Source organism: Lygodium microphyllum, chromosome 22 (genome assembly GCF_053477565.2).
Source record: "Lygodium microphyllum isolate KBCC chromosome 22, Lygodium_microphyllum_v1.1.10, whole genome shotgun sequence".
Classification (NCBI taxonomy): Eukaryota; Viridiplantae; Streptophyta; class Polypodiopsida; order Schizaeales; family Lygodiaceae; genus Lygodium; species Lygodium microphyllum.
This window is the reverse complement of record NC_141156.1, coordinates 6,562,562-6,634,650: the sequence shown is the minus strand read 5'-3', so window position 1 is coordinate 6,634,650 and position 72,089 is coordinate 6,562,562. Positions and strand designations below refer to the sequence as shown.

General features: G+C 38.0%; 1 protein-coding gene across 2 annotated transcripts; it reads right to left on the bottom strand.

Moving 5' to 3' along the window:
* Positions 1-20,825: 20,825 nt before the first annotated feature.
* LOC148016858 (uncharacterized) lies at positions 20,826-22,089 on the bottom strand. 2 transcript variants are annotated; one of them, XM_087663393.1, is made up of 2 exons: positions 21,708-22,089; positions 20,826-21,318 (listed from the first exon to the last, which is right to left on the bottom strand). In XM_087663393.1, the coding sequence occupies exons 1-2, from the start codon at positions 22,005-22,007 to the stop codon at positions 21,262-21,264; spliced, it is 357 nt and encodes a 118-aa protein (XP_087519519.1). In that variant the 5' UTR covers positions 22,008-22,089; the 3' UTR covers positions 20,826-21,261. The 2 variants fall into 2 exon arrangements, with proteins under 2 accessions (XP_087519519.1, XP_087519520.1); XM_087663394.1 differs by lacking the exon at positions 20,826-21,318 and adding an exon at positions 21,549-21,599.
* Positions 22,090-72,089: the final 50,000 nt, after the last annotated feature.

Sequence of the window (72,089 nt, the reverse complement as noted above, 5' to 3'; positions counted from 1 at the left end):
AATTTCTTACACAAATGGTATACTCTACACATTTCATGGGAACAAGAGGGTTATCAAATCATGACCAATGTGGAGCAACAATGTGCCATCAAGACTTACGAGTATGACCAAACATATGTGGCACCAACTTCATTTAGGGTATTAGCAATTACAATAAATCTGCCATTAGAAGACAATATCATGCTACATCCATACTTGGATAAGATCCTAACAGAGGAGGAACTCCACACTGCAAGCCAAATCAACTCGGATGACCTCTTGACCAACATATTGACTTATGTCACACAGGTCGGCATTTGTCCACAAGATATGGACTGTCATGCGACACTAGAGTATAATTACCCAAAGTTTTATGACTGGCTCTTGAAATAGTGAGGCACACCAAGGACACACTGAAGGCCCTTACACCTTTACTTCGACAATCCTAGGGAGGGTTTTCATCATTTCCAAGGGGGAGGGGGTGAAATTGAAGGTGAATGAGAAATTGGAATAAGAGTTGAACTTTAAAAGAAAAGAATGAATTGATTTTTTTTTTCTTTTAGTAAAAATTATCCATGAAGTTATTGGGTGAAATGTATAGATTTATTGATGTGGAAATTATCATTTTGTGATTTATACATTTCACCATCTGATAGTGTTTCTTTCTAATTTATTTACCTTATATGTAAGAAATGTCCTTCAAAGAGAACTCATTGTGGGCTCTTATATAATGACAGGAACCCAAATGATAGGGCAACATGATAAAACCAACAAGCTCCCATTCTCAGAGGAAGAACATATAAAATACAACCTAGCCATCGAGACACACACCTTCAACTAGCTGAAATACCACAACATCCATAACCTAGGTGAGATGATGAGATTAGAAGAGGCAATCAGGTGGATAATAGAACAATGCAATCTTGCTAAGAACTTAGAGAAGGTGGGCCAGGACATAGATCATAGAAAATAAACAGAATTTTTGAAGACCTTTGATGCCTAGAAGAAAAATGGCAAGGTGATAATTAGATAAGGAGGCCAGAAAGTCATGGAGAAGGCTTAGGATTGGTAAACAAGCTGAAAAATAGGCTAAAGAGAGATATCTATGGGATGCTAGCTATGAATGATGGAATTAGCTTGGCTGATATTCCTGAGCCCACCATCAGAGTGAAAGCAAAGATGGTCTTTACCCTCTTCTCGAGTCAAAGAGATAATGCCCTTATGAACAGAATAGGAGTACCCTTATGAGAAAAATAGAAGTACCCTTACTTGAAAACCTTGCAGTAAATGCCCTCGATGATGTAAATTGGAATGCTTATATTAGAAAAACAATCCAAGCATCGAGAAAGGTGTTAGCAACAACTCTAAGGGCAACAAGAGGAGAGTCTCCAACTCTATAATAATGGAGTCAAAGAAGAAAAAACCAGCGTCCACTAAGGCATCGACCATAGGGTTCGGAGGGGTGTTAATGGCCATAATACAGGAAGCCATAGGAGAGATGGTAAGAGAAGAATTAGTGGAGGAGACCCCTAAAAGATCACCGACCCAATAAGGTATTGCTCTTCCATCCAATGAGCCCTCCCACTTCATTCTCAACAAGAAATGTGGGAGAGAAAGAATTCAATAGAGTTCGGCAAAGGAGGAGGTGAATAAGCTACTAAGAAGAGAGAAGCCAACCACCCCACTCAATAGCAACATGAAACCCTTAATGAAACGATGGTGAGTAAACAACGTGGCTCAAAGCCATCAATCAAGGGGAAAGAAGAAGAATCACACTAAAAATTCCTATTAGGAGAAGTAGGTCTACTAGCAAGGAAAACAGAGAATTGTAGAATGTTAAAGACGAATCTACGAAACTTGAAGAGGAGCACAAGAAGAGACAAGAGAAAAAGGAAGAAAGACAGAGATAAGAGGAGGAGGAGCATATAGCTCTTACCATTAGTAGATCAACGGAGCAACCCTCCCGATCTTAGGAGCTAGCCATGATGAGCTCCACATAGGAGGATATACCAAGCACAACGCAGGTAAGTTACTCATGAATATATGTGTGCATCACATGGGTTCAAAATAAGGCATTTTTAAAATACCATTTTTTACATACAAAAGGGTGTAATATAAAGGGGTAATTTATAGATTGAATAGAAAAGGGTTATGTTTCATTCAAGAAAAATTCACAGATAAGGATATTTATAAATAGGCCTTGAACGTACGTGATGTAGAGGATATACATATAGTAATTTCCATGAGAAGCACAAGTGCTACCACATAAGAGGCCAGACAAAGATCAATGATGATGGAAGGCAAGGGAAAGGCTCCCCTACATGCAATCCCACCAGCCATGGCCCCAATGACCACTTCAATACAAGGAATCACAAAAGGAGCAATCAATGAAAGCAACATCATGGATTGGGTGCAATATCTTGTAAGAAAAGTGTAAGAGCTTGCACCTGCACCAAGTGGAGGAGCTCCACTTGCAAGAACCAAAAGGCTAGCAACACAACTAATGTGGAATCAACCGAAGGACCAAAGGTACCCCACCTTGAAGTATCAACTACTTTGGTGCACTCAACAATGCACAACGTCATAGAAGAGTATGATAAGCTAGTAAAAGAACTTCAAAGCTAACACGACAAGATGAATGAAGAAAGAAAGGCCATGGGTTTCGCTAAGTTAAATGAAAGAAGGAATGCCTTCCCAATGTACTACCTAGGAAAAATGAGCAGATAACCATAGTAACCAGGGTGGTGATGGCATTTAAAGAGGCCTTAAAGGCAAGGCATGGAAAATAAATTCTAAAAGACATCTAAGATAAAGAAAGGGAGAGCCACATTGCGCTCTCATATCTCACGACATGCAATGCCTTGACGAAAGAGTCAATAGCTTGAAGCAACAAAGAGAGAAACTATCCAAAGAGATACAAGAGGCAAAGGAACAATGTGAGCAAGAAGCAAGGAGAAATATTATGGATTTGCATAACCAACTTCTCACAACACTCCACGAGTAGGCTATCCTAAGGGAATAGGTGGGGTGTTGAAACTAAGAAAAGGAAAAAATTAATATACTACAATGAGAGCAAGACCAAGTAATCACTACCCTAGCCTAATGCCAGAACCAAGGACTAGAGCATATGAAAGGGAAGGCGAAAGAATGGGCAACTAACAATGTAGAGAGGATTAAAGACTTGGCTTATCACTTCGCCCAATAAGAGAGTGACCGCATTATGGCAGAAAGCAAACCTGCACTGTTGGAGACAAGGATGGTCAAGTAGCAAAAAGCCTTCTTAAACACAATACTAAATGTCACTTGGACAAGAGAGGAAGAGACAATGGAGGAAAGACAAGTTTTAAAGTCGTATCTGAAGACGAACCCCGAAGTGGTTCTTGTAATATTTCCATTATGAGAATATTTTTAAACCCACGTGATAGTCATGCAAGGAATTCCAACATCCAAAAAAATTACGCCAATGATGTGATTTTCGAATTTCACACTATGTATCTTAATCTCTGCTTGCATAAATGAGTTAAACGAATTTACGTAGGAACCTCCTCCTAGAAAGCCAAAAGGATAACCTTTAGATTAAAGGAAATTTTTTTTATTACTTCCTTTTTTCTTTTCTTTCCCCCCAGCGACTGTCATGGTGGAGGGGAGGGGTCGTAGGGTGGGATAAGCCCATGCACGAGCCACGTGGGGGAGGGGAGGCACCTCTCCCCCTCCCATATAAACCCTGTGGGAGGAAGGGTAGGGGTGAAGGGAGAGAGAGAGAGACGGACAGCCTTCGCTCTGCTGAAGCCCGGAGTTGTGTGAGAAGGGATGATGCTGCGGATTAAGGAGGAAGCCACAATCGCCACAAATCGTGAGGAAGAAGGAGCTGAGGCGATGACGTTGCACCAGTCGTAGCTGAAGGAGGGCCGTGTGTTAGTCATGAAGGGAGGAGGACGCTTTGCCTGGAGCCTTGAAGTTGCCGTGAGCTCCTGCGTCAGCTGGGCTACCTCAAGCTGAGCCGCCTTCAAAGGATGTTCCAAATTACTGCTACATTCTGCCTCCTGGCCGCCCTGAACTCTTGCAAGTCATCTCCCCTTTCTTCCACGTGGTTTCTGAGACCACAGAAGCTTCCAAGAAGCTTCTTGGAAGCTTCTAAGGGGAGAGATATAAGACCCTTTTCCTATGGTCTTCAAGTGGGTTTTTTTGTAATAGGGTTTAAGCTCCCATTCTCATGGGCTCCACCTAAGCCCTATCCTATTGCCTCTGAAATGGGTTATAGAAAAAACCCCTTTCCTTCCCCAGAGTTTAGACCTTTCCCAAGCTTGCCTTACGCCCTTTTCCCATCGCAATTTAAGGCTTTTCCCCCATTAAGACCCCTTCCCCTAGTGAACCCAACCCCCGTGATTTAAAGCATTATATACCCTTCCCCATTTGTTTCGGAATCATTTCCCCCCTACGTGTGTAAACCCTCATGAGCGTAAATTGCCTAAAGGTCCTTAGACCCTTACTTATAACCTTTACGGTTATTAATTTCCCTTAAAGCTCTCCTATACCTTGCGTCTTTTTCCACACCTTGATATTTCCGTTCGTGCGAGCTTACTAAGGCCATTAAGCTTGTCCCATGGCTTTAATGTGTCTTAGTGGTAAAAGTTTCCAAAAAAACCCTTTTCAAATTCCCGAATTCAAGGAGGGAGCCTTCCTAAAACTACTTTTGACGAACGGTGCAAGGAGCGACGGTGGAGTTCTAAGGAGAAGTTATAAAGCTGCTTCCACGTTCGACGGACCACACTTGCGATGCCTCCTAAGAAAGTCCAAGGCGTAGCCGCGGGAGGGACATCTCCCGGTATCCATGTGGATATCTCACCTCAAAGCCGGGTTTTCTTCTTGATGTTAATTTGGGTTTTAATCAATCATGCAAAGAAAAATTGTTAAGAAAATATATATATTTGTTCAAGTTAATTCTAACAAAGGAGTTAGCTTATGAATGACAATATATACAAATCAGCTTTCTTCAAATTGCATCAAGCATTATAAAATAATAGGTAATACTATCCATTTACTATAACAATATAGTCCTAAAATGAAGAAATTATATCTTGCTCCATTAGTCTTATTCCTTTCACAAAGAATCATGGAAAAATGGATAAATTCATGAAAGGTTTCTCTCAATGCACAAATTACTAGGGAGTTATCTTTGCAAGTTGCACATCTTAGCAAGGCAACTGTTGTTATTTGGCATGAGTTCATCTTTAAAGAAACCAGAAGTTAAATGTTAGAAATTAACAAGTATAAAAAAATTAGATATACGAACTCATTTAGAAAGAAAATGTAATGGGAAATTGCTGGATGAAACTCTATTAACACTTTTTCCCTGCAAATTGAGGACTTGGAACTAATAAAGCGTGTATTCATCAATTCCTTAGCTAGGCCTTTCTCCGAAGGAGTATCGTCGCTCTTTGTATCATCATGGAATTATGCTATATGCCAAATTAAACTGTATTGATTGAGAAAGTTAATCGAAGATAGTAAAACCGTGACAAGACGAGTAAGATTACCTTCCAAAAGCTGACCAAACCAATATTTCCAAAAGATAACCGGACCAATCTAGACATAGAAACATTCATACCCTAAAACACTGGACTACTTACCTTACCGCAAGGACCATAAATTCATAAAGATAAGAAATTAGGATTCATCCCTAGGGTTCTTAAATGAAGAAACCCTAGGCCTGACATACGTCAGCTTAAGGAATCTAAACAGATTATTCCGTCGCCGGACTTGCGCAACATGTATGAAATCATTTTGTGATCAATTCACAAAGAGAAAAAGGGAAAAAAACCCTTTTCAAAGACAGCAGGTCCTTACGCAAGTTATCTTGCAAAAAGACGTAGTTTTTGGATATCCTTCAAAATAAGGAAAGTTGTAAAATTAGAAACTAGCATATCTAAGGTACCTTAGGGTTAACCAAGCAAGGTATACCCTACCTCCGAATATAAGGGTTCTTGCCAAGTTACAAGACATCTTGAGAACGACTGCTGATACACTCAAAAAGAAAAGAATACTTCTTTAGCAGTTTGCCATACAACTGGGTTGGTTAATGGAAATGTTTGTGCTTGGTAAAGATTTTAGGCTCTGATTGATTTATGAATTACAAATTAAATAAGTATCTATACTTCAGGTTAAAAGCCTGAAGGAAGAGGCAGCTTCAGTTACCCCCGACTGCCTGCCTGACCTTAACCAAGGGGGTTGTTTGACCGCGCCGGGAACGTGGACCGAACCCACCGCGAGAGGTCTCTCCATTGAGTTCTACTTGGAGCAGGAGGACGCTTGGGTGCCAGGGGGGGCTCTGGCCGTAAATCCCTCGCCTTCCGGGTCCTGCACAAGGGGCTAACGCGACTCGGGATTGGATCCCGAGGCCCGCATACTAGTTGATGGGCGGAAGCTTGGAATAGTAATCCCTGGAGATTACTTGTTAGCCTCCAGGAAGATTATGGACAAGCCTACGGGTAGAACTTCTTGTAATTCAAAGATAAAATGATGAGATGTTAAAAGAACTTACTTGATATTGTTTTTATATGTCACGTGATAAGATTACGTGAAGGAACCAGTGCTCAAACAAGATTAATTAAAGAAGCTGAATTGTTATATGTCAAGTTAATGTGTTAGATAATTACATAACTAGAACAAACAGAGGAAAGTGCGGAGGATGGGCCATGGGCCCGTCCTACGGTTGGGTGGTCCCGGTTAGCTGGGAACTTTTCTCATAAATCTCGAGGAATAGCGGAATGATCATCATCGACAAAAAGAATAACGAGAACGATGACCTAGAATTACATCTTACTCGATCTACGTTGTTTTAGGGGAATGGAATGGGACTATGCCTTATGGCAGAGAGGTTGAGCTTTGCATCCCTCTTGTTTTCCATTCTCCTTGAACCAAGTACAGCGTGAATCCGCTTCGGACCTGGCGTTTCTGCGTAAAGTAGTTCGCTCGGGTCTGACGCTAGTTGCTGTTAGCTAGTGACCCATTAGGAAAACCCTAAATTTCGGTCGATCCTAAGTGGGAACGGCCAAGAAACTTCCGCTACGTGGCAGACGCGGGAAGAACTAGTTTGCAAAACCCGTAACATTCCATGGGAGTGTCGAGTGGAGCTTTCTAGACATCCTTTCTGATGGACTGCTAAGACGTGTCCCAAATGATACTAGGGGACACGTTACAGTTGGTATCAGAACCGACCAACAACGGAATTGTTTTTATGAGATCTCAATAAAATGAAGTAAAGAAATTGTTGCTGTCCAAACATTTCCTCATCTTCAATACTGTCTTGCAGAACTATGAAGCATGGAACAAGTTTTTGGTGTTCCGGGTCATGTTTATGATTGCAATGCATTCTCCGCATTATAGACAAAGAGTTGGGATGATGAACATCCTGGAGCAGATTTATAATCCATCACCTTTATATATAGAACGAAGATGGACAGGATCTTCAGGAATCTACTACATAGCTGCCCACCGGTTTGCTTATCTACAGACCAACCTAAAGAGGATCAAGTGGTTGGAAGACTTGAAAGTCGTGAAGCTGTTCATTTTTGTGGAAGCTCACGTAAATTCAACTTTACATATTCAAGGTCGGAGGGTTGAAATGAACTCATATGTATATGAGAAAGTAACCCGTGTAATCCCAGCCGACAGGATTAAGGTGTTGGGCCGCCATGAGAAGTATGGATTCCAACGAAAAGGATATCCTGAACTTCCAATGAATTATCGATTCCTAAAGATCCATGACCCAAAACCCTACTATTACACAGTTCCTGTAGACAAATGCAATACAATGTTGCTCTCCTCAAACTGAATGTAATGATTGAATTATCATCACACGAAAGGTTGTATAAGGACACGCCCATGGAAATATAAATAAGGACTTCTTTTATCAATATCTGGCTGTGCATCAGTGTGGTTAAAAAGTAGCTTCATGATTTATGAGATAGCTGAACTAAAGATAAGCTAACGTCAATTATCATATAATAACGTTAAGAAAAAACTTTTACCCAGGCACAACCCCAGGTTCAGGTTCCAAATTCGCCCCCTACATCAAGTACTACCGTGATCCAGGAGAAGAAGTTCCTCCTCAAGCAGATAAAGCCACCCGAGTTTGACGGGAGGGGCAGATTCGTCCAGTCTGATGCTGAAATTTGGATCGAATCTATGGAAGACTACTTTGAAGCAGCTGGTACTGCACCTACCAATCAGGCCATGCTCGCCAAGTTAAAACTCACCGGCGAAGCTAGACTATGGTGGAAAGAATGGTGCAGGGATCAAGGGACTTCAGAGGGGTCCGTTACCTGGGAGAAGTTAAAGAAAGCCGTGCAGGGGAGATATTTGCCACCTGCATATCGTACACAGAAAATGAATGAGTTCTATGAGCTAAAACAGCTAGGACTCACACTTGACACATACTACTCTAAATTTGTCTCACTCTTAAAGTATGCGCCACAGATGGATATGACGCAGCAGGTGTCCAAATTTTGCGCAGGCTTGAATCCACCCGTAAATACCCGTCTCGAATCTATGCGTCCGTCAGATCTTCAAGATGCACTCATTCGAGCGGCGCCTATAATTTAGGAAGTGCAAGCTAGACCAAGGGGTAAAAAAACTTGGTCCTATAGCGACCCGAACAGAGGAGCATTCAGACCCCAAGTGAAGAGAGTTCAAGGTCACAATTAGGGACAAAGGAAGAAAGCAAGGACAAATAACGTCAACAACTTTGTTCCTACTCAAAGTAATGGCCGAAACCTCCGTTGTTACCACTGCAACGAACTCGGTCACTTCAAAAGGCAATGTCCCAAGCTCAGCGAGGGACAACGTCAAACACATTTCCAAGGTGCAGGCCGTGGTAAAGGAGCCACCACCCGTGGAAGAGGAAGAACTGCCTGCATTACCAATAGGCAAAGATGCGAAGCAGAAAAAGAGAAAGATCCGACTATGGAAGCAGAATTCGAAAGGGCGACAGTCCATGCCGCTTTACACAAGAAGGGTCCGAATTGCCAGTTCTGGGTGATTCAAACACCGTCGGACTATCAAGGTAAAGGTTTCAAAACCTTGATTGATTGTGGCAGTACACATTCCTTTATCTCACCAGCATGTGCAAAAAGATTAGGAATAGCCACAATAGAAGCACCTACCCTACTTGTGGAATTGGCAAATGGTCATGAGGTAACTTGTACCAGGCAGACTGCTAAGGAAGAATTCTTTCTGGGAGGAAAGAAAACCTCAGTCAAATTCAGAGTCATGAATTTAGGTATCCATTAGTGTCTACTCGGGATGGATTGGCTTAAGCCTAATGACGCCCACATCCACTGTGGAAAGGGTCGAGTTTCCTTTCGAAACTCTGAAAGGGAGTTTGTTACAACTCAAGGTGAGGCAGGAGTGCCAAGAATCCAGTTAGCCAAAGTATCGCGGATCATAAAAGGAGTCAGAAAAGGATTACCCGTTTACCTGATCAAACTCAACAAGTTAGATCAAAAGCAAGAGTCTCATGAAGGACCTTCTTGGCTAAAGGAATACGCTGACGTATTCCCTGAGGAATTGACTAAACTTCCGTCTCCAAGAGAAGTTGATCACGAAATAAGGCTAGTGCCTCGAGCTGCGCCAATTGCAAAGAGACCTTATAGAATGTCCATACCGGAAGCTATTGAGTTGAAGGAACAACTCAAGCAATTGTTAGATCAAGGTTACATCCGGCCTAGCAACTCACCATGGGGAGCTCTAGTACTATTCCAGAAAAAGAAAGATGGGACACTTCGACTATGTATTAATTACCGTGGGTTGAATCAATCAACAGTCAAGAACAAGTATCCTATTCCTAGAATAGATGAGCTTCTTGATCGCCTTCAAGGTGCAAAGATCTTCTCCAAGATTGATCTCAGATCAGGTTACTATCAAATAAGGATCAAGGAAGAAGATATTCCAAAAATGGCCTTCAATACAAGATATGGGCACTTTGAGTTCTTGGTTATGTCATTTGGGCTTACAAATGCACCTGCCACCTTCAATAGATTAATGCAGGATATTTTTAGACCATATCTTGATGATTTCGTACTTGTCTTCTTTGATGACACTTTAGTCTATTCTAAACAGGAAGAAGATCATGAACCTCAACTACGGATTGTCCTTGAGACAATGAGGTCTCATAAGCTGTATGCAAAAATGAAGAAGTGTGCATTCTTCAAGCGTCAGATTGAATATCTGGGATTCATAGTATCATCAGAGGGAATATCAGTAGACCCAGCCAAAGTCAAGGATGTGCTTGAATGGCCAATACCAATATCCATTAAAGAAATACGTAGCTTTCTTGGCTTGACAGGATGGTATAGGGTCTTTATCAAAAACTATGCTTTGATTGCAGCACCTCTTACAGACTTACTAAAGAAGCAGACTTCTATTACATGGTCAACTCCCGAACAAAATAGTTTCGACAAATTAAAGCAAAGTTTGGTATCAGCACCTATTCTAAAACTCCCTGACCTCAATAAGGAGTTCGAGGTAGTAACTGATGCCAGCATTCTTGCCTTGGGGTGTGTACTTATGCAGGAAGGTCATCCAGTAGCATACTCTTCAAGGAAATTGAAGAGTCATGAAAAGAATTATGCCACGCATGATCTGGAATTATTAGCTGTCATCCATGCTCTAAAGCTTTGGAGACACTACCTGTTGGGTAACAAGTTTACTCTAGTAACCGATCATAAGAGTCTCAAATAGATTTCTACCCAGAACGAGCTCAACATGAGGCAACGGCGGTGGATTGAAGTATTGGAGGAGTATGATTTTGAAATCAAGTACCGACCAGGAAAAGAAAATGTAGTTGCCAATGCACTCAATCGCAAGGCATTCCTAAATTCCCTAATCTTGCAGAATCCATCAACGGCCAGATCTCTGGCTACAAAGGTATCTATGCCAAGCAACCCTATACTGGAACTAGCTAGAGAGGAAGCATGCCATGATTTGGCCTACCAAACAATGATAAAAGAAATATCTACCAAGGAGTAGAATCTGAAGTCACAAGCTAAGTATCAGGAATTTTCCATTGATAATGGACTTGTCTACCACAGAACAAGGCTGTGTATACCAACAAGCCAGTCACTTAAGCAGAAGATATTATGGGAAGCTCATGATTCCCCTTTCGCAGGACATCCTGGCTATGCAAAAACTCTTAATGCAGTTAGGAAGAGCTACCATTGGGAGAGGCTCAAAGGTGACGTTCTCAAATATGTCACTGAATGTTTGTCTTGCCAACGTATCAAGGCCGAACATGTCATGATGCCAGGAAAATTGCAACCACTTGACATTCCCCAAATGAAATGGGAATTTATCAGTATGGATTTTGTTGTGGGCTTACCCCAAGTCCAAGGAGGATACAATTCCATTATGGTTGTAGTTGACATGCTTACTAAGGTTGCACACCTGATTCCAGTAAAGACAAACTATAAAGCCTCCGACATTGCAAGATTGTTTATCAAGGAGATATTCAAGCTACATGGGTTACCTGGAAGAATCATTAGCGATCGAGATTCTCTCTTCACATCACACTTCTGGAGAGCTATCTTTGAAGCTATTGGGACTCAACTCTGTTTTAGCACCGCCTACCATCCCCAAACGGATGGACAAACAGAGCGAGTGAATCAAATCATTGAGGATATGCTTAGGGCATACTGTTGTCGAGAGCCGAAGTGGTGGATTCAATACTTGCCGTTAGTTGAATTTGCCTACAATGCTTCTTACCAGCAAAGCATTCAAATGACCCCTTTCCAGGCATTGTATGGTCATGATTGTCGAAGTCCCCTAAACTTTTTTGATCCAACCCTAAGAGTTGAAGCTTCAAGACAAATGTTGGAGGACATGGATGATCAAATAAGGTCAATAAGACAAGACATACAAGCAGCCAAGGATAGACAAAAGGCATATGTAGATTTGAAACGTCAAGAAAGAGTCTTCAAAGAAGGAGACATGGTCTTCATTCGAGTACGCCCTAAAAAGAGTTCTCTATCCCTAGGAGAATGCAATAAGCTAAGTCCAAGGTATTGTGGGCTGTATAAAATCCTCAAATGCCTAGGACCCAATGCTTATAAATTGCAACTCCCTGAGAACCTAAAGGTTCATAATGTATTCCATATTAGTCTCTTAAAAAAATATGTACCCAACCCTAATCATGTACTTGATGACCAACAAATTGTATTGCCTAGTCAAGGAGTCCTTGAACTAAGACCGGATAAGATTTTAGATGTTAGGGAGAGACAGTTAAGATCTAGAACCTTGAAAGAATGCCTCGTCCAGTGGAAAGATTATCCCGAAGAGGATGCTACCTGGATAGATGAAAGCTCTCTCAACCATCAATATCCCCAGTTTACTTCGAGATGAGGACATCTCGATTCCTCCAAGGGGGAGAGAATGTAATATTTCCATTATGAGAATATTTTTAAACCCACGTGATAGTTATGCGAGGAATTCCAACATCCAAAAAATTTACGCCAATGATGTGATTTTCGAATTTCACACTATGTATCTTAATCTCTGCTTGCATAAACGAGTTAAACGAATTTACGTAGGAACCTCCTCCTAGAAAGCCAAAAGGATAACCTTTAGATTAAAGGAAAATTTTTTTATTACTTCCTTTTTTCTTTTCTTTCCCCCCAGCGACTGTCATGCTGGAGGGGAGGGGAATAGCAAGGATGACTAAGCATCCTTGCTGGGGGGTCGTAGGGTGGGATAAGCCCATGCACGAGCCACGTGGGGGAGGGGAGGCACCTCTCCCCCTCCCATATAAACCGTGTGGGAGGAAGGGCAGGGGTGAAGGGAGAGAGAGAGAGACGGACAGCTTTCACTCTGCTGAAGCCCGGAGTTGTGTGAGAAGGGATGATGCTGCGGATTAAGGAGGAAGCCACAATCGCCACAAATCATGAGGAAGAAGGAGCTGAGGGGATGACGTTGCACCAGTCGTAGCTGAAGGAGGGCCGTGTGTTAGTCGTGAAGGGAGGAGGACGCTTTGCCTGGAGCCTTGAAGTTGCCGTGAGCTCGTGCGTTAGCTGGGCTACCTCAAGCTGAGCCGCCTTCAAAGGACGTTCCAAATTACTGCTACATTCCGCCTCTTGGCCGCCCTGAACTCTTCCAAGTCATCTCCCCTTTCTTCCACATGGTTTCTGAGACCACAAAAGCTTCCAAGAAGCTTCTTGGAAGTTTCTAAGGGGAGAGATATAAGACCCTTTTCCTATGGTCTTCAAGTGGGTTTTTTTGTAATAGGGTTTAAGCTCCCATTCTCATGGGCTCCACCTAAGCCCTATCCTATTGCCTCTGAAACGGGTTATAGAAAAAACCCCTTTCCTTCCCCAGAGTTTAGACCTTTCCCAAGCTTGCCTTACGCCCTTTTCCCATCGCAATTTAAGGCGTTTCCCCCATTAAGACCCCTTCCCCTAGTGAACCCAACCCCCGTGATTTAAAGCATTATATACCCTTCCCCATTGGTTTCGGAATCATTTCCCCCCTACGTGTGTAAACCCTCATGAGCCTAAATTGCCTAAAGGTCCTTAGACCCTTACTTATAACCTTTACGGTTATTAATTTCCCTTAAAGCTCTCCTATACCTTGCGTCTTTTTCCACACCTGATATTTCCGTTCGTGCAAGCTTACTAAGGCCATTAAGCTTGTCCCATGGCTTTAATGTGTCTTAGTGGTAAAAGTTTCTAAAACACCCTTTTCAAATTCCCAAATTCAAGGAGGGAGCCTTCCTAAAACTACTTTTGACGAACGGTGCAAGGAGCGACGGTGGAGTTCTGAGAAGTTATAAAGCTGCTTCCACGTTCGACAGACCACACTTTCGATGCCTCCTAAGAAAGTCCAAGGCGTAGCCGCGAGAGGGACATCTCCCGGTATCCATGTGGATATCTCACCTCAAAGCCGGGTTTTCTTCTTGATGTCAATTTGGGTTTTAATCAATCATGCAAAGAAAAATTGTTAAGAAAATATATATATTTGTTCAAGTTAATTCTAACGAAGGAGTTAGCTTATGAATGACAATATATACAAATCAGCTTTCTTCAAATTGCATCAAGCATTATAAAATAATAGGTAATACTATCCATTTACTATAACAATATAGTCCTAAAATGAAGAAATTATATCTTGCTCCATTAGTCTTATTCCTTTCACAAAGAATCATGGAAAAACGGCTAAATTCATGAAAGGTTTCTCTCAATGCTCAAATTACTAGGGAGTTGTCTTTGCTAGTTGCACATCTTAGCAAGGCAACTGTTGTTATTTGGCATGAGTTCATCTTTAAAGAAACCAGAAGTTAAATGTTAGAAATTAACAAGTATTAAAAAATTAGATATACGAACTCATTTAGAAAGAAAATGTAATGGGAAATTGCTGGATGACACTCTATTAACACTTTTGCCCTGCAAATTGAGGACTTGGAACTAATAAAGCGTGTATTCATCAATTCCTTAGCTAGGCCTTTGTCCGAAGGAGTATCGTCGCTCTTTGTATCATCATGGAATTATGCTAGATGCCAAATTAAACTGTATTGATTGAGAAAGTTAATCGAAGATAGTAAAACCGTGACAAGATGAGTAAGATTACCTTCCAAAAGCTGACCAAACCAATCTTTCCAAAAGATAACCGGACCAATCTAGACATAGAAACATTCATACCCTAAAACACTGGACTACTTACCTTACCGCAAGGACCATAAATTCATAAAGATAAGAAATTAGGATTCATCCCTAGGGTTCTTAAATGAAGAAACCCTAGGCCTGACATACGTCAGCTTAAGGAATCTAAACAGATTATTCCGTCGCCGGACTTGCGCAACATGTATGAAATCATTTTGTGATCAATTCACAAAGAGAAAAAGGGAAAAAAACCCTTTTCAAAGACGGCAGGTCCTTACGCAAGTTATCTTGCAAAAAGACGTAGTTTTTGGATATCCTTCAAAATAAGGAAAGTTGTAAAATTAGAAACTAGCATATCTAAGGTACCTTAGGGTTAACCAAGCAAGGTATACCCTACCTCCGAATATAAGGGTTCTTGCCAAGTTACAAGACATCTTGAGAACGACTGCTGATACACTCAAAAAGAAAAGAATACTTCTTTAGCAGTTTGCCATACAACTGGGTTGGTTAATGGAAATGTTTGTGCTTGGTAAAGATTTTAGGCTCTGATTAATTTATGAATTACAAATTAAATAAGTATCTATACTTCAGGTTAAAAGCCTGAAGGAAGAGGCAGCTTCAGTTACCCCTGACTGCCTGCCTGACGCTAACCAAGGGGGTTTTTTGACCGTGCTAGGAACGTGGACCGAACCCGCCACGAGAGGTCTCTCCGTTGAGTTCTACTTGGAGCAGGAGGACGCTTGGGTGCCAGGGGGGGCTCTGGCCCTAAATCCCTCGCCTTCCGGGTCCTGCACAAGGGGATAACGCGACTCGGGATTGGATCCCGAGGCCCGCATACTAGTTGACGGGCGGAAGCTTGGAATAGTAATCCGTGGAGATTACTTGTTAGCCTCCGGGCAGATTATGGACAAGCCTACGGGCAGAACTTCTTGTAATTCAAAGATAAAATGATGAGATGTTAAAAGAACTTGCTTGATATTGTTTTTATATGTCACGTGATAAGATTACATGAAGGAACCAGTGCTCAAACAAGATTAATTAAAGAAGCTGATTGTTATATGTCAAATTAATGTGTTAGATAATTACATAACTAAAACAAACCAAGGAAAGTGCGGAGGATGGGTGGGCCCGTCCTATGGTTGGGTGGTCCCGGTTAGCCGGGAACTTTTCTCATAAATCTCGAGGAACAACGGAATGATCATAATCGACAAAAAGAATAACGAGAACGATGACCTAGAATTACGTCTTACTCAATCTACGTTGTTTTAGGGGAACGGAATTGGACTATGCCTTATGGCAGAGAGGTTGAGCTTTGCATGCCTCTCGTTTCCCATTCTCCTTGAACCAAGTACAGCGTGAATCCGCTTCGAACCTGGCGTTTCTGGGTAAAGTAGTTCGCTTGGGTCTGACGCTAGTTGCTATTAGCTAGTGACCCATTAGGAAAACCCTAAATTTCGGTCGATCCTAAGTGGGAACGGCCAGGAAACTTCCACTACGTGGCAGATGCGGGAAGAACTAGTTCGCAAAACCCGTAACATTCCATGGGAGTGTGGAGTGGAGCTTTCTAGACATCCTTTCCGATGGACTGCTAAGACGTGTCCCAGATGATACTAGGGGACACGTTACAGTTCTAGATTTTTTTAATATTTTTTTGAGTGGGGGATGGACAATGTCAAGTGGGAGGTAGTGTGAGATTCTAGATGCGTGGGAAAAAAATTTTAAATCGCAATTTGGAGGCCAGATACGAAAGTTGTGAATGCCTAAGTGGGTGGTCAAGAAAGAGACGAGTATGAAGGAGGTTTCTTAAGTGGTTGGGTTTGTGACCTTTGGAGTCAAAACCACCCAAAAGAGAAGTTCAGGATAAGAGATGGTTGTCATGGATGAAGATGGGATGATACTAATGCAGAGATGCAATGGTCAACATTTAGGAGAGCCCAAATTTGCACCAATTTAATTGTTGTATATTGAATTAAGAAAGTATAAAAGATGAGAAATCTTGATAAGTCTTGGTTTTTTATAAAAATTTGATTCTTTTTATATTTAATCATGGAAATGATGTGTATATGACATGAAATTTGGTACGATCATAGTATGAGATGTGTTCAAGTGTTTTCATATAGAATATGTAGAATCTAACATCATATTAATAAGAAATTAATTATCGAAAGCACAAAGAAACATGCAAATTGAAGTAGTTTTGATAATAATTGATAAAAATAATTCAAATAAATTATGTATATTGATAAAATAATCTACCTTGATTGTCTTGGTTGGTCATATCTACCTCTATCTTATCGCACCCAGAAGATGAATGAGTTCTTTAATTTGAAGCAAATGGGACTGACCTTGGAGGTGTATTACTCCAAGTTTGTATCACTTCTTAAATATGCACCCTCCATGGCTATTGTTCAATAAGTGGCCAAGTTTTGCAATGGGATAAAGTATCATTTGAACACTCATTTGGAATCAATGCGCCCAATAGACCTCCAAGATGCTTTGATTCAAGCTGTTCCTATTGTGTAGAAAGTACAATCAAAGCCTAAAAATAATAAGTTTTAGAGCTACAATAACCAGAACAAAGGAGGATTCAAAGGTTAAGCAATAAGAACCCAAGGATAATTTTACCAAGGTTAGAAGAAAAATGAAATATCCAATGCAGTTGGAAATTTTGTTCCTACCCTAAGGAAATAGGAATGGTCTTAGGTACTTTCACTGTAATTAACGAGCCAGGACATTTTAGGAGAGATTGTCCAAAGCTTAGTGGAAACTACCACTAAGGCCAATTTCAAGGTTAAGGCAGAGCTTCCCAAGGTCGTGGTCAAGTAGCTATGGCAAGACGAAGAACATCAAATACTACCCTAAAAGAGGTTAATAAGGAGGAAGACCCTACTATGGAAGAAGATATTGAAAAAACAATTGTTCATGTTGCATTCCACAAGAAGGGCCCAAATTGTCAATATTCAATAGTTTGACACCAGCTAGTCACTAAGGTAAATCATTTAAAGTTTTGATTGTGAAGTACACACTCATTTATTTCACCCAAGTGTGCTAAGAAATTAGGAATAGATACAGTAAATACATCAAAAGTTCTTGTGGAATTAGCAAATGGAAAGGAAGTACTTTCTATATAGCAACCTGCCAAGGTAGAGTTCAACCTAAGAGAAAACCTTTCAAGTATGAGGTTAAGAGTAATGAACCTAGAAGCTTATGAATGTTTACTAGGAATGGATTGGTTGATTCCCAATGATGCTCTTATCCATTATGGAAAAGGTCAAGTCACATTTCAGGATTTCAACGATGAAATAACAACTACACAAGGTGAAATAGGAAAACCTAAAGTTCAATTAGCAAAAGCTTCTCAAATTATGAAAGGCTTGAAGAAAGGATTATCTGTTTACTTGATCAAGATTAACAAGGTAAATCAAGATGGTCAGACACACGAAGAACCATCCTGGTTAAAAGAGTACCCGATTATATTTTTTGAAGAGCTAACTAAGTTACCTCCAAAAAGAGAAGCCAATCATGAGATCAAACTTGTTCTAGGAGCACTCCAATGGCAAAAAGATCTTACAAAATGTCTATTCTTAAAGCCATCAAACTAAAAGAGAAACCCAAGAAACTATTAGAACAAGGGTATTTTTAGCCAAGTAGTTCACCATGGGGAGCCCCAGTATTATTCCAAAAGAAGAAAGATGGAGCTCTCCGTCTTTGTATCAACTACTAAGGGCTAAACTAGGTAACAGTAAAGAATAAGTACCCAATCCCGAGGATAGACGAGCTTCTTGATCATCTACAAGGAGCAAGGATCTTTTCTAAGATCGATCTTTGGTCTCAGGATATTATCAAATCAGAATTAAGGATGAAGATATTCCTAAAATCGCCTTCAATGCAAGATAGGGTCATTTCGAATTCATCATGATGTCATTTGGGTTGACAAATGCCCCAACTACCTTCAACAGGTTAATGCAAGACATTTTCAAACCTCATATTGATGACTTTGTTCTTGTATTCTTTGATGACGTCCTAACTTCTTCTAAGGAGGAAGAAGATCATGAACCACATCTTCACATTGTCCTGGAGACAATGTGAATACAAAAATTGTATGTCAAGAAGAAGAAGTATGCATTCTTCAAAAGGAAGATTGAGTACTTGGGATTCATAGTGTCTGTTGAAGGTATATCAGTAGATCTTGCGAAGGCCAAAGATGTTCAAGATTGGCCACCCCAACCACTATCAAGGAAGTGATAATTTTTCTAGGTCTAATAGGATGATATAGGATATTCATCCAAAACTATCCTCGAATTGTAGCACCTCTTAGAGACCTACTCACAAAGCAAGTTGCCAATATCTGGACACCAATTGAACAATCTAGCTTTGAGCAACTAAATCATAGTTTGGTAACTGCTTCTCCTTTAAGGCTACGTGACTTAAGCAAGGAATTTGAAGTTGTCATAGATGCTAGCTCTATTGCATTGGGATGTGTACTAATGCAAGAAGAAAACATTTTGTAGCTTACTCTTCGAGAAAGTTGAAAGCCCATGAAAAGAGATATGCTATTCATGACCTAGAGTTGTTAACTGTGATTCACGTTCTCAAAATATGGAGACATTACTTACTTGAAAATAAGTTTTCCTTAGTCACAGATCATAAAAGTCTTAAGTGGTTTTTTACTCAGCCTCATCTTAATATGAGACAACGACAGTGGATCGAAATTCTACAGGAGTATGACTTTGAAATTAAGTTCAGACTTGGTAAAGAAAATGTAGTAGCAAACGCCCTTAGTTGTTGTAAAGCCTTTCTTAATGCTATTATTGCTAAAGAACCATCTAGGGTCGAAACTCTAGCTATAATGGTATCAATGCCAACTAATCCTATAATCGACTTGACTAAGGATGAAGCAGATAGGGACCTTGACTGTCAACAATTGTTTTGGGAAGCTTAGAATAAGGAACAAGATCCCAAACTCAAGACTAAGTATCATGAATTCTCTACAAATGAAGATGAAGGACTTATTTATTTAAGAATGATACTATGCATTCCTTCAAATCTGACTCTCAAGAGAAGGATACTTTGGAAAGCACATGACTCCTTTTTTAGGACACCTCGGGTATGCAAAAACTCTTAATGCTATTAGGAAAAGCTATTACTGGGAAAGACTCAAGGGTGATGTACTTAAGTGTATCACTGAATGTCTAAATTGCCAAAGAATAAAATCTGAACATGTCAAGTTAGTAGGAAAACTATAGCCACTTGACATTCCCCAAATGAAATGAAAGTTTATTAGCATGGACTTTGTAGTACAAGGAGGATATAACTCAATGATGGTAACAGTAGACATGCTAACAAAGGTGGCTCATCTTACTAGAATAACCAACTCCTTCATAGATACTACACTGTAGCATAGATACTACACTGTAGATGAAATCTACCATGTGTGACTTCAAATAAATGCAAACAATGAACCAGCCCTACAAAATTGGCTAACTTATAAAAGTTTTCATGAAATCAAGAAAATAGCAATCGGTGCAAGAGCAATGATAATAAAGAATATAGACCTCACAATAGGCGCTGTAAACAGTACATAATGCAAAATCACTATTATCAAAACAAAAATAGATGGACTCGTCATAGGAATCCAAGTAACAATTAACACCACCAATCAACAATTGACCCTATGGTGAAGCAAACACCAACACAAAGCACTCAACTCTAAGTTATTCCACAAGTCAACATTCTCAGTCACACTAGCATATGTAATTGCTACACACAAATCACAAAGAGCCACAATATCCCAAACATCCCTTCTTCACATTAGAAACACATTCCCTTTGGGACTTGCATATGTAATGCTCTCAAGAGTGACCAAAAGTAATAACCTATCAACAGTTAGTGCACCACATCTGTCAAATCTCACCCCAAATGGAGCTTGTACAGCTAATTCTTTGCTCGGAACAATTCCGAAGTTTTCCTGTCAGTAGTCAAATAATCCGATGCTCTACTTAGGTTGGACCAATTCATTTCACTCTTTTGGAGTCTGAAATTATATTAAAACCTGGACTTACAAATAATAATTCAACCTGCTCTTATGTGAACATCTGCTTTTCGAGACAGGAGATCATCCTTAACGTCCCTTCCCGCCTGTTTCCTAATTAGTAATTCACCAGTTAATAGACAGAACGCATCATCGATTGACAGTAACACGCATAACCATTCCAGAATCATGCGCAGGGCCAATTTTTTCTTCTCTTCTGATAATTTGACCTTCAAGACAGCCTTTATCTTCATTAACGCTTGAGCTGCAGCCGAGTGATGAATCGAGTAGTGTTTTGTGGCATTGAGAAGGAAGTATTATATCTATCATCTTGCGTAAGTTTTAAAGGCTTATAACAAAAAGCAGGCATGTCGCAATATTTATGGTCAATATACAAACCTTGCACTTGTTTGAGAAGTTCCATAGCACAGACCTTACAATGGGGATTCATACTACTTTAATGTGACAAGACGGACCATGAAATTCTACAACATCTCTTCATCTCGATCCTCTTCAAACTAGTTCCAGCTCAAACGGGATCATATAAGTAATTTCCTTTCAAGAGTAGGATCGATTGCCGCTGCGCACGAAGGCTGTAAAATCATGTTAAACCACCTCGGAGACAAATGGAGCTATAATTCCTGAGTCTTCACCTCGAGTAAACTGTCAAAATAAACTGGAACAAGTCATTACAAAGGCCTGATAAGGACTTTCGAGCTTGGACGTTTAAAAGGAAGGACAATCTCGAGGTAGCTGATTATTCCATGTGAATTAAGCGTAGAATGCAAGGATTTATGCAGGCCGGGTGCTACTAATTGAAACTACGAAAACCAATAACGAGTGCTGAGATGATACGAGTGCAAGTAGATCTTACCAACAAACCGAGAATCGGACGAAAGTGGAACTCAACAGGTAAATGGAACAGTGATCGGATGCACTTAAAACTGTTACGACATAACAACGCCGAATACAGAAATGTACTGGTAAACGGAACAATGGTACGGCAATGGTCTACATTAGTATTGATCATCATCAGATTAGAGGAATCTCACCGCTTCTTGCAGGCATCGTCTGAGCTTGTTACAGACAGAAGTGCAGATTTCGGAGAGAGAGCGTAAGAAGCCTGAAGCTAGGTTGATGCAGAAGTGGCAGTTTTCACCGGCCATTCCGGCGCGGGGTGCAACGACGAAGACTAACAGCAGGTTAAGCAGAACGAATACGACACCAAATGCAATCGCAGCTGCAAAGTAGCCGGCAGGGGGTCTCGGGGCATGTGCAGGGGTAGGGCTGGGAGAAGCAGAAGAAGAAGAAGAAAACAAGATGAAGTCTGGCGCTGCTGCTTGTTCTGCCATTGATTCTTCAGGTTGCACGAATCGATTTAGCTTGCATTGAAAGAAAACCAGGTCTAAAAGAATAACAAAATCGTGCCTAAGCTGTGTTTTCCTGAAGCTTAAAAAGGGCGGAAATTGTTCTAATTTACAATTAATATTGTTGTAACTACAAGATTATACTAGATATACCCCTCTCTCTCTCTCTCTCTCTCTCTCTCTCTCTCTCTACAACAAGCAATTGCAATTTGCATAAGGGAGTGAGCTCGACTCTCACAAAATCATAAGCCATTCATTATACTACAATACAATCTCAACAATCATTGCAGTGGAGGAAAATGGAATTCTAAAAGCTATCCCCTAAATTTGGGGTGTGCGGGAAACTTTTTTTCTTATTCTTATTCTTTCATTATTGTTAAGGGTTATCATTATCTTCCTCTTGGACAAGTGCTAGTCATGTTGACACTCAATTAGAGGTCAATTGGAAGTAAGGGTATGTGCACAAGTGTTCGTATTCATAGAAGGAGAGGCCATGGATGTAGTTCAATTGGTGGTAGAGGGCTTTTATTAGAGGAAACTTGCTGTCTACCGCCATTCAATAAGAGATACAACCATGCTAAAAGGTGTAGTTGCATTGTGGCTGCACAATTAATCCTCTCACTAACATTAAAAAAGGGTGAAAGACCATCTAAATCATAAGAAGTGACACAAAGGAGCTTCACTATGAGTTAGAGGTAATTACATGTAGTAGTCAAGCTGAGAGTCATATAATTGGTGAATCTATTTACAAAACTATTGTAGGAGTACTCATAGTCCATGGGCTTAAACAGATAGGTCTTGTCAGCCTCTAGCACTGAATGATGCATTGAAGACCTTGGAAAAGTTATACCTTTCATGTTCTTCTATAGCGTTGTCGTGCGGCTATGCACACACCGTGTAAAAAAATCTAGAGTGTGGCTTCCTTTTAGATTTAGAGAGCCAATGCCACTTTAGACATTAGTATTAATGTCCATGGTTCAAAATATTAGATTTTTTTGGACAAGTTTTTAGTCAATTTTTGATATTCTAGATATTATCTCTTGTAAAAATCCATAAAACTATAGATAACTTCTAGATTAGGAGGACATGTAAAAGAAAGCATGTAACTTACAGCCAATTTGAGAGGATTTCATGTAAAAAAACAAGAGATTAGCAAAATCGCGCGACGCGCGATCGCTGTTTTCAGGCAGTGAACAGCACTCCGAAAGTGGGAGATGAAAAAGGAGTGATCTGGTAGGATTTTTGGCTAGGTGTCCTAGTATTTAACCCCCCTTTCGGAGCCATTGGAGGCATTAGATTGGCGATCTGAGCAGCATAGAGGAAAGTATTATTTTGTATACATTTTTGTTTGTTAGGGTTATATTTTCTCATAATGCTAAAAGAAACCGACAGGCTTCATCTCTATTAGTATTCTTCCATATTTTCTAATACTTTTTTAGAGTATTCTTCTACATCTTCAATCTCTTTGAACCCCTTCTCTTCCATCTACTCCTCTCCTTGAATCTACCTACACCCTGCTATCTCTTATCTTCAAGAACTTGGCTTGAAACCTTCAACCCTTCTCTTATCTCTACCATCTCCGAAGTCTAAGCTCTTGAATCCCCATTCATTCTTCTCTTGCCAAACCCCTATGGTGACCTTCAACCCTATGTTAGTATTCTTCTATATTTTCTAATTCTTTTTTAGAGTATTCTTTTACATCTTCAATCTCTTCGAACCCCTTCTCTTCCATCTACTCCTCTCCTTGAATCTACCTACACCCTGATGTCTCTTATCTTCAAGAACTTGGCTTGAAACCTTCAACCCTTCTCTTATCTCTACCATCTCCGAAGTCTAAGCTCTTGAATCCCCATACATTCTTCTCTTACCAAACCCCTATGGTGACCTTCAACCCTACGTGCTGTGACATTGGTGAACCCGACGTGAAGGTCGATGTAAGAGAACTCCAAGATGGGGGATTCTTCAGGAGATACTCTACAACAATTGGTGCCCATATTGCAGCAAACTCAGCAACAACAAATCCAAATGTTGCAACAACAAAAACAAAGGCAAGACGAAGAGAAGATTGAATCCACAGCCATCAAGTCCCTAAAGGAAGTTGGGCATGAATTAAAACAATTTAATGGTCAAAATATCTCTATTTTTATTATCTTATATGTTGAAAAAATGCTCTTCTTTGGTGTACCACAACATGCATGGAGCCGTTATTTTGCCAGACTAGCCAAGCATGGTCTTCAAGAAAGAATCCATGGTCTTTTTCAACAAGATGCGGATTGGGATGCATTCAAAAAAGCCCTACGCGAAGAATTCTTCTTAGAAGACTCTGGACTAATGACGAAGAAAAGTTTCACTGAATGGGTTGAAAAACCCAACAAAGGTTTAGCTGCCACAACTCTATACCATGAGTTTGAAAGTAAATTTGGACAAATTGATGTTGAAGACCAACAAAGTATGGAAGGTCAAAAGATTGAATTATTCCTTAAGGTTGCAGATCCTATTCTTCAAGAGAAGCTTGTTGATCGCCTAGAAGATGCTACCTCCGAATCAGGAGTCAAGACTACATGGACAAATGTTACTGATGGAGTTAACATGATTGCTCGAAGAGAGCGGATGCAACTAAGATTGGGCTCTACATTAACTTCAACAACTCCATTGATGGAGCTTGTTCCACCTTCAAAATCCCCTATTCCTTTGACTAATCAACCAGCTCTTTCTTATTCTATTCCTTCTAAAAATGATGTAATGGATGAAAACTTATTAAAAGCATGTGTGAACTTCATCTGAATCTTAAAGAAATTAGTTTCAAAGTAGAGAAGCTGGATGTCAAAGTCAAAGAGTGAGGAGGAGCATTAACTCAAAGACCCATAAGAGAAGGCTTTAAGAGGCATTGTATTTAGTGTGACAGCCAACAACATGACAAGAGGGAGTGTTCTGCCTTCCGTGAGGCTGAAGTACAGAAGCTTGTCTTTTGGAAAGATGAAAAAATTCATGCGGCTAAAACTAGTCTTCCACTGGAGCCAAATTTTGGCAATGGTGGAATGAAGAAAAGATTAGAAGATTTAGCTGTAAAGAATGCCTATGCAACAATTGATGCAGCTACCTATGGACTGCAAATTGAGCCAATTAAATCAAGTTTGAATGCATGTAAAGCTAATGTGCAATCTAAAGTATGGATGCAAGCACTAGATCAAATGGAACGTGGTAAAATAGCCAAAGAAGATTTGGCTAATGCAAGTCAGTATATTCGAGGAATAAATGGTTGGAAAGAACTTGTAGATTCTTTTTCTGCCTTTGCACATTTGGCTGACGTCAATCATAAACAAGTCTTGATTGAAGAAAAGAGAAGAAGAGAAGATTGAACCAGGGCCTTCCTCTTGTGGCCCTCCAAAACGGGTAATTAGAAAAACACCTGAACAACCAAAGCTTGCTGAAAATATAATCCCAGATCAAGAGATGGAAGATGTGCCACAAACAAAGAAGACCGAAGAAAAGAAAAAAGGCAAGCATTCAGGCTACAAATTGCAGTCTGATATAGAATCTGCAAACCGATCTCAAACGAGTCCTAGAAGAACGAATTCTAGGAAGCAAAATTGAATTCACCTTAGGCAAAATTCTTGGAATTGCCAAACCTGAATTCCATGATGTAATTATTAATGTAATCAAAAGGAAAAGACAGTATGTTAGTGATGAAGAAACAATGCATGCTTTTTTGCAAGTTCTTCAAGTTTTTATGCAAGATGAAGAGAAGCTGACTTCACAAGGAATTCAACTTGAAGCAATTAAAGAATTAATTGCAACAACTGAAGCAGAAGATAAAGAAAACATGAATGTAAAAATTAAAGAACTGAAAGATGAAAATGTAATGGTCGGCTTGTCCAAACCAATTGGGCAGCCCACCTCTAAAAAATAAGGTCGTCTACAGCACATGCATGAGGAAAAAGAGGCTCAGTTCATTCCAAGCAGTCACTACTCCCCTATGCTTTAGGCAAGAGCAACAACAGAGACAGTCTTCAAAATTGGAGAAAAAAAAACACCATGTATTGCACTCTTAGGCCATGGCTCAGAGATAAATGTTATGGCAAGGAGTCTCTATGAAAGTAACAAATGGCCCATAGATGTTGATCCAGGTTGGCGAATGAGAGCTACAAACAACTCTTCTGGAGAGTTATATGCTGCATGTCCTAATGTGCAGGTAACTATTGGAGACATAAAAGATAATTTTTACTTTTTTCTTCAAGACTCTTATAGTTACCCTATCATTCTTGGGCAACCTTACATTTCTGAAGCTCGCTTGGAAACAAAAGCTCTTGATGATAGTTCTTCCTATGCTCGAATTCAAAGCAAGGATAATGAACGAACTGTCCAATTTCTTATTGTCTATATTAACCATCATCCAAACAGAGATCAACTGCGTGATTATCTTGTGCCTCATTCGAGGGTTTTCGGGCTGCACTACTCCTAAGGGAGGCTATGGTAGTGCGTCATGTAAAAAGATTGAACCTCCTCATACAACAAAAATTGTGTCTCTAGCAAATTTATATGTATGTACAGCCAATAGTATGGGCTGTCGTAAGTCTCTTCCGGCCATGACTAAGACTAAAAGAAAATATTTATGTCATGTAAGAAGGGAGTTGAAAACTTATGACATGATGGCTGAAAATGAAGATATTTCGAGCTTTTTTTTTTACTGATTACTACTGACACATTGGCTAAAATACATGTAGCTACTCATGCAAAAAATGAGGTAGAAAATCAGCTCATAGGAGTATGTACATTGGATTTTTATCAAACAATTCAAGAATTTGTTGAACAAGAAGACAATCGTTTACTCAACAAGGCTGAAGCACAAGTGGAGACAAAATGCAAGACAATTGATAAGAAAGTCAAACCTATGGTGGCAGTCCCACTGTCTCCTGAAAGTGAAGGGCTCGCTGATAAGGCAGTAAATCAGCCAAGTCTTTGTGATCATTCCAACATTGGTCACAAGTTCACATCTGAAAGTATAAAAGAGCTCAAAATAGGTGAAAATTATTTCCTTTCACCGGCTGAAAAACACTCTTTTATGCAAATGCTAATGAAACATGGAAAAGCTTTTGCTTTTCAACCAAGTGAAATAGGCTATGTGGATCCAAATATTGTGGCTCCTACGGTCATTTTTACGGTCCCACATGTGCCTTGGAACCTCGAGCCCATTCCTATTCCAAGGACGCATCTGCCCAAATTATTGGAACTTCTAAATGAGAAGATCAGAATGAAGATTTTAGAACCTTCTTTAGCACCTTACTCAAACCGATGGTTTATTGTGCCTAATAAAAATGGATCCTTACGATTCATTCAAGATCTACAGCCTGCCAATCATGTCACAATCCAAAATGTTGGTTCGGGTCCAATTGTTGATGAGTTTGCTGAAGCTTTTGCAAGTAGAGAAATTTATCCTATGGGCGACCTATATTCAGGATATGACCAATTTCAACTTTTATTAGAAATCCAGACATTACCACAATGAAGACACCTCTTGGATTGGTCTGCATGTGCACTCTACCACAAGGTGCAACAAACTCCGTAGCCCATATGATGAATGCCTTGCACAAAGTCTTAAGGGACTTTATTCCACAACTTACTCTTCCATTTCTTGATGATGTACCTATCAAGGGATGTGAAGTCAATGAAAAGAATGAGGAGCTTGACAAAGATGGTTGTAGGAAATTTGTAGTTAACCATATTCATGATTGTGATAGGATTTTGACAAGGCTAGAAGAGGTACATCTTACCCTTTCTGGAGCTAAGTCGATTATTGGAGTAGAAGAAGTCCTAGTGGTCAGTCATCTATGTGGCCCCTATGGACGCAAACCTTCTCCAATCAAGATAGATGCCATCAACAGAATGCAAGAAAAATGCACAAATGTTTCAGAGGTGAGAAGATTTATTGGCGCATGTGTATTTTGTCTCATATGGATACCACATTTTGCTCATGTAGCAAAAAATCTTTATCAATTATTAAGAAAAGCCCAAAGATTCTCTTGGAATAAAGAGCATACTCCCACTATGCATAAATTAAAAAAGCTATTAATTTCAATCCCCACTCTTAAAAGGGCTGACTATTCAAATGGTCAACTCATCATCCTTACTGTGGATACAAGTCCCATTGAGATAGGATGGGCTGTTGGCCAAGAGGATCTTGAAGGTAGCATGTATGCAATTCGTTTTGGAGCAAAGGTTCTCAATGAACGTCAAATAAGGTATGCACAAGTAAAAGGGGAATTGTGGGGAGTTGTAACATCATTAATGTGTGATCGTGAATACTTTATAGGTGCTTTCGTAGTGGTAGAAACTGATTGTCTTCCACTCTTGGGCATGATTGCCAACTTCTCTACACCCAACATTGCTATGCTAAGATGGATTGCCTATATTAAGTCACTCAACCCCGAATTAAAGCATATTGCAGGAAAGGCGAATCCAGTTGCTGACATGCTATCATGTGCAAGATATAACAATGAAGAAGAGCTGATGGAAGAAGATGAAGCTCAAGAATCTATACTTGCTGAATTTCATTCCATGGCTGCTGAAAATACCTTTTCAATTACTGCATATACTAGTCCAAAGCTGAAAATAACAAGATAGTCAACTAAAAGCCAGCATGCTCATTGCATTGCTCAAGTTCTAGTTCGTTTCCTTGAAGAAGATTATGAAGAAGATTAGCTAAAGATCGGCCAATATTTGAGCACAATGAAGAGCTTACTATCCGAGTCAGCCTAGCTAGAAAGGACTGATGAGGAGTTCAAACATATCAAGAGGAAAGCTTATGGTTTTTTTCTTAAAGAAGGACATATATGGAAGCATGCAAAGAACAAGAAAGGAGCGTATGTCCGAGTTTTAGATAACAAAAGATTGCAACAACAGGTAATGAAGGAATTTCATGAAAGCCTGTGGGCTGGCCATAGAGACATATGGGGAACCTTTAGTAAAGTCAAAGAAAAATATTGGTGGCAGAACATGTATCGAAACATAGCACATTTTGTTGAAACCTGTTCTGTGTGTCAAATGTATTCTATGGTCAAGTTTCAAGATGGGTTACAACCAACTTATCCTTTGTCTATACATTATAGATGGGTTATTGATCTTATAACCATGCCTATAGGAATATGGCATATGCAGTATTAAGTGCTTACAAGAGAGAATCTAACCAATCAAGTTGAAGGCAAAGCCTTAATAACCAAATCCACTCAAGCTGTTTGTTGTTTTTTGCTTGAAGAAGTGTTTTGTAGATATGGTTGTATGGGTAAAGTAACTACAGATAGAGGAGAGTTGGATGCTGATGAGGCACGCAACTTCTTTGCTCAATTGGGTATTAAGTTGGCTTTAACATCATCCTACAACCCTGAAGGCAATGGAAAGAGTGAGAGAGGTCATTAACCTATTCTCAAAACTCTAGCAAAGTCTTGTAGAGGAAAGATCAAGGAATGGCCTAAAATGCTACCTTTTGCATTATGGGCTGACCGAACTACTCATAGTTCAGTGAAACTGGCTATATGCCAGCTCAACTTATGCATGGACAACAACCAATTATGCCAATTGAAGAATCTATTCTCACATGGAGTTTTCTACCTTGGGAGGAAGACATCAGTAGAGAAGAGTTGCTGACTTTGCACATATGGCAGCTAGAAAGAAGGCCTGAAGATGTTCAAGCAGCTATTGAGAAGCTAAAGACACCAAGACTAAAGAACAAAAGAAGATTTGATAAGTGACATCGACTTTAGCCAAGAGCAATTCAAGAAAATGATGGGGTGCTTGTCTATGACAATAGCCTAGAAAATCAATACAGTGCTTCTAGGAAGATAGCAAAGCGTTGGTTTGGCCCATATGTGGTAAAGATCGTTCATGACAATGCCACATATTCATTGGCTGAATTGGATGGAACAAGCATGAAGATACCCATAACTGGAAAAAGAATCAAGCTCTTCAAACGAAGAGAAAGTTCAACATATGAGCTAGAAGACTTGAATATAATTCAAGAGCATGAAGACATAGAGGAAGAAGAAGAGGTAGAAGACGAAGACATTGACATGGCAGAAGATACTTCTTTTGACACGACAAATCCTTAAGTCTTTGGCACATGCCACAGGATGTGCAGGTTAGGAGAGGGTGGATATCATGCCGCTACATGAACACCATGAAAAAAAATCTAGAGTGTGGCTTCCTTTTAGATTTAGAGAGCCAATGCCACTTTAGACATTAGTATTAGTGTCCATGGTTAAAAATATTAGATTTTTTTGGAAAAGTTTTTAGTCAATTTTTGATATTCTAGATATTATCTCTTGTAAAAATTCCATAAAACTATAGATAACTTCTAGATTAAGAGAACATGTTAAAGGAAGCATGTAGCTTTCAGCCAATTTGAGAGGATTTCATGTAAAAAAAAGAGATTAGCGAAATCACGCAATGCGTGATCGCTGTTTTCAGGCACTAAACAATACTCTAAAAGTGGGAGATGAAGGAGTGATCTGGCAAGATTCTGGCCAGGTGTCCTAGTATTTAACCCCCCTTTCGGAGCCATTGGAGGCATTAAATTGTATAATTCTATTGTAATTTGAGGATGTGTCTGCGGATAGAGACTTTTTCCTTGCAAGGCTCTCTCAAAAAAGGGTGTTGACTAAGTCCAAGGCCATCCAATGGAGTAGAGATTTTGTGAGCTTGTTGAGCTTTTCCGTTTGGCCTCATGATGGCTTTTGTGAGCTTGTTGAGCTAGTCATAAGCTTGTTGGCTATCTATGATATTTTGCACAAGCAATTTTAACATTTCCTTTTTCCTCTTATTGGTTCTAGTTCAACCAACTAGGTCTTGATTACTCATTCTTACTACCATGTTTCCTCAAGGTTATGTAGGTGGGCCTTTAGCTCTTCTAAATCCTTATTTTTCTCTTCCAATTCCTTGATTCTCTCTTTTACCTTCTTATTATTCTCCTCTAATTCTCTATTTTTCTCCTCTAACTCTCTATTCCTCTATTCATTGCATTTCTATTCCAATTTCTTGCTGTTGTTTTCCAATTCTCGATCCATGTGTTCCATTTGGGTTTGCATCTCTCGATGTCACTCACATTAGATCGTATAAGAAATCCTTCATAGCACACATAGCAATATTTGGTTTGTTTTAGTTGTGATTCAAGCCCATTCCTTGCTTTGATGTCTTGTGCCTCATCTTTGCATAGCTTCTCACATAGTTGTTTCAATCCAACCTACCCTCCTCTTCTAAATACTAGTCGGCCTTTCTACTTATCTTGGCTTGTACACCATCCTAATTTTTGTTGTTTCTCTCCTTTTGTGATGACAAAAGCCATATTCCATAGTGGATTCTGTGAGGTTTTGCAGTGGACTCCATAAAATTATATTTATTTACCGGGGCTCGTACACAAGGTGGATTCCTTGTGCAAAAAGTTGATGGGGACACCTATCATTTTCAGGCATCACGTTAATTTAATGTGCAAGTGGGTGATTCCATAGTGGGTGATTCCAAAAAATACATATTTAAATTAATGGACGTTTATGAGTTTAGAGTACTCACTCATATTAAATTAAGGTTAGGACAAAGTTCCAACCTATTTATTTATTTTGTAGCTGAAGACTGCTAGGCATTCACTTTTGTTGGTTTAATTTTATTGTTTTCTAACAATTGTGAATGCTTCAGTTGATGTGTAGAGCACGCGGCAGTGGCAATGGGAAGCACTGAGCAATAGCGTGTATTCAAGTTATTTAGATGAAATTATCATTTTTTATAGGCGTGCATCTTAAGCCTGGAGTTAATCTTTATTTTGGCACACTTATTTATTGAAGCACTTGACATATATTATTATTCCACTTTGTTCAATCTTTGTTCCATCTTCATTCCGTAAATCTTGGACACGACCCCCTACTTTACCATCAAACACAAATCCAAATCCTAAGCCATCTCTTCAGCCAAATCCCAACATTCCAAAACTTCCCGCTATTACCAATAATGTTTCTAAAGCCAAATCCATAGTCTACTATAAGTGCCATCAACCTAGACATCTAGCGATGAATTTTCAATCCAAAAAGCCAATTGTTCACATCAACTACTTAGGAGTGACTGAAGATGAAGACCATGAATAAATGCCAGATTTCACGGAAGACGATGACGATATCGGTACTACTTTGGATACTTTACAAGGTATGACAAATCCCCATTCTTTATTAACAATGAAATGTCTTGTGCATGGTAAAGAAAAGATTGTTTTACATGATGACAGTAGTACACACAATTTTATTTCTGCAAAATTGGTCAAAGAATTGAATTTACATAATGTTTTAACTCATTATCTCATCAAGGCTGCATGCTTAGACACTAGATGCAATGGAACACAATAAGTGCATGACTTAGAAATTAAAATTGGTGATTATGTCGAGCACATAAATTTCTTAGTTGTGCCTTTGCAATCTAGTGACATTATCTTAGGAATGCCTTGGCGTCATCAGTATAATCCTGTTATAGATAATTCCACGCATTCAATGAAGATTTATTCTAATGGAAAACAAATCACATTGCATGGCATGCACACTTTCGATAATTTTCCATTCCTTAGTCATACACAAGCTAAATGTGCATTAAGAAAAGGTAGCAAATCCTACTTAATATGGGTGAATGAAATTGAAGTTAAGGAAAATCAGATGCATCCTAGGCACACACAATTTCTTTCATTATTTAAAGATTGTTTTGTTGGTGACTTACCACCTACGCGTCCTGAAGATCATAAAATAGACTTAGTTTCAAGTTCTCAACCACCATGTAAAGCACCTTATCGACATAACCAAATTGAACAAAAAGAAATTCAAACCCAAGTTGAAGAATTGTCAACCCGAGGACTCATTAGACCTAGTAGTTCCCCATTTGGTGCACCTGTCCTTTTAGATAAAAAGAAAAATAACACCTATAGGATGTGCATTGTTTATTATGCCCTAAATAAGATCACTGTCAAGAATAGATATCCGATTCCTAGGGTGTATGACCTCATGGATAAACTACAAGGGGCTACAATATTTAGTAAAATAGATCTTAAATTTGGATACCATCAAGTATGACTGGACACATTTGATATTTTCATAACTACATTTAGGACTCACTTTGGACATTATGAATTCCTTGTTATGCCTTTTGGTTTGACTAATGCACCAGCCACATTCAGTCGTATGATGAATCATATATTTCTGAAGCAGCAGCATTGTGTCATCGTTTTCTTTGATGACATATTGATTTTTAGCAAGAATGAGAACAAGCATTATGAACATTTATCCTTGGTTTTCAAATTATTAAAAGAGAGTCAATTATATGCTAATCTTGAAAAGAGTGAATTTTTCCAAATCCCCATTGAATACTTATGACATATTGTTTCATGTGAAGATATTAAAGTTGATTCTAAAAAGATAGAAGCAATCTTGAATTGGCTGATACCTAAAGTGCACATGACTTACGTTCTTTCTTAGGTCTTGCTAGCTTTTATGAAAAAATTGTGAGAAATTTTTCATTGCTTGCATTACCTCCTCTGACAAAATTATTAAAGAAATGTATTGTGTATCATTGGTCTGAAAATCAGCAAAAGTCTTTTGATTTATTGAAACATACCTTAACACATGCTTCTTTATTGCAACCCCCTGACTTTAATAGACATTCTTTCTAGTAGTTTGTGATGCTAGTGGATCTGGAATAGGAGCTATCCTTATGCAAGATTCATATCCCATAGCCTACTCTAGCTGCAAACTTAAACCCTCTAAACTTAAGTATTATACCTATGATAAGGAATTGCTAGTTGTAGTACAAGATTTATGACAATGGAAACACTATTTATTGGGATCTGAATTCATGATCAAAACTGACCAACAAAGTATCAAACATCTCCTTACTCAGCCACAAATCTCTAGCCGTCACATTAAATGGGCTTCTTTTATTCAAAGTTTTCATCCACTTATCCACCGGAAAAGAAAATGTTGTTGCCGATACCTTGGGTAGAAGACCAACAATTTGTAATATTTCTGTGATATCTTTTGATTTCCTTACTCCTATGAAAGATACCTATGATCAAGACCGTAGTTTTCAAGCTAATTGGAATAAATTAATTGCAAATAATTGGATTCCAATTGATTCATTGTCTTATGCTGATGGATTTATATTTTATTAGAAAGTGTTATATGTATATGTTCCATTTGTTTCATTTGTGTCCCCCCCATATCATGGCCATCAAGATATTATTTCCACTTTACGTACATTGGTTGAAGATTTTTACTAGCCATAGATGGACTTAAACATTTCTAACTTTGTAACTGAATGTATAATTTGTCAAAGAGTTAACCGACACCATGGTAAGCAATATGGTTTGTTAATGCCTTTACCAATTCAAGAAGGACCGTGGGTACATATTTCAATGGATTCTATTACTGGTTTGTCTAACACTCAAGCTAATCATAATATGATTTGGACTATTGTAGATCCGTTTAGCAAACAAGCATACTTCATTCTATGCAAGAAAACGTTAACTCCATCTCAAGCTGCTCAATTATTTTTGAAAATTATTTTTACTAACCATGGTTTGCCAAAAGTTATTATTTATGACCGAGATTCTAGATTTTGTAATAATTTTGGACTACTTTGTTTGCCAATTTAGGAACAAAGATTGATTTTTCATCTACATTTCATCCTGAAACAAATGGGCAAACAAAAGCTACAAACAGTACAATCTTGGATCTCTTACGTGGATACACAATTTCAAACCACAAACATGGGATACACACTTGCATTTACTTCAGTATGTTTATAATAATACTCCACATATAGCTACACGAAAAGCACCTTTTGAAATCATTTATGGACATAGATTTCCTACACCTATTACTTCATTATCAAACAAAGTTAAAGCTGCTGATGATATTGCCAATATGCATGCTACTATTTTTGTTGAAGTCAAAGATATGATTACAAAAGCCTAGCAATCATATACAAAACAAGCTAATAAGAGAAGAAAAGCTACGAATTTCACAGTTGATGATTATGTTTGGTTACTCATTGAAAAACGAAGATTACAAAGTGTTGAGAAACACCCTATTGTCAAATTAGCTCCTAGATTTTATGGACCTTTCAAAATCATTCACAAAATTAATGACAATGCCTTTAAATTAGAACTACCCCCACATTGGAAAATCCACAATACTTTTCATATCAATTTGTTGTGACCTTTCAAAGGCTAGTTACCTATCCACCCTGTCTATGAAAATCCTCCTTTGTTAGAAGAAGAAACTAAAATCCTTGAACCAGAAACTATTTTAGACACTGACTATATGACCACTAGAACTAGCCATAGATATTCTAGATATTTGGTGAAATTTAAAAATCATCCTATTGAAGAGACCCAATGGATGCACGCTCCTAACCTAAGTTCTTACCCCTCAGTGCTCACTCCACATCGAGCTAATAGCAATTGAGGACAATTGCTATCCCACCCTGGGGGTATGATGCCAAGAGGCATATTCCACAGTGGGTTCCATGAGACCACGGTGGATTCCTTGAGGTTTTATACTAGATTCTATAAAATTATGTTTATTTGCCAAGGCTCATACACAAAGTGGATTTCTTGTGTGAAAAGTTGATGAGGATGCTTGTCCTTTACGGGTGTTACATTAATTTAATGTGCAAGTGGGTGATTCCATAGCGGGTGATCCGCAAAATACATATTTAAATTAATGGATGTTTATGAGTTTAGAGTGCGCACTCATATTAAATTAAGGTTAGGACTGAGTTCCAACCTATTTATTTATTTTGTAGCTGAAGACTGCAAGGTATTCACTTTTTTCGATTTAATTTTATTATTTTCTACAATTGTGAATGCTTGAGTTGATGTGTAGAGCAAGCGGCGGTGGTGTTGGGAAGCACTAGGCGATAGTGTGTATTTAAGTTATTTAGAAGAAATTATCATTTTTTATGGGCGCGCATCTTAAGCATGGTGCTACTATTTATTTGGGCACACTTATTTATTGAAGCGCTTGACATATATTTATTATTTGTTTATGTGCATGGACACATGGTTAAACATTTATTGGGCACTGTCCCGACTCTTGGGCCTCCCAATCGCTTTATTCTTTATTTGGACAAAAGAAACTACAAAAGCTAAAGCATGCTAATTGTAAAATTAGGCTATTTTTGAGCTTGGAGATGAATAAAATATTAAAAACATGCTTTGTGGAGTGCTCACACAAGGCATGGGGGAGATTGAACCCAATTGGTCTTTTTGCCTCATGTCGTGCAAGTCTATTCTCTTGAATTTTAAGATTAAAGTAGAGTTCTTTGTTCTTGGGTACCTTCGGATGCGTTCCTTGATCTTTGGTATATTCCTTTGAGGTTTCATGCTACCCTTTATCCTACTTTGCATTTTGAGTTTAGCTTTTAGAGGTCAAGCCTCCTTTGGTTTGATGGGATTCTACTACTATTGATTTTGTAAAATTGTTGTTTGCATTTTTCATGGCACCCAAGCCATTGTTGATAAGTGTGGTTAGGGTAGAGGCATACATTATGGTCCCAACTTTCACATTAATCCTAGAAATGTGTTTCCTTGATGTTCTCTTCATGAGATTATCAACTTTTATGATGGAGTGAGTAACTACCTCAAGCCATAGGTCATCTAATTTTAGCTTGGTGATGCTACAAATAATAGATCCTTCATTAGGCCTTTAGGGATTCTACAAGTATAAGAATTAGGTGTGATGTAAACATCATGTGGACGAACTCAACAACAATCTTCATATGTTTTTCAAAAATGGCACCAAAGATAAATCTATCGTTATTCAGGCCTTTTCTATCACTCCATGTGTTTGATACATTTGTTTCTTTCTTAAACCTATTATATTTCTCGTATTGCTTTCTTAATCCCAAGACCCATTCTACTAGTTCTTTAGTCAATATGACTTTTATGAGTCTTCTTTTCCCCTTATGCATGATGCATCCTATGAAGGTCCTGGTGTTTGTCTTATCCTATGAAGGCCCTTGTGTTTGTCTTATTTAGCATTTGCACCCTCTCTGGCCACGTCTTTAACATATTCTTTGAGTCCACATTTCTTGAAGCTTGGAGCTTGGAGATAGAGCTTGCTTGAAAGCGCATCTTGGATTGTGAAGCTACCGACAAAGTTGTGGGAAGAAGAAACTCGATTGGATTCAAAGGAAAGCTCACTACATTTGTGTATGTGAGAGTCTACATAGCTATGTGAGAGATAGCCATAGCTCTCAACTTGAAACATGTGAAGAAATAAGTGGTCCATGGGTCTTGGAGATTTACACATAAGAGCAAGGATATTTTGGTTTCATTGTTGGGACCAAAGGATTCAAGGATATTTTGGTTTCATTGTTGGGACCAAAGGATTCAAGCTTGAGTGTCTACGCATTCCAAATTGAGTGATAGAGTAAGAGTTTGTCTCTAAAACGGTACTTTGTTTAGGTAGGAGGCAAGGGAGTTGGAAGGTGTTCAATCTCTTTTGTTTGATAGTTAAGATATTGGAAGATTTAGAAACACTAGTTAGATAAGTTGTGTGTGGTCCTACATTAGTAGGATACATTAAGGTTTCGAAAATAAGGGGAAAAGAAGGAAAAGATAAGTCTTTGTAATAACCAGGAAATAGGGAAACAAAGAAAAAAAGGAAAATAAACTTCTAATGCCTAGGAAGAAAAAACGATAGTAAGGGAAGAAAGAGAGAAACAAAAGGGAGAAAGGGGGAAAAGAGAGCTCACTTGGACTCTAAGATATTGAGAGAGAGAGAGAGAGCTATTGAGAGAAGAGAGAGAGCTACACTTCAAGAAGAAGTAGCAATAGCAATCCTCAATATCATCGCATTTGTGTGATCCAGATATGCTATGAGTCTTCCCTGATGCTTATTACATAAAGTCAAAACCATGCATGCATCAACAAGTTGTGCATTAAATCAATTCAATCAATTTTGTGTCATTTGACATTTTTCTTGTGTTGCTCCAATGGTGACCCATAGGCCTTAGTCAGTCCAATTATCATCAGACATGGACGTCTGAGTAGCTTTAGTCCACTTGGATGTCCAACTCAGATAGTCCACTTGGACTCAAATGTTCGAGTAACCTAAGCCCACTGAGATAGTCAAACTCAAATTATTTTTTATACCTTAAATGGCTGAAACATAGGACTTAGATACTCAAAAGAGAGACACTCCTTGTGCAAGTCTGAGTCTTTGACCACTTGGATGGGAATAGAGCCCACTTAGACAGCCAAATGTGGTACTGAAATAAGTTTTCTAGAACACAATTTTGATCATTTTTGACAAATCTAGGACCTCCTAAGGCCAACAACTAGCTATCTAACAATCCAAGTTGGAACCTAAACTTACAGATGAGATATAGAGTTGATTGTCACCAAAACTTTGACCTAATAGTCTAGGAGTGACTGAGATTACTGGCGAGCAATCACTTACCCCTAGTAGAGACTCAATTTGACTACTTGGCTCTGAACACCTATTAAACCACCTTTCAAAACTCATGAGGGACCCCAAATTGACTATAAGGAGTAATCATGATTCATGTGTAAGGGTTTCAAGTGCATAAAATTGATTGGTAAAGGTGTGGATGTGATTGACTTCATCAAAGATTGCACCCTGCATCATAAACACTTAAGTGCATGTGAAAATTAGAAAGCCTCATTTTGTATAGCTCAAATCAACTTGCACTACTCAATCGTGTAAGTGTGTGAAAATTCGCAAAGTGATTGGATTAACAAGGAATATGATAAAGGGGATTAAGCTAAGAAACAAACCCACTAGTAGGAGTACGCCCCTAGAAATTGGATGCGTGAGCTAAGACACTAGAATCAAAGATCTAGGGAATATATAACCATCCGATCGTAGAGGAAGAAAGGACTAACAAGATAAGAGACACATCTTTAGCTAGTCTAGTCAACCTCATAGAAACACTAGTGGATCAAGAGATAACAACCATGGCCTGTACCATCCTGCATGAGAATGACCTCAATCTTGACCTTGACCTTAATGCAATAGGGTACCTAGATGACATCTGGTGACTTATCACACAGTATGATCAATAGATAAGGATAACACGTCTTGGAGTATCTACAACGGATATCATAGTTGATGTTGAGAAGGAGAGAAGTGTAGGAAGAATGGCACTGCAATGCATAGTGAGCTATAGCGGGGAGCAATGGGGGGCACAGAGGTCACACCAAGAGAGAGAAGCCAACGAGATTCAGAGGATCCTAGCCATCTTGAGTAGAAATAGAGTGGGACAAAATGCCAATAGGGAGAGAGCCTTAGAAGGAGATCTTATAGTGAGTGAGATGCTCACGAAGCGATTGCTAGACAACACCAATGCCAAGAAAAGTGGAGCAACTTTGACAGCATCATTACTAGTGCTAGGTTGGTAGTCAACCCAAATACGAAGAGCAAAACAAAGATACCCATAGTTGCCGAGTAGCTCGACAAATATCAAGAAAGAAATGACCCCTACAACATCATCAAGTAATTTGAGAAAGTGTGCCAGGCTAACCACCTCATGGACTTCGCTCAATGAGCACACGCATTTGATCTTGCTTAGGAGAAAAGGGGCATACTTGGGCTACTAGTCTAGATAATACAGAACGTGATAATTTTAATGATCTAAAAAATATCTTCATCAAGAGATTCTCGAAGGAAAGATACTTTGACAAAAAGGACATACGAGACTACATTACGCAAGTGAGGAGTCTCTACAAGAGGATATCCTTGGAAAGCTCAGCAACTCAATGAGAGAGAAATCTCCACCATATTCATCAATATGATTTGCAATGAAGAAATCTATAAGGCCTTAGCGAGCAACTCAAACCTACAATGGGAATATGTGCTAGCAAGAGTCTTTGAAGAGGCTATAGAAGTGGATGACTTTCTTAGAGAGAGAAGCTCTAGGGAAATGTAGTAAGAGAATAACACATTTAGAAATACTAAGAGAATCATAACACTAAGCAAACAATCAGCCCCCAATAAATAAAATAAAGGAAAGAATGTTGACCCAAGGTCCCAAGCAATAGCTAATCTAAGTTGACTTGACTACATGAGTCATTGTGAAGGGGGCTAGTGTGACCTTATGTGCACTGTGTGCATTGTGGAGGGAACCACCTACCATATGAGTGTACTAATCCTAGTTCCAATCTTTGCTAACTATGGAATATTCTGGAATGATGTTATGTACCCAACAAGAATCCCTAGACCACCAGGACCTATAGTGACTTATCCACCAAGGGATGCTCTAGTGCACTTTGTAGAGGAACCACTAGAGGAAGAATCATGTGTGAACCCTTATGTCTCTTATGACGAGGAGGGCAATCCCACACTGATGGACTTTAAGCCTATGCTGGTATTAGCTTTAGGAAGAGGATAAGGTAGAAAACCCTATTCATTGATTTCCCTAGGTGAAAACCCTTCACTAGTCTGGCAATCATACCATTTGTGCTATTGAAAGTTTTTTGTGTTCAGTCACTTAACAACAATGTCATACACGTCCCCATAAATGTCATGATATGAGTCCAACAAAGCAAGCCTGAATTTCATTACCTAGACCTAGCAACCTAGATGCAGCCTCTATAGAAAAGAAGAGTTGGTGAAGGAGAAGATAGAGGATTGGTGCCAAAATAACACTCAAAATAGAGAGCACAACCACTTTAACAAAGGAAAAGTAGGTTACTAATGCCGTAGCAAAAACATCTACTCCTAAGATGAGGGAGAAGGGAAGTGCTAAGGTTGGAGAGTACCCTGATCCCAACCAGAAACTAAAGGCCATGGATAAGGTCAAAGGGTGAATAAAGGAAGCAAAAACTCACTTGCAAGATGTTGAGCCTATCATTGAGGACAAGATCAATGAACTCTCAAACATGAGCCCACTAATCTCTCCAGCATACTTGATAGTAAGAGAGGTAACATCACCACGTGCACAATTGCATACGCAAAACATGGATGCCATGAATAGAAAGCCTACTGAATAGCATTGGCAAGAAGCCCATGAAGTAGAGGAGGGAAATACGGTTGGTGATTTTCTCACTACACTTATATCAACTCCTATAACTTTGCCACTAGGAGAATTGCTTAGGCAAAATATTTGACCGTGGCAAATGTTGAAGTAATGGGTAGAATGAACCAATAGACATGAGCCATAAGACTTTCATGACCATGATGCTATGACACACATACCAAGCCTAATTTTCAATCCAATGTTTAAGCCCCCACATGTGAATGCCTTTTGGGAAGGAACTTAGATACACACAATCTTACCTCTCATTGCCGTAGGAGATACAATGTGGAAGGAGATAGTAGACATAAGAGCAGGAGTTAGTGTACTTAGCCATGAAATCCTATAATCTTAGGAAAAACCACTAGTAGAAACCACATGGTTCAATGTCACTCTAGCAAATGGGATGAATATTAGACTCAAAGGCTAGAAGTGATTATGGACCCCTAACAAAGTACATTCATTATCCTATACATGAGTGCAACTAGATGCATGTATTGGCATCCATTGATCTCCCATTCTTGAATGATGAGGATGAATATAGGCCATCTATAGACTTAACTAGCAAACCCAACAAAGCCACAATTTCTAACCTATCCATAGTGCCCCTGTTTATGATGGCCAGGAGGTCCATCAACCGACTGATACCAATCACGAATCATGTCCCACCTAACAAATTGGAACTCCATAGAATCCTTGAATACTTGTCGAGTAAGCTACCTAGCAACCCAACTACAAACCTAAAGTCCCTCAAGGATCTCATAGAGAGTAAGGAGTGGCTATGCACTAAGGTGAATGACTTAGGCTTGTTATACAACTAGGCCCTCATTATAAGTGAGAAAAAACTTGAGGGCAAGGACCCTAAAAACATCGCACAATCTCAGTATGAGGACTCCAATGATGAGTACAAAGACTGATGTTCTAATACAAAGGAAAGTGAAGAGGAAGTGAAGACCATATAATATGACACTGATGCGAGAGTAATTGAGAAAATCAAAGCGCACTCCAAACCCAAAGGTTCAATGCCTTTAAAGTGATTGAAGGAGTTTCCAAGGTAGATTGTGATCAAGTTTTGCTAGAATACCTAGAGGTAGTGGGTTATGAGCAAGTATGCTTAGTCCACCCTAACACCACATCATTATTTGGAATGGAGTCAGCGTCAAAGCTATGACACCATGGGAGAGAGACTCTTCACATGAGGATTGTGAGTATAACTCTGAGTTAGAGGTAAGCTCTAAGAGTGACCTAGAAATTCCTCGGCCACCTAGGACCAAATGCACTAAGGGGGACCTCTAATCCACCTTAGGCAAAAGAGGCTAAGGGAAGAGAGAATGAAATAGTCAAAGTCTTCAAAAGCCTACCAATAGAAGAAACCTGAGAGTTTTCCAAGCGCTTCACAAACTTTAAGAAGGGTGATCAAATAGTGGTATTAATAGGAGCCAAGAAAAAAGGGTAGGCAAGTGCACCCATTGAAACCAAAATTAAGGAAGTTGACTTGGCAAGGGAAGAGGGCAAGCCTCGACCCGTGTACATATTAGATGACCTTAATAAGAAGGAAGAGACTAATCTCATAAATCTTTTGAGGGAATTCTTCAATGTGTTTGCATTGTCCTTATAAAAGTTGAAGGAAATAGATCTGAGTACCACGACTTATAATATTCCCATGATCCTAGATGTAGTACCAATTAAATAACGATCATACGTAATGAATTCTAAGCATGCACATGTGTAGTGAAGGAAGAGATTGATAAGCTACTAAATGCATGATTCATTTATGAGATTGAGCACACTAACTAGGTATCATTGATAGTGACAATCATGAAAAAGAATGGAAAGATTGGAGTGTGTGTAAACTATAAAATGGTCAATGTAGCTACAAGAGAGACAACTACTCATTATCATACACTGAGCACATGATGGTAGAGAGAGTGGTAGAAAAGAAATCCTAAAGTTTTCTAGGCATCTTCTTAGTCTATAATCAAGTGTAAGTCCATGTGGACTAGAGTCACAAGATGGCATTCGCCCACTAAATGGGTTGTGTTTACCTATATCACACCTATATAGTCATGCCATTAGACTGATCAATGCCCTTGCTATCTTCCAATGCCTCTTGTGTGCCATCTTCAAGGACATGCTCAAAAAATGGTTGGAGATATTCATCGATGACTTTTGCATCCACACCAACTAGGAAGAGCACTTAGAAAAGCTACGAATAGTCTTTTGATGGTGTAGGAAATATGGTCTCTCACACTAAACCCCTTGAAGTGCCAATTTTGGATGAAACATAATCGTATTTTAGGGCACATTGTGTCAAGGAATGGAATAGCCACATAGACTCGACAAAAGTTGGAGTACTTATAGACTTTTCCCATTTGACCAACTTCAAGTGAGTTTAAGGCTTCTTAGGCTACACAAGGTACTATCAATAGTTTGTGCTGAACTATGCATTGATTGCTAGACCTTTGTACAAGCTATTAATAGTATTTTAGTGGACCAAATAATGTTAGCAAGTGTATGAAAGGCTTAAATAGGATCTAACTTCAACTCCTATCTTAAGAGCCCCAGATTCGTCCATTACTTTCCATGTGCACATTGATGTATCAAAGTTTGTTGTGGGGGCAATGCTCTAGCCAATCTAATGAGCATATCCTTGATTATCCAATCAGCTTTGCTAGTAGACAACTCATTGATATGGAAATGAACTATTCCACAATAGAGAGGGAAGGGTTATCCATCGTGTTTGATGTAAAGAAGTTTAGAGATTATCTTTTAGCGACATCCTTTACCTTCTTCCTGAATCATCAAGCATTGCTTTATATTGTGAACAAACCCTACACAATAGGATGATTTCTCGATGGTTACTTTTTCTTTTGGAATTTGACTTCTCTGTGGTAGTATACAAAGGAAAACAATACTCAGAGAAGTGAAGCAGCTAGACAAGGCATCACTAATGATCTACTAGATGCACATCTTTTTAGAATGTTTAATAAACGAGACTTGTTTATAGCATACCTCACTTCATATTGGGTTAGGTGATATAGCCCATATCCTAGAGAATATATTGCATGAATGACCCATACAAAAAACTAGGTTAAAGATACTTTTGAAGATCCAACCCTATTAGTTGATTGTGACTCAATTATATCAGTTAGGATAGATTTTTAAGGAGATGTGTTTGAAAAGAAAAAAAAATGCACAAAGTGCTCATGGAAGCACATGGTAGGATTGTTGGGGGGACATTTCAGTGGAGACATCACAGCATGCAAGGTGCTTCAATATCAATTGTGGTGGTGGCCTATGCTATTCCACAATGTAGCTAAGTTTGTGAAGCACTATGATGAGTGCCAACAATAGACCAAAGTCCTATTCATATAGTAAGGATAAAATGAAGTTGATACAAGTGATCACACACAAATCATTTAAGAAATTGAAAATTGACTTCATTGATTCAATCATCCCTACGATAGAGTATCACAAGCCAAGTACATCATTGTTGACATAGACTATCTCACCAAGAGAGCGCAAGCTTAAGCAACTCGCAAAAATCATGCTAGGACCATGGCCAAGTTCCTTTTGGGAGCAAGTGATCTCATAGTTTGGTTGTAGAGTTAGTTAGTGACCAAGGCACACACTTCATCAATGAAGTGATTACTGACTTGTTATCAACCTTAAAAATCCAAACCCATAGAAAGTCCTCTTGGTATTATCCTCAAGCTAACGATCAAAGCTAAATCCATGAACAAGTTCTTAGTGAATGTTCTAACAAAGCTAGTCATTGCTTCAAGCAGTGATTAGGACAACAAGCTCATGGCAGCATTATGGACATATATGACAGCCTAATAAAACAACTAGAGGACAAACCCAGTACAAATTGACCTATGGAACTAAAGTGATTCTAGAAGTGGAATTGTCTGTTCCAAACATGAGAATAGCACTTCAGGAGAGATGGGAGGGTAAAGAAGCATGGAGCAATTGTTTAGTAGAGCTAGATCGCCTATTTGAGACTCATCTCATTGCAATCCATGCCATCATCTGTGAGAAGACACGATGCAAGAGTTGGTTTGACAAGAATGTAAAATGATGAGACTTCAAGCAAGGAGACCTCGTCTTGCTATACTTTATTAAGGCACACAAGCAGAAGATGAAATTCATGGAACTGGGACCTTTCATGGTTTGCAACAGAACAAACATACTATAGAACTCAAAATCTAAAAGAGAGAAGGCATATAATTTGTCAACAAAAGTTGCATCAAAAGATATCACCCTCCGTCACATCCACTCCATGAACCTCCAATGATAGAATCACCAATGAATGTGAGAATTGTAGCTATCACTGAAATAGAGAATGAGGATGAGGAAGTAGTAGCACTAGCCTACTTGCATTTAGCAGTGAGACTACTCAAAAGGTATGCACCTTTGACATGCTAATTCATGAGGGAGCTAACCATAACATCTTAACATATGATCACTGGACCACTATGGGGCAACCCCAATTACAACCAACTAATGCAAAACTGAGCCCATTTGGGGGGCAATCCTATCCACTCTTGGGAAAGTGCAAAATAATAGTTTCTATCAAGATTAAAATCCTACCCATAATATTTTATGTGCTACCTAACAAAGAAAGTGTGAACAAGGAATCACTATTGGGTCATGTATTCAAAAGATAAGTTCACTGTAATGTTGACTGCAACTCATCATGCATCCATCTTGCCATAGGTAATGTTAGAATAGTAGCGGCTTTAAGAAATAAGGGAACCTTAATCACCCAAAATCCTAGAGAAGTGCCACAGTTATTCAACCCTAAGGAGGGGGTAGTGAGATAGAACATGCACCCATGGTGAAGTCTTACCATCCTCTACGAACCGTACCCAAAGCTATGAATCAAACAATCAAGTGGGTCCCTAAGCATAGACCATAACCCCACAAAATTCAATCATTTGAAACTCATATTTTTCATGCTTCACACTCTCAACCCAAATTGAGGAGTTAGCACCACTATGGTACAAAGGTGACTAGGCCACACTTGGTTGCAAAAGCCCTATTGCATGTCCAAGGCTACTATGAAGGTAATACGTTAGTGAGGTTTCCCAAACTCACAAGTGGCATATATGATCTTCAATCTCATGCTCCAAAAAATAATGCCAAGAAACATAAATCAAAATAGGTTTGGAGGAAAACCAAGAGGAAGGGTGCTCAATCCATGAGTACTCAAATGGTCTATTGACCAAAATCTCATCAATAATCTCCCACCTAATAACTATGATGTGATCACCACTACAAAATCCAACAACCAAGCACTTCAAGCCCAATAAACTTCTCAAACCATGCTCACCAAACCTAATGAGAATCCCAATTTAGTAGAAATATCACGTACCAACTTTTCTGGTCCAATTAAACCAAAGCTACCAATAGGCCCTATAGACATCATAACAACAAAGATCCATTTTTGAAGTGGGTTCCAAACATGGTCATGGATATAGGGCATGACTTAGTAATGTGCATCTGATGATTGGACTCAACTTTCACATTGTTTGCTAGAAGTTACAAACACTTGGACCTAGGCCTACTTGACAAAAATATAGCAAATGAGGTACATTCCTTGCCATGTTCTTGGGAAGAATATGAATTCATCTTTATTAAGGCCTCCACCATTGCAGAAGAGTTAATTGCCAAATAAATTTCAAGAGAATAGGCCTTAAACCAACACTTACTTACATCCTTCAAGAAAAGAAAAATTCCCATGCCACCATAGGAACTTGATAAGTTGCAATGATTAATTGAATCTTATTTCAATTCTTATACAAGTGTTAAACTCTACACATTTCATGGGTACAAGAGGGTTATCAAATCATGACCAATAGCAACAATGTGTCATCAAGACTTCCAAGTATGACCAAACATATGTAGCCCCAACTTCATTTAGGGTATTAGAAATGATAAGAAATCCACATTTAAAATTCAATATCATGCTACATCCATACTTGGATAGGATCCTAACAGAGGAAGAACTCCACATTGCAAGCCAAATATACTGAGGTGACCTCTTGACCAATGTATTAACTTATATTACACGGGTAGGTATTTTTCCACAAGATACCAATTGTCATGCGACAGTAGAGTATAACCCAAATTTTTATTATTGCCTCTTGAAATAGTGAGGCACACCAATGACACATTGAAGGCCCTAACACCTTTACTTTGACAATACTAGGAAGGATTTTCATCATTTCCAGGGGGGAGGGTGTTAAATTGAAGGTGAATGAAAAATTGAAATAGGAGTTCAACTTCAAAAGAAAAGGATGAATTGAATTTTCCTCTTCTTTTAATAAAATTTCTCCATGAAGTTCTTGCATGGAATGTATAGATTTATTGTTGTGGAAATTATCATTATGTGATTTATACATTTCACCATCTAATAGTGTTTCTTACTAGTTTATTTACCTTTTATATAAGAAATTTCCTTCAAAGAGAACTCATTGTGGACTCTTATATGGTGACAGGATCCCAAATGGTAGTGCAGTAGGATAAAACCAACAAGCTCACATTCTCAAAGGAAGAACATTGAGAATACATCTTAGCCATAGAGACATGCACCTTCAACTAGGTGAAATACCATAGTATCCATAACCTAGGGGAGATGATAACATCAGAAGAGGCACTCATGTGTAGATAATAGAACAATTCAATATTACTAATTACGCAGAGAAGGTGGTCCAAGACATAGATCATAGCAAATGCACGGAATGTTTGAAGACCTTTGATGCCCAAAAGAACAATGGCAAGGTGAAATTAGACAAGGAGGCTTGAAAGTCATGGAGAGGTCCTTAGGTTTGGTAAACAAGACGAAAAAGAGACTAAAGAGAGATATCTATGGGATGCTACATATGGATATGAATAAAGTATACATGAATGATGGAATCAACTTGGCTGATTATCTTGATCCCACCATTAAAGTGTAAGCGAAAATGGTCCATACCCTTTTCTTAAGTTGTCAAAGATATAACACCCTTATGAACAGAATGGGAGCACCCTTATGAGCAGGAATAGGAGTACCCTTTCTTGAAAGCCTTGGATGATGTGAATAGGAATGCTTATGTTTTAAAAACAATCTAGGCATTAGCAAAGGTGCTAACAACAACTCCTAGGGAAGAAAAATGAGAGTCTCCAATTGTACAGTAGTGGAGTCAAAGAAGGAAAAACTAGCATCCACTAAGGCATCAACCATAGGGTTTAGAGAGATACTGATGGCCATAATATAGGAAGCCATAGGAGAGATGGAAAGAGAAGAATTAGTGGAGAAGACGCCTAAATGATCATCAACCCTAGGAGAGTATTTCTCCCCCACACCAACTAGCCCTCCCACTTCATTCTCAATAGCAAATGTGGGAGAGGAAGAACTCAATTGAGTTCAGCAAAGGAGGAGGCAGAACAAGCTACTAAGAAGAGAGAAGCTAACCACCCTACTCAATAGCAGCATGAAACCCTTAATGAAAGGATGGTGAGTAAACAGTAGGGCTCAAAGCCATCAAGTGAAGGGGAAAGAAGAAGAGTCATGCAAAAAATTCCTATAAGGAGAACTAGATCTATGTGTGATGAAAACAGAGAATTGTAGTTCTCCTTATAGGAATTGTAGAAAATTCCTATAAGGAGAACTAGATCTATGTGTGAGGAAAACAGAGAATTGTAGAACATTAAAGAGGAATATAGGAAACTTGAAGAGGAGAGCAAGAAGAGACAAGAGAAAGAGGAAGAAAGACTGACATAAGAGGAGGAGGAGTAGATAGCTCTTACCATTATAAGATCAACAGAGCAACCCTCCTAATCTCAAGAGTTAGCTTACCATGACATGGCGCGAATAGGGGGCTTTGGGTCATCACTCAATCTCCCCTATTCATGTCATATCATGGTAAGCTATTTTTGGGTGATTTTTAATGTTTTTAAAATTATTTTAAGGTTTTTTCTTAAAATAATTTTAAAATAGTAATAGAGCTCAATAAATTCTTTTAAAAATTCCAATTTTTTTCAGAGTCTAATACCTCTATGAAGAAATTTTTTAAAAAAATTGATACGTTTAAAATCTTACTAAAAATAAAAATCATAACATTATCACAAAGTCATATGTGACCATTATCCTAAAGCTTAAAAAGTTTTGGGCTATTCCTTTGTTGTTTTTTCTACCTATTATTACATAATTTGGATCCAAAAGAGAATGCATTTTTGAATATATATTGCATCTTATTGTAGCTTGATTTATAAAGGCATCGTATTGTGGATTGAGGGGGAGCATCGTGTTATGCATTGTAATTCAATGCCACTTGGCATGGGGGGGGGGGGGGGGTTTGAGTGTATGCATGTGAATCCTCCTTATGCTTGAGAGAATAAGGGGAGCTTAGTGTGATTAGTCTTGAGGGAAAGGGAAAACCCTAACCCCAAATAAGCACAAAAAATAGGCAATCATGATATGATGTGAATAGGGGGGTTGCCTGATGACCCAAACCCCTATCTTTTTGTGCTTTTTTGGGGTTAAGGTTTCCCCTTCCCCTCAAGGCCACCAAAAAATAGGCCATCATGATATGACACCAATAGGGGGGTTGGACCATCACCCAACCCCTGTATTTGTGCCATATCATAATGGCCTATTTTTTGTGAATTTTTTGTGCTTTTTCGGGGTTAGGGTTTCCCCTTCCTCTCAAGACCAACACTTAGCTCCCCTTATCCCCTCCAGTATGAGGATCACCTTCTCCTTTTTTTCCTAAAAATAGTTTTAAAATAGCATTTGAGCTCAAATTTTTTTTTAAAAAAATATTTTGAATTTTTTTTTGAAAATTTTTAACTTTTTTTAATATATGTAAGGTCTTACTAAAACTTTTTTGAAAATTTTTAACTTTTTTTAATATATGTAAGGTCTTACTAAAAATAAATGCCATAACATTGCCACAAAGTTACATGTGACCATGATCCTAAATCTTAAAATATTTTGGGCTATTCCCTAACTTTTTTTTCTACCTATCATTACATAATTTGGATCCAATAGAAACTATATTTTTGAATAGATATTGCATTAATATATATTTACTATAGATATTCTATCTTCTTTAGGAGCTTTAAAATTATATATAAGAGATATTGAATAATTATATATATATTAAATAATTTATTTGATAATCATTCTATCAATTCACTAAAATATTTTAATTTTAGAGAGAGTATCTTTTTGAAGAGTTATGGAATATAGTTTATCTTTACTAACTAATATATTCTATCCTTTTGAGCTTGAGAAAAAGATTGAAGAGATACTGAATAATTATATTTATATCGTGGGTTTTATGTAAGAATTTGACTACTAATGAAATTTTTATTCAACTTCATTGATTTATCAAAAGCTTATATTATTATATAAATGACTCCCCTAATAATTTATTTATCTAACTTCGTTGACTTGTGATCAAAAGTTCATGTTATTTCATATATAGGACTTTGTATAACATCATATAATACTCTTTAAATTACTTTTACAAAACAAATAAGATCATGAATGCTATAGAGTAAAGGAGATCTATAATCACAAGGATTATTTTGATGGTCATTTTTTTAATGAAATGTGAGATATATTACATTTGAAGAAAGATATACAAGGATAATGCATCAATAATGTAGTGATGCTTTCAATTATAAATTCAGTCTACTTTAAAATTAGAGTTCTGAGAGAAAGAAATACAGTCAAGTCCTTTCTATTTCTTCTTACAAATCAAGGCAAGAAATCTTAAGAGATTTGCCAAGATATGATAGTATGAGTAGTATCATTCCATTATATCAAGCCACCATTTAGTTATTGAAATTTGATAGTGCTATTAAGAATCACAATCGAGGATATTGAAGCCCGATAGTGCAATTAAGAATCATAGTTGAGGGCGTGATGAGAAAAAGAATCCATATCAAGTAAAAAGTTGTATCCTTTATATTCTCTGAAGCATCCTACACACATAAAATCCTCTTAGTCCTAAAGTTGATATGATACACAATATCACTAATACTTTTATCCATTACTAACTTAATATTTTTAAGATTTTAATAGACTAAAAATTGAATAATAATTTTTTTTAATTCTATTACATTTTTGTCTCCCAGAAATCAAAGTATTTCTTTTCTTCTAATTATAATATATTATCCTTGTCTTATCCATTAGTGCTTGCTAAAAAGTTGATATTACAACACTGTATAATGAAGGTATTCTATTTTCAAGTATGAAGATCAAGGTGAATTTTTTCACTTGCTATTCTATTAGCTTGAGGTTCATCCTTAGTATATCTATCCCTATAAATTTGTATCAACACCATGGGACTCTTTTAACCATTTCTTATGAATCAATTTGAAGAGATGAAAGAAAAATCTTAGATTTGGTTGAAACAAAATCTTACAAAATGGATGTCTTAGGGGCCAAAGTAAAGATGTAGCTTGGATGTCGCAACCTAGTTGGGTATGCTGAAAACTGATAAGTTGATCTCGTTTCAGGTCCATGGAGGACCATATCTCTATAGCTCAATCGACAAATAAGTGGTGTTGGTTCTTTTTGTAGATATTGTTGATCGCCTTCTTAAGATTTTGTGAGAGGAGATGAAGGGAGACAAATGTAGATTTTTTGTAAGAACCAGACATGATTTTGGTGAGAAATTTTATGATAGAGTAAAATCTCCTTTAAGAACTAAGAAACAAAGAGAAGAGGAAAAAATGATGTTTCAATTGAAACTAAATGAAAAAAGAAGCATGATTTTGGTGGAAAATATGATAGTATAATATTTAACCATTCAAAAAGAAAGAATAATGGCTAAAAAGTGAACCCCTGACATGAGTTAACGTCCTTAGGTACTACGAAAGTTGTAAATGCTTGAGTGGGAGGCCGAGAAAGAGACAAGTATGAGGGAGGTTTTTTAAGTGGTTGGGTTTGTGACCTTTGGATTCAAAACCCCCCTAAATTTTCCATGTGTGTGGGAGGGGTGTTTTCTTACAAAAAAAAAAAGTGAAGAGAAAGGTGTGCAGTATGGCAATAGGATGGTAGAGAGGGGTTGTGGAGCCTGAATGTACATATAACAATTGAGCACATCATGATTATTCTCAAATTTTTCGCTCTCCATTGCTGCCACCAGCTCTGCAAATGATAGCTTGATAAGAAATATCAAATTTTAGTATTTCTCTCTTCTTCCTCTCTCTCCTCTTGTGGGCTATTCTTGAGGGAATAATCAAGAGAAGTTCAGGATAAGAGATGGTTGTCATGGATGAAGATGGGATGATATTAATGCTATGACGCAATGATTAACAATTATTAGAGCCCAAATTTGCACCAATTCAATTGTTTAATATGCAATTAAGAAAACAAAAAAGATGAAATTTTTTTATAAGTCTTGGTTTTTAATAAAAATTTGATTCTTTTTTATATTTAATCATGAAAATGATGTGTATATGACATGAAATTTGGTATGAGTATAGTATGTGATGTGTTTAAGTGTTTTCATATATAATATGTAGAATCTGGCATCATATTAATAAGAAATCAATTATCAAAGCACAAAGAAATATGTAAAATAGGGTAGTTTGGATAATAATGAATAAAAATAATTGATAGAAAGCATGTATGTTGATGAAATAGTGTATGTTGATTGTCTTGGTTGATCTTTGATATTGTGTGATAAGAAAACACAAAATAGTGAGTATTTATAATAGAAATAATTAAGAAAAATTAAGAAAAATGAGAAAATAAAGAAAAATGGTTTTTAAATCCAAAAAAATGAAAAAATAGTAGACCATCTTTGGATGTATGTAGGCATGGGGTTTAGCCTCAATTATATCCATTTGCATATTAAGCTGCCAGTTTAGGAATTGCTTCTATGGAAAAATATCATACAATATCAAGAATGCTACTGCTATTGTGTGATAAGAAAACACAAAATAGTGAGTATTTATAATAGAAATAATTAAGAAAAATTAAGAAAAATGAGAAAATAAAGAAAAATGGTTTTTTAATCCTAAAAAATGAAAAAACAGTAGACCATCTTTGGATGTATGTAGGCATGGGGTTTAGCCTCAATTATATCCATTTGCATATTAAGTTGCCAGTTTAGGAATTGTTTCTATGGAAAAATATCATACAATATCAAGAATGCTACATATAATGAATCAATGTGCAATGAGGCCGAAATGTCAAGTTTCTCAAGTAAAAAAGCTAAATTATTTTTCATTGAAGTGCAACATTTAGATTTCATTGAATATCTAAAGAGGAAGCATGTATTATCCCAATTCCGTCTTCAGAAAGTCACAATGCGTTAGAAAAAAGCATGAAAAGAATGCCTTTGCATCACACGTGGTTGATTGTTAGTTAAAACTAGTTAAGCACACTAGGGCATGACGCATTTCATATGCATGAAGCGTGGTATCAAAGAAAAACTCTTGGATGCATAGCATTTGCTTGTTGAAGTATTGACATATGATTGAGTGAAAGAGGTTTCTTTGTTGCATGTTAGAGTGGATGCTTTTGGGAAAGTTTGTGTCAGACAATAATAAGTCTTCTGGATCGGAAAAAATATATAAAAACACATATTGGGGCTAATCCCTAGGGTACAAGAGAGACATAGGGGCCACAACATTCAGTTGGGGTTGCCCTTTGTATGTGTAAATTGTAGGTGAATTAGTCACCTATTTATGGGAAGCTCCCTATGCTTAGAATCAAGATGGGCAGAGTTTTTGAAACTTATATCTACAAAAGCATTAGTTAGATAAACCATTTCATATCATCTAAATGCTCTTGGCTACAAGGCCATGAGGGTTGTTTAGTGTGTATGGGAGCCCTACTAGAGCTAGTGTTGGGCCCATTTTTGCTCCCGATAGCAACCAATGCAAGCACTTTACGAAGGGTGGTCACATTGACTACTAGTAAGAATACCTCATCGATTTTAATCCCCATCTCTTGCTTGGATCTCTTGGTAAATCAGTAAATAATCCATCTTTGACTACATATCCCTCCTTCACTTATGTGATTGTCATCCCTAATCATACCATCATCATAAGAAGGCTCACCATAATCTAGTATCATGGTCTAGAAAGATGATATATATACTTGGCAGTCTACAAGCCCTTGTAAAGACTGTCATAAAATTAGCTCAATATGAGTTTGTGGCTATCGCATCTATCCATTTTATAAAAATGAGGTTGGCTATCTATCTCACTACAACATATACATTGCGTACCCATGGCATTTAATAGCAAAAAACATGTGAAATCATTTTGAGATGTTGGGTCCTTCCATCAAAATAGACATTGGTAAAAGCTTTTATTTTGTTACCTAGTAATATCATCGATATACAAATCAAAATATCCATCAAAATAGACATTTGTAAAATATGTGATCTTGTTACCTACTAGTAATATAATTGATATAAACATCAAAATATGCATCAATAAATCTTACCACCAATGTATACTCATATGAGTAGGAAATTATTCTAACACATGTAATAAATTATTTCTAATAATTATACTCATGCAAGTAGAAAATTATTTTTGACACACATATTGACATGTGTAGAGTAAAATATTTAAAGAAAGGATCTATCCCATTGTTGGGCTAAATCATTGTTGTTATTTATGCTTGCTATCTTATAGATATAGATTATATGTTTGATATATGAACATATTGCAAAACTTTAAATACCATTTGAAATTAGAATATTAGTTAGTACTAAAGTTATCTCATAAGTACTATTATGCGTGTGATATAAATATGTAATACATTATTCCATGCCTCTAAGTGGTACATGATAAGCTTGGTCTCTAAGAAGGGGCGATTGGTGGCCTATTTGGAGGATCTCCATATGAGGATGCATGGGTGGTACATGGGGCAAGAGTAAGCCCTTCCAAGTTAAGATTCCCACTCTCAATTGGAACTTTGTAAGAATTGATGCCAAAAAAAAGGGAAAGAGGAGGGAATGTAACTCTAGCTTGTGACATGCTTTTGGTTGAAACTCAAAGATAGGAAAGGCAAGGAAAAGCAAGCCAAACACAGGAGACAACTTCAATATATATATGTGGATGCATGTTTTTAATAGATCTAGGTGAGATTTGGGATTGCCACACTACTATTAAACAATGATTTGAAGGGCTGAAGTGCTATGAATAGAGGTGGTAGAAGATTTTACCTTGATTCAAATGCTATCTCTTGCATGTTGAGTACTCAAAAAAAGGGTATGTTGTGGACATATTTGGATCTATCTTTTTCTATTTCCATTGGTGAAAGAGTACAAGGATTTTATGCTAGAATTAAAATAATTCCAATATTTTTCTCAAAGAATACATTATTCTTTGGATTTTTCGATTCAAGTGTATCAGATGGTTATATCATAGCTATTTTCTAGTTGTAGTTGTATTGTTTTTGTAGAGATTGATGTACGTAATCACTAAATCTTTTGGACTAAAATGTTTAGGTCTAAGATATCATCACAAAAGTGTTATTTTGACTAAGATATCATCTTGGTCACAAGATTGCAAATCAAAAGGTTATAGTGAACTTGTAGAGAGATTAAAGCAAATGCTCTTTGTATAAGTAATAGAGGATATAATGTGATTTCTCTCTTTCATACTTCTCTTTCTTATAGTTTCTTTTGTCTCTCATCTATATAATCATAGTATTTGAGAGCTAGTGGTTTAGGCATGACAATTTACCCCCCTTGCCAACAATATTTGTTACACTTGACATGAAAGGGTAACTCCATAATTGAAAGTTGGAAGACCCAACTGAAGAGGTGATTAGAATGAGAGATACCATGGATTTTATGTGCACTTATGAGATGATAAAGCATGAAGAGGAAGTTACCAATGCTTTATAGAATGTAAATGCAGAGTTGAAGAGATTTGATGAATCCAAGTTTCTATGTGTGTATGTAGAGAAACTAGAGATGGCCAATGTTCTAGCTAATGAGATGCCTTGGTATTTTAACAAGATTGTGTTTTGTGAGCTATGACCTTGAACAAATGTAATTTCCATTGAGCATGATGAAAAAAATATTAGAAGATGATAGAATAGAGCATGATATTAAGATAGAGTGGAATCATGTTTAGAAAGTAGTTTTTAAATTAGTGAAAAGACAAAGAAGAAGGGACCAATTGACTATGCCTAGGGCTATTGCTAGTCAATCATGGATAGAGCCAATGCTAATGTAATTACGTAACACATTTTATGGTTCCTTTAGAAGATGACGTTATTGATGATCTTGTTAAGAATACGTGGGATTTGCAAATTAAGCTAGCAAAACTTGAAGATTCGAGAATACCAATAGTTTCGAAGACTCTACTTAAGGAAGGATTTATTTATAGAATCTATAGATGTATCACATATAGATACTACCATAAATTTGAACAAATTTTTAGAGCAACATATCCCAAATGTGTATTTAGAGAAATAATTGGCATCTCCAAGAGAGATTTTCATGAGGAGAACATATATATTATCAAAAGAAAGAGACTATTTGTTGGAGAGCCATCATAAACTATAATACACGGTGAAGACAAAATAGAGATTGCAAGGTATGCATGTGACTTGTGAAGAAGATGCATGTGCTGAAAATTATTGTGAAGAAGTTGAAAAATGTCATTATTGGTAGTGATTAGGCAAGGAAGGAGGTGACTAAAGGGTGTGCAACTATAGAGATAATAGTGAAAATTGGAGAGCTTAAGACTCCATGTATTGCTCTCATAGACCATGGGTCAAAGGTTAATTTCAATATTAGAAATTTATATGAAAATGAGAAGTGGTGGCTACTGGATGTTGTTCATGGATGGAGAATGTGGGTATCCTATAATTCAATGGGTAGAGTTCCACATGGCCTATTCAAATATGAAAGTGAGTTTGTAAGTGATGTCCATGATGAACATCATTTCTTTATGCAAGCTTATCCTGTATTTCTTAGATAGCCTTAACATTACATCTAGGCATATTGAGACAAAGTTTTTAGATGATGATTCAGCTTCTACGTAGATCAAGAGAAAAATATGGGAGGAGAGTTGTGCAAAGACCACTTGTGTAAATTATGCTAGGAGTAGAGATACTTTGAGAGATTATCTACCATTGGATGCCCAATAAAAAGGAGTATAGATAACTAGGGTTTTAGTGAGTACCACTATAATGCAAGGTTACACTAGTACAAAGGGGAAAAATCTCTCATCTATCACTAGAGGAACATGTGCTTTTTGTTTAAGATGCTTAGGATTTTTAGTCAAAAATTCTATGTGTTACGAGAGAGTTGCAGACGTGAATAAGCCAACAAGACAATATGTATGCCAGATTGAGAAAAATATAAGAGAGTATGGTTTGTTTGCAGGATGATGAATGTATTTTGTATGATGAAGTTTCGAATGCAAATATAGTACCAGATATGGCAATCATATTGGGATATGAGTAGAGTTTTGAGTCCAACTTTATACATGTGAATCCTTTGGATATGTTTTAAATATTCTTTATTTTAAGGTGCACAAAGAGTTAATTTTTAGATGATATAGCTAAAGTTAGAGTGGATACAAAGTATAAGACAATGGATAAAAATATGAAACTAGTTACCATGCCATTGCCGCTTGATAGTGAGAAAGTGATTAGATTAGCTTCTTCATACCTAAACTTGAGAGACCCAAGGAGGATAGGATTGAGTATTCTCTCAAAGAGTTGAATATTGTCAGTGAATAATTTATATTATGGATAGAGAGAGAGTGATCTAAACATATGTTATGCATACATGGCAAGGCTTTTAAAATTCATGAGATGGGTTTTGTTGATCTAGGATTTGTTGCACCCATGGTTATCTTTACAATTCAACATATACCCTTGAACTCACAACCTATTCTAGTTCTAAGGGTGCATTTTCTTAAATCGATAGAACTATTGAATGCAAAGACAAAAATGTAAATTCTAGATCCCTCTTCAACACCATATTCTAACGTTGTCTGAGGGGTTTTTGTCAAAAGGTCCAATCCATCGGGGATCAGAAGTAGAAGGAAGTAGAGATAGGAGATGGAAGAGAAGATAGAGAATACCCAAGTGGTAAACACTACAAAGAAAAATCACAATGAATTGATTCAATATGTATTGAAAGAACCTGGAATCTTCGCACTACTCAAAAGCAATATCTAGGCATTAGATCTCTTGGAGCTTCTTCATAGAACAAAACGTGCATGAAAAATACAGCTCCTTCTTTGCTGCTCGGAACCCAAATTTGATGGCTCCGTTGGCTCCGAAAGAGGGGTAAAACTTCAGGACACCTACTCATGGATCCTCCAGATCACTCATTCCTCTTCTTTCAGTTGAACTTGCAGTTTTTAGCCTGTTTACAACAATTGTGACATGCGCGATTTCGTCAATCTATATTTTTTATGAAAAATCTCCTAACTAACTGAAAAAGCCACTTGCTTTTTGCATGCAATCCTAATCTAGAAGCTTTTTTAAATTTTTCTGATTTTTACAATAAATAATAACAAACATAGGCTAAAATTATCCAAAAATCTTGTATTTTTAGATAATCCATGCAACTCACAATAATACTAATGACTCATATCACATTGACTCTCTTGATTAATAAGAAATTAGATGATGATGCATTCCATGCTTTTTCACATAGTGTCCTTATAACATCATGACATCCACCCCATCTGAACCTGCACATCCTCCGGTATGTGCCAAAATCCTAGTTGTCATTGGATTCTGAGTCCTCCTCATCCTCTACAACCATATCCTTTACTTCTTCATCTTCCATATCTTCCTGGCTAGCCCCTGTATCATGACTACTATTTTCTTCCAATTCTGGCAACTCATAGGTAGTAGATTCTTGCCTTTTGAATAATTTGATTCTTTTCCCTACTATCGGAAGTTTGATGGCTATCCCATCCCAGCTCATTTAATGCATAAGTAGCATTATCAAACACATGTCTTACCACATAGGGTCCAAACCATCTTTTGGAAACTTTACGCATTGCACTATGCTGGTTATCTACACTGCTATCATAAACCAATACCCAATCCCCATCTTGTATGGTTCTTGGTCTCAATGTATGTCTTTTGTCAAACCGTTTCTTGTTCTGTATTGTTGCTACCCTTAACTTTGCAGTTGTTGCCTCTATGTCTTCTGACTTTCTTTCCAACTATCTAATACGTAAGGCCAACAACTCCTCTCGATACAACTCCTCCTCCCAAGGTAACACACTCCATGTGACTGTCATTTCTTCTATTGGCATGATAGGATTTTGATCATACATCAATTCTGCAGGCATATATCCTGTAACAACACTATGAGTTGTTTTGTCATCCCACAAAGCATAAGGGAGCAATCGTGGCCACTCTTTTGCATTCTCTCCACATGCTTTTGCCAATGGCTTCACAATAGGTGGATGACCTCTTTCACTTTTTCCATTTCCTTCAGGGTTATAGGATGATGTTAAAGGAAGCTTTATCCCCAACCGTGCAAAGAAATCATGAGCCTCATCTGCATCTAGCTCACCCCTATCTGCTGTAATTTTTCCCACACAACCATATCAACAAAAGATCTCTTCTAAGAGAAAAGTACATACGGAATTTGTTGTCTTAGTACACAGAGCTCTCCCTTCCACTTGATGTCAAGTATTCATGAGCAAGCACAAGATACCTCATTTGCCAAAGACCTGTAGGCATTGTGACCAAATCCACCACCCACTTAAAATGAAGAGAGAATGGATATGTGGGTTCCAATCCATCCCGATGTCTCATAGTTGAATACATTTGACATGTCGTACATGTTTCTACAAAGTGAGCAACATCCTTGTACATACCTTGCCACCAATATCTTTCTTTGATTTTTGTAAAAGTACCCCAAACACCTCTATGACAAGCCCATAAGCTTTCATGAAATTCTTGCATAACAGTTACTTATGAAGCTCTATCACCCAAAACTCGCAATGGCATACCTTCTTTCTTTTTAGAATGTTTCCATAAGTATCCATCTTTTAAGAAAAAACCATAGGCTTTCCTCTTGATCTTCTTAAACTCCTCATCTGACCATTCATCTCTCTTTGTTAATGTACTGAGATATTGACCAATTCTCAGCCACTCTCCTACATATTTGTCTTACAGAAACACTTCTATACAAGATGCAAAACATCTGAAGTGTCTTCTCTTTGTTGTCCAAGCTTCTGTTAATGCTGTAGCAATACCTTGCATTTCTAAATTCACTCTTGCAACATCATTTTCAACCATAAGAAAGTCATATTCTTCCTCCTCAGCCATCATCCCATCTTCATTCTCATAGTGTGCTCGAGATAGGTTATCTCTTCCTGCAATATGCTGAAATTCAAGGTTCAAAGATTTGACGTATGCAATCCACCGGAGCATAGCAATGTTTGGGGTAGCACAACTAGTAATCATACCCAATACCGGCAAACAATCAATCTCAATGACTACATGAGCACTCATAAAATACTCCTTATCACATTTAAGGGCTGTCACAATTCCCCATAATTCTCTTTTTACTTTTGGATATCTTCTCTGTCGTTTAGTCAATACTTTTGCACCAAAGCGTATTACATATCTTTGCCATTTCTCATCATCTTGCCCAATTGCCCATCCAATCCCGATTGGGCTTGTATCAAATAGTAATAATGATAGGCTTTCCATGTGAATAGTTAGCATTTCTCAACGTAGAAGCAGATTTTAAGAGTTGCTTCAATTTCTTCATTGCTTTCTGATGCTTCCTTTCCCAATGAAATTTCTGACCTTTCCTTAGAAGCTGATAAAAAGCATCAGCTACATGTGTAAAGTGAGGAATCCATATCAAATAGAACACACATGCACCCAAGAATCTACGCACCTCTGATACATTCGTGCATACTTCTTGCATTCTATCAATCCCATCTATTTTTGCTGGTGATGGCGTTCGCCCATAAGGCCCACACATATGCCCAACAATCAAAACCCCTTCAACTCCAAAGACAGACTTTTATCCAGAAAGAATTAAATGCACCTCTTCTAGATGTGTCAAAATCCTCTCACAATCCACAATATGGTCTGCAACAAATTGTCTGCATCCATGAGCATCCATCTCTTTATTATTTTCATCCATTGTACACCCTTTGATTGGAACATCATCCAAGAAGGGCATAGTTAATTGTGGTATAAAATCCCTGAGTACCCTATTCATAACATTTATCATGTGTGCCACTGAGTTTGTTGCACCGTGTGGAAGAGTACACATCCGTACTAACCCCAAACAGGACTTCATGGTTGTGATATCCCTTCTTTCAATTGCAAGCTGAAACTGATCATAAACCGAGTAAAGATCACCCAAAGAATAGATCGCTCTGCCTGTAAAAGCCTTTGCAAATTCATCAACCACAGGACCTGCACTCACATTTCTTATAGTACATCCGTGTTTTATACCTTTGCTAAATATGCATCTACCAATGATTCCCAACCAGTTATGTCACAAATGTCTTGCCCTACATGAGACATTTCACTATCAGTGACTTGTCTCTTTTTAGCTGTATGTAAAGCATGTGTTCATATTTCAACCTTTGGACCAACCATCACTTGGCCATGCATTCTATCCAACTATAGACCAAAAGTAGAAGCATGTACCACCACATAATCATTTCAGACAGCCAAGTCTTCCAACAACTTCTGCATACTTCCCTTTCTAAAATTCAAAGCAAGAGGCAATCCCATTTCTTATACATGGATCTTGCCATCTTTGCAAAAGATGAGCTGTCGTGCCAAGGCCTCCTGATAGGCAGCACAATCCTTTCTCTCATGGTGCAAAGTGTCACACCACATACATCTTTTTTCAAGTTTAGGGGTTGTTGCCTATCCCCTTTCCTCTTGTCCTTTTTCATCCAATTTTGCAACCTTCAATTGAAGATCCCGCATCCCTTTGACCAAATCATCCAAGACATCTTCCCTAACAGAGAGAACAATAATAGCTATAGCCATAGGGTTAGCCATAGAAGCGGGTGGCTTACTAGATACTTCAATTGTTTTGCTCGTAACAATGGGCAAGCTAGAGACATGCAATCTTTCTCTTCTTCTTTATTCACAAGCGCAGTAACAACTTCCTTGACATGTCTCCACTCTGTTTTTAAACTTGTCTCTGTAGTCTGATCCTCCAGCAAATCATCAAGCTTCTCTTGAAGCTCAAGATCAGGTGCCTGTAGAAACAATTCAATTTTCTGACTTGCAAGAGCTTGTTGTTCTACGAGATCCCACTGCTCAAATCGACTTTCAAATTCTCTTAACAATTTTGTAGCCACAAGACCCTTATTGGGTTGTATAACCCACTCCTGAAAAGTTTTACGCGTAATCAAACTGGTATCCTCAATATAAAATTCTTCCCTGAGTGTCTTCTTGAAGGCTACCTAGTCAACATCCTACAACTATAATTCATAATCCATGCTTTTAGTTCATGAAGAGTAACACGTACAAAATACCGGCTCAATGCAAATTGAGCCACTCCAAAGAATTCCATCTTTTGAGCATAGGTATGTACATATGTAGATACATTCCTGCCATTGAATAACTTCACCTCATGCTCAACTGCTTGCAAAGCATTCAGCACAACACTTCATGTTTGAGCTGAAGCTTGCATCACATGTTGTTGTTGTTGTATATGCATAAGCATATTCATATTTTGCACCAACTGTTGCAAAACATCACTTGAGGTTGTATTCAAAGGTTCTCTCATCTTATATTTCCTTCTTCTGTGACGATCTTTCACGTCTCGGGTTCACCAATGTCAGAGGGGTTTTTGTCAAAAGGTTGAATCCACCGAGGATCAGAAGTAGAAGGAAGTAGAGATAGAAGATGGAAGAGAAGATAGAGAATACCCAAGTGGTAAACACTACAAAGACAAATCACAATGAATTAAATTATACGTATTGAAAGAACTAGGAATCTTCGCACTACTCAGAAGCAATCTCTAGGCATTAGATCTCCTGGAGCTTCTTCCTAGAACCAAACGTGCATAAAAATTACAGCTCCTCTACTACTAGGAACCCAAATCTGATGGCTCCGTTGGCTTCGAAAGGGGGGTAAAACTATAGGACATCTACTCATGGATCTCCCAGATCACTCCTTTCTCTTCTTTCAGTTCAATTTGTAGTTTTTAGCCTGTTTACAGCGATCGCGACGAGCGTGATTTCGTCAATCTGTCTTTTTGATGAAAAATCTCCTAATTGGCTGAAAAAGCCACTTGCTTTTTACATGCCATCCTAATCTAGAAGCTTTTTTAAAATTTTTGGATTTTTACAATAAATAATATCAAATATAGTCTAAAATTATCCAAAAATCTTGTATTTTTGGATAATCCATGCAACTCACACTAATACTAATGACTCAGATCACATTGATTCTCTTGATTAATAAGAAGTTGGATGATGATGCATTCCATACTTTTTCACACAGTGTCCTCATAAGATCACGACAACGTGGTTGACAATTTTGAAAAAGATTGGGATGCTAATACTCATATAGAATATGTAGCCACTGAGAACAAGGTGGCCATCAGGAATGTGGTAGTAGAAATAGTTGCGGATGAGTTTTCTCAAGCTTTTGTAGGGAGAGCCATAAATTTGTTAGGTGATACAAGATCATGGTTCCTTGCATGGTTCCTTGCAAGTAAGAAATGATTTTTTTTGAACAAGAAGAAAATAAATTGATAACTAACTAAGCAAGTATGTCACCATTTGGCAAGCTTGACACCATCTAGCTCAAGAAATCATCCATGCAATGCTAACTCAAGAATGAACCTTGCAATCATCACTCCTCATTGTCTTAGACTTGGACCACCCAATGGTATCAAGATCATTGACACCATTCAATACGAGTAATATCCTTAAGCTTAGGCTATAAAACTTCAGCAAAGGTGTTATAATATCCGAGATACATGCTCGACTTTTTTATATACTTAAAATATATATGGTGAATATTCTGCTGGCGTAGAGAGAGAATAGATGAGAGAAAAGAAAGATGTAGAGAGAGATATATATAGAGAGAAATTAACAACACACTAGGGACTAGAAGATGGGTGAGTCCCCCCCATGTGGTGTTATATTATTGACAAGGAGCAAGCTCCTCTGTTACACATAAATCATTTCTTACTTGCAGATCTTGGAAACAAGATCATGGTTCCTTGCATGGTATACAACTAGCTAACACTTTCACAATTTGGAAGTTGACACCTTTTGATCCTTCTTGAGTCTCCTTCTCTCCTACTCAATATGTGTAGGGATTTTCTCTTGGTGCTTGATTTCAGCAGAGCTTCCGCAGCACTTGCACCTTCTCTTCTCCTCTTGGAACTTGGTTTTCGCAGAGCTTCTGCACCACTTGATTTCAATAGATCCTCCACAACACTTGATTTCAGCAGAGCTTTTGCAGAACTTGCACCTTCTCTTCTCCTCTAGGATGCATGCAAAGTGATGCTTTCTTCCACCTCACTCACACCCAAGGAGAGTCTCCTCTTCTATAGGCTTTCAAGAGCTTCTCTTCTTGGAGAGAGACTTGAGTTGATCTTGATGTAAGATGTGGCTGTTCTAGAACCTACTCTGTAGCACCAATTTTGAAATATCTCTCTATGCATTGTTTGGATGGAAAAATGTCCAATGCCAAAGTTGTAGATCTCATTGTTTGCAATAGCCCAAGTAGGCCATTTTTAGAGATCATCTTTCTATCGTGAGATATTTTAAAAATGGATTCACCATGTCTTTTTATTTAAAAAATAGCTTTTTAAACTTTACTCTTAACTTGTGGTCCATGCAACCACCTTAAGGAGAGTTTATAAAATTGCCCTGAGCCTCAACCTTAAGATTGAATTCCACATAAAAGCTTGTGTCGTTTTAGACCTTAGAAAGAGAAAATTACTTCTCTCCTCACTTCCAAAGGATCACATCTCTTGTCTTTATTAGTGAGAGAATTCCCTCTCTCGTCTTTCTTAGAGTATTGTCTTGATGGTGTAAAATTCTTTCAGGCATAAGGAACTCTTCTATTTCTTCTATGTTAGGTAAATCTTCCTTGATTGGTTCCATTGGAGGTTCTCCATTATAGGGACGTAGCAAACTTATATGGAAAGCATTATGAATATTCCAATGACTTGGTAGATCCAAACAATAAGTCACATCATTTATCTTATCTGTGATCTTGAAAGGGCTATAATATGGATTGGAAAGCTTAACCACTTTACCCTTTTGACCTTTTTTCTTCTTCAAGCGAGCTTTCTCAAACTTAAGAAGAACATATTGTTCCAACTTGAGATCTAGCTTACGACAATGCTTATCAGCTTTGCATTTATGCTTCTCTTGTGTTCTTTGAATAACAGCTTTTACTTGAGTGAAAGTTGTATCAATGTCTCTAACAAACTCATTTGCTGCAAAGATCTTATCCTTCGTAAGAAGAATGGGTGCAAAGATTTTATCCTTCGTAAGAAGAATGGGTGGTAAATGAGGCTTACCATAGACGATCTCAAAGGGTGCCTTGCCAGTACTAGAGTACACCATACTATTATATGCAAACTCTACTAAAGGAAAATACTTTTTCCATTCTCTTTGATTATCAGAGACATAGGATTTCAAAAGGTCCAGAACAGTAGAGTTAGCACTTTTGCTCTGCCCATCCGTTTGAGGATGATAAGAGGATGAAAACTTCAACTTTGTCTTGAGGTTCTCGAAGAGAGCTTGCCAAAAGAGGTTAGTCATGCAGGGATCTTGATCACTTATAATGGACTTAGGCACCACATGATGCTTGAAAATATGAGCAATGAATAGCTTAAACATATTATCAGCTTTGATTGTCTTTCGCACAGGTATAAAGTGAGCTTGCCTATGAATCTATCAATGATAGTCTAGATTGCATCGTTGCTTGCTTGTGTGCAAGGAAAGTCCATGATAAAGTCCATGGCTATACTTTCCCAAGGCTCATTGGGAATAGTCAATGGCTTCAGTAGACTAGGTGGTTTATGCTTGTCATACTTTACTTTTTGGCATAACTTTCACTCGCGGACATATCTCTCAGTGTTAGCTCTAAGAGTGGGCCAAAAGAAATATCTTTCCAATGCTTGAGTAGTGGGTAGAATACCCCTATATCTAGCATAAGGAGATGCATGTGCTTCATCCATTACCTTGTGTCACAATGGTAATGCTATAGAAATTGCTTGATGATGATACAAATAACCATCTCGAATTGAGTAAGGTGTAATCGACTGACCTAAGTTAAGCTGATCCCATATGGTTGAGAAGTTAGGATTAGTTGCATATATTTTGGGTAAATCCATGAACTCGTTATGGTAAACAGTTGTGATTGCATTCACTTGAGGTTGCCGTGATAGAGCATCTACTACCACATTCTTAGTTTTAGATGTGTGAAGGATTTGAAAATGAAACATAGATAAGAAATTTTCCCAATGTATCTGTTTCTCTAAGAGCTTCTTCTAAGTGAGGAAGTATCTTAGACATTGGTGATCTATTTTAATAACAAAATATGCACTAAGTAAACAGTGTTTCCATACTTGAAGAGCACGTACCACCATCATAAGCTCTTTCTCATATACTGGAGCATGTAGCTCATGATCCTTGAGGCATCAGCCCTCAAATGCTACTGCATGATGCTCTTGATTAAGCACAACTTCAATGCAATCCCTAGAAGCATCGCAGTGAACTTCAAAAGGTTTTTGAAGATTCGAAACTATGAGAACTAGTTCTTCAGTCACAAGAAACTTAATTCTTTCAAAGGCTTGTAGTTTCCTTGATTCCCTGCAAAAAGACATTTTCTTCTTAGTAAGGTCATGTCGAGGAGATGCAACATACACAAGACCTGGTACAAACCTCCTGTAGTATGAACATAGGCCCAAGAAACTTCTAAATTCATATACAGAAGTAGTTGTAGGCCAATCAACAATGCCTTGAATCTTCTCAAGATCCATTCTCACCAAATTGTGAGAAACAATATGGCCCAAATAATGAATTTCTGAAAGGAAGAATTCACTCTTCTTAGCATTGACTTGTATTCTATGCTTGTTGCAAAGCTCTTGAAAAACAATAGATAGATGTTTTCTATTCTCTTCTTCAGATAGTGAAAATATTATAATGTCATCAAAGAAGATACATGTGAACTTTGAGTGAGGTCTGAAAGTTATCTCCATCATTCGATTGAATGTGGCGGGTGCATTAGTCAAACCAAATGGCATGACTAAAACTCTATAGTCCAAATGTTGTACAAAAAGCTATCTTATGAACATCTTCACATGCTATCCCTATCTGATGATAGCCACTCTTGAGATCAATGAGACTAAAGATACTAGCCCCTTGCAACTTATCCAAGATATCATCTATCCTTAGGATAGGAAAACGATTCTTGATTGTGATCTTGTTCAAAGATCTGTAGTCTATGCACATAAGAAAGAACCGTCTATCTTTTGAACAAGTAAGACTGGAGAGCAATATGGAGAAGAGCTAGGTTGAACTAACCCTTTTTCCAACAGTTTTTTACTTGTTTTAGGATCTCCTCTTTGCTAACTTGCACTTACTCGGTAAGGCAGTTGGTTAGGTGGTGAATTGCTTGGGATAAGATCAATTGTGTGATCTTCCGAGCACTTAGGATGTAACTCTCCTAGGAGTGAATCACTAAAAAAATCTTTATATTTTTTAACAAAATCATGTCTGTCTTGATAAATTAAAGAGAGGGGTTCTTTTAAAGTTTGAGACTTAGAAGCATTAGTTGGTATTGTGTGTTCATTAGAGGAATCAAGCACCCTTGAATCATTAACTTCTTTTGACTCTCTCACAAAAATCATGTACGCAAAAACAACTTTCTTCATTTCTTTAGAAATCTTAACATTACTAACCATTGGCACAGACCAATCTCCAGCATCAACAATGCATACTATGTTCTAGCCCTTGAACTGCAATACAAGGGTCTTCTTAACAAAATCAAAAAGAGGTCTAATCTTGTAATGCTAAGGCATACCTAAGATAACATCACAATTACCAATGGGTGCAAGTAGAAAAGATTCTTGGTCGCGGTAATCCCCAATTCTAAGATTCAACTTCCCCTGGATAGGAGTAGAATTGGTTGTAAGACCTTCAAATGCCAAACCTGATCCAATTGGTGTTCCCAATTGATCCGGTGGAATTTGTAGTCTTTCAACAGTATTTGTTGACACAAAATTATATGTGGACCCTGGATCAAAGAGTATCAAAACTTGTTGATTGTTTAGTGTCCCCCAACCCTTTAAGAGTTGTCTTTTCTTCTTATTTGAATGAGTGTTAGCTTGCACATCGGGAATAGAATTTGACGATGGCGTAGGGGATCTTTAACCACATTTTCTTCCTTCCTTTTGTGAGGATAATTAGGCTTCCTATGCCCCAACTCACCACAAAGAAAGCACCTTCCTTCCTCTTTGTACTTTTGTATCTCAGAGGGTGAGAGATACTTGCGTTTCTTCTTGTTACCCTCTGGCTTTGAATATTGGTCATGGGTAAAGGTAGGTCTTCTTTGATTATTCGTGTCTCTTGGTTGATCATAGAGATGCTCTTGTCTAGCTCTATAAGAACTCATCTCTAACTTTTGAGATATAGCAAGTGTATGCAAACTTTCTGCCATGTTGGCAGACTCCATCATGCAAGATAAGGTTTCATGTGGATACACCTTCATGGTTCTGTGTAAATGAGGGAGTAGGCTAGCTTCAAACTTGCTTTTTTTATCTTCATCATTGATCTCCATGAAAGGAGTAACCTTGAGAAGATTAGACAAAAACTTCTTCACATAACTAGTGACCTTTGCATGCTCTTTCTGGCCTAGCCAATCCCAGTCCTTGACATCATTCTCAAAATTAGGAGGCAAGAAGTGAGCATGGAACTTCTTCTTGAACTTTTCCCAAGTTGTAGGTTTCCTTTCCTCCAAAATGAGAGTCAACCACCAATTGCTACCAGTGTCTTTCAAGTGCATGCCTACATGTCTGAGCTTGGACTTTTCTGATAAATCACCATCAAAAAAAAGAAACTTCAAATTACATGACAAAGGCTAATGCCCTAGCAGGATCTCTCTTACCAGAGTAAGAGTCAAACTTTATGTCCTTATCCCAAGAATTGAAAGTCTTAGTCTTCTTAAGCTTGCTCCTCTTATGGTCCCTCTTTGTCCGTTTGTCGATTGCATGAGACTTGGAACTAAGAGAGTAGGAACTAAAAGTTGAGGAGGAGGAGGAGGAACTTGAGTAATAAGGTGAGTAGCTAGTTGCTAAGGGAGATGACTCCCTCCTTATCTGCCTCACTCGAGGTGAGGTCTTTTTACTCTTGTTGACCTGAGAGTCCTTCTTTCTTCTAGGAAGCTTCTAAGAAATTGGGTGCTTTGCATCTTCACCATCAATTGGTGTAATGGTGTTTTCTCCAATATCACCATCTTTGGGAGGATTCGGTCCTTCATAAGTAGCTTCTTCCCTTGCCCTTAAGTTTTCAATCAATTGACATACTGTGGGAATATCCAACAAGCTACGATACTCTGCCAATTGAGCCTATAATTGCTCACTTGTAGGTGCTTCATCAGTTTCCATCTTTACCTTCTTCTTGCAAGGATCCCCTTTACTTTGAGAAAAGTAAAGAGACCTTCTCTGATACCATTTTTATAATATCCGAGATACACGCTTGACTTTCTTATATACTTAAAAAATATATGATGAATATTATGCTGACACAAAGAGAGAGAAGGTAAGAGAAAATAAAGATGTAGAGAGAGAGAGAGAAATTGACAACACACTAGGGACTAGAAGATGGGCTAGTCCCCCCCCCCCCTTATGGAGTTATATTATTGACAAGGAGCAAGCTCCCCTGCTACACATAAACCAGTTCTTAATTGTACATCTTGGAAATAAGATTACAATTCCTTGCACAGTATACAACCGCGGCTAACACTTGCACAACTTGGAAGTTAGCACCTTTTGATCCTTCTTGAGTCTCCTTCTCTCTTGCACAATATGTGTAGGGCTCTCCTATTGGCACTTGATTTCAGTAGAGCTTCCAAAACACTTGCACCTTCTCTTCTCCTCTTGGAACTTGGTTTCAGTAGAGCTTCCACACCACTTGATTTCAACAGATCTTTCGCAACACTTAATTTCAGCAGAGCATCAGAGCTTTTGCAGCACTTGCACCTTCTCTTTTCCTCTTGGATGCATGAAAAGTGATGCTTCCTTCAACCTCCCTCACACCGAAGCAGAGTCTCCTATTCTATAGGATTTTAAGAGCTTCTCTTCTTGGAGAGAGACTTGAGTTGATCTTGATGTAAGATGTGGCTATTCTAGGACCTACTCCGCAATCACCAATTTTGAGATATCTCTATGTGCTTGTTCAGATGGAAAAACTTCCAACACCAAAGTTGTAGATCTCATTGTTTGCAATAGCCCAAGTAGGCCATTTTTAGAGATCGTCTTTCTATTGTGAGATATTTTAAAAATGGATTCACCATGTCTTTTTATTTAAGAAATAGCTTTTTAAACTTTACTGTTAACTTGTGGTCCATGCAACCACCTTAAGGAGAGTTTATAAAATTTCCCTGGGCCTTAACCTTAAGATTGAATTCCACACAAAATCTTGTGTCGTTTTAGACCTTAGAAAGAGAAAATTACTTCTCTTCTCACTTCCAAAAGGATCACATCTCTCGTCTTTCTTAGTGAGAGAATTCCCTCTCTCGTCTTTCTTAATGAAAGAGAAAACCTTAAATCTTAACTTGTAGGGGAGAGGATGATCCCAAATTAATGCAATGCTTATTACATACAAGTAAACATTCCCAGGCGCCCCTGGATGCACACATAAATATATATACACAATGCTAATGCACTTTCTCTTCTTAGAACTTAGTCCATCTTTATTTATGTGTAACTCCTTGGTTCTTATGTACACTCTTACACTTGGCAAATCACACTTCTTTTCCCCTTCATAACTTGTATTGCTTGTACTAGATATTCCCATCACAATGCTTTGATCACCTCATCAAGTGATGCACTAGGAATATTGGTCTCTAAATGGTCTCATGGACATGCTATATCAGCATTAACACTTAAAGAAAAGTGAGTCATTAATTTATTGACATAAATTTTGTTTAAATAGAGAATGCATAATAAGCAATGAATTTAGTGACAAAAGTCATACACATAAGTTGATTTTCTTATCTGACTACTAGTTGCTACTATCGTGTGTGTGTGTGTGTAGAGAGAGAGAGAGAGAGAGAGAGAGAGAGAGAGAGAGAGAGAAGATGAAGATGAAGATGAAAAAGAAGAACCCAAGAAATACAATCCAATGTTGTCGCTCCTTTGCATCCACCATTGAGCATACCAACAATGAGAGAAAAAGTTGGAGAAGCAAAAGGAGAGAAAGAAGATGGAGAAGAGCTTTACCTCACTGGATCCATCACTCTCTTGTAATCTCACAATCTCATATAGAACTCTAAACTCAACCCTCTTAGCATGAATGGGAAGGTGAAGAAGAAAAGCAAGAAGGTATAAAGCTTCACTTTCCATTATTCCCTCACTCAATACACCTCACACACACACACACTCTCTCTCTCTCTCAAGATATAAGTTGCAGTCTAACATTGAGATAATCACAGATCTTAACAAGGTTCTTGAAGAACAGATCGTAAACAGTCGGGTGGAATTCACCTTGGGAGAGGTGCTTGGCATTGCCAAACAAGAATTTCATGATGAGATCATTGATATAATTAAGAGGAAGCGTCAATTTCTTGAAGATACCACTAGTGCATTGCTGCAATTTGAAGAGGAAATTGGTTTGTTGGGTATTCGGGCTGAATAGGAGCATGAAGTAAGTACAGGACTGTCTATGCAAGATGCTACTAATCAATGGACAGCATGTGGAAAAGAGAAGAAAGTGGCTAAAAATGCATTGTCTTTTAGCAATATGCATGGTGGAGTAAGGCATATGCAACAATATGGGAAAGAGACTCTAGGATTTACTCCTCAAAGT

Excerpts from the sequence above, each read along its gene's own strand:
- LOC148016858 (XM_087663393.1), bottom strand. The coding sequence starts at position 22,007 with ATGGCAGAACAAGCAGCAGCGCCAGACTTCATCTTGTTTTCTTCTTCT. Across the intron at positions 21,319-21,707 it reads GACGATGCCTGCAAGAAGCG|TTTACTCGAGGTGAAGACTC; the intron begins GTGAGATTCCTC and ends TTATTTTGACAG.